Source organism: Trichosurus vulpecula, chromosome 6 (genome assembly GCF_011100635.1).
Source record: "Trichosurus vulpecula isolate mTriVul1 chromosome 6, mTriVul1.pri, whole genome shotgun sequence".
Lineage (NCBI taxonomy): Eukaryota > Metazoa > Chordata > Mammalia > Diprotodontia > Phalangeridae > Trichosurus > Trichosurus vulpecula.
This window is the reverse complement of record NC_050578.1, coordinates 69,233,468-69,305,556: the sequence shown is the minus strand read 5'-3', so window position 1 is coordinate 69,305,556 and position 72,089 is coordinate 69,233,468. Positions and strand designations below refer to the sequence as shown.

General features: G+C 39.0%; 1 protein-coding gene across 2 annotated transcripts; it reads left to right on the top strand.

Moving 5' to 3' along the window:
• The first annotated feature begins 19,717 nt into the window (after positions 1-19,717).
• Positions 19,718-49,033, top strand: NUDT9 (nudix hydrolase 9). Of its 2 annotated transcripts, none has more exons than XM_036763007.1 (8): positions 19,718-20,124; positions 29,024-29,260; positions 31,863-31,958; positions 33,229-33,315; positions 37,187-37,298; positions 44,680-44,826; positions 45,802-45,886; positions 48,138-49,033. In XM_036763007.1, exons 1-8 carry the CDS (start codon positions 19,991-19,993, stop codon positions 48,311-48,313), a joined length of 1,074 nt encoding a protein of 357 aa, XP_036618902.1. In that variant the 5' UTR covers positions 19,718-19,990; the 3' UTR covers positions 48,314-49,033. The 2 variants fall into 2 exon arrangements, with proteins under 2 accessions (XP_036618902.1, XP_036618901.1); XM_036763006.1 differs by having other exon boundaries at positions 29,021-29,260.
• Positions 49,034-72,089: the final 23,056 nt, after the last annotated feature.

Sequence of the window (72,089 nt, the reverse complement as noted above, 5' to 3'; positions counted from 1 at the left end):
CATATGTAGCATTAAGCAACTGTAGTATACTACCTCTTTTTAAAGAGAAGTGTGTTTCATCATCTCTTTGAAATCATGATTGGCCATTACATTAATAGCCTGAATTGAGATACCTTTTAATTTTTTTGCCTTCATACTGCTGCAGTTATTATGTATATTGTTCTCTTGGTCTTCATTTTCTATTCTGCATCAGGTCATATAAGTTTTCCCAAGCTTGTATGAATTCCTCATATTATTAATGTCTTCCAGCACTATAGTATTATATTACCTCTATAAACCACAGTTTATTCAGAGATTACTCTGTTGATGGAAACCCATTTTTCTACCTTTTTTGTTTGTTTTTTTGCTACCATAAAAAATAGATATTTCCTTTCTAGAATGTCTAGCTTCCCTCTTTTCTGGAAAAGCTCTTTTATCTGTTTTTGAGCTTGAAGTGCTCAATGGTCCTTCCTCTTCTCCTTCTGGTGTGACATGCTTCCACCTCCCAAACGCCTGACACAGGTTAAGATTTCCCTGTGCCTCTTCAGACATTTTTTCTTCTTTATTTTTATAATGAAATTCTTCTTCCATTTGTTTAGGGAACACTTCATTTTCCTTGATAACTTGTAGAGTACTTACATTCTAAGACCCTCACCTAGAAGACCAGCCTCTGCTTTGAACATAAATAGCAGCAATCATTTGGCAGAGGTGAAAATACAAACATTGGCAGAAATATAAGCATTGCTCAGTTTTTCAGATTAGTGTAAAATCCTTCTTGCTTTAAATAATTGCTGGAAATGAGATCCTCAGTATAATTTCTTTCTAGTAGCTATCCTGGAAAAGTGCAGTGGCAAATTGCTATGGGAGCCTTCAACTCTCCTCAGTTCTTCAGCACTGACAGCTTAGCTCAGCATCATTTCCTTTCTAAATTTTCTCTAATGCCAAGGTAGAAGAGTGAAATAAGTGTAGTGGCTAGATCACAGACTATTGATGTCAGAAATATTAGAAAACTGTGATCTTTAGTTCTAGTAATTGGTAAGAAATTTCTACCTACAAAGGAAGGATCTACATAAGCACTCTAGCGAAAGCAAGTCAGTAATTTGGTCATTTAGGGAGTACTAAGTAGTTAAATTGGAGATGGACTGGACTCTCTGTCATATGGCTAGTACTAGGAGATTATAATGTGGTAGTAGAATGTTGCACACAGAGTCAAGAAAACCTGTGCTCATATCAATGTTTGATACCTCCTGACTGTATAATTGGATAAGTTCTACTGTATTAAGTTCTATAGCCTTTCTGAGCTTCATGTTCTTCTGGAAAATGGAGATAATACCTCTAGAGCTATTGCGAAACAAAAGAAATAATGCATTGCAAAATTTAGAATGCCATATAAATGTCAATTATTAATAAACTTAGGTATTTGTTGTAATCAATAACCTTTTCCCTACATAGATAAATATAATTTAGATCTAGATGGACTTTGGATATTCTAGACTAGATTTTCAGATTGTTTGCATCTCCTATTACTAGTGAATACTTCATTTTATTATATTTTTCCCCACCCCATTCTTCTCCAGCAGATTGTCCCATTTACGATTCTCATTATCTCTCTAATTTTCTTTCTCTCCTTATCTATTGTATCACTCTTTACTGCCAATAAATATGTCCAGGTGTCCCCATTCTTACATAACTGGGGACTGGCTCAATGAGCCCAGCCTTTATGAGTATGTACAGAGTACTCTGCTGTTGTAATACCAATGTGGACTTTGACACACATGCAGATATTCTGTTACTGGCTTTTTTCTGCTAACGAAACAGTGGAAAGGATCCTCCTTGATTGACTATAGGACTGGAACTTAAGTACACTCAAAGGGCCCTAGGTAACTCTGGTCTGCCCCTTTTAGTCTAACTTCTTACTTTCTTTCAGTACTATAATGCTTGATGTCCTAGAGACTAACATAAATGCAGCTGTCAAAGAAATTTAACTTTGGGGTATGGACAGCAATGTTCTGGTAAATGTTTAATAACTAGCTTTCTGGGAAAATAAATGCACACGTGACACACTTTTACTTTTAATCTGCACATTTTCTCTGTCACTGTCTTGATAATCAGCAAAACAATGAATCAAGACCTGGTCTTAAAGTTGGCTCTTGAGAGTTTGTTTGAGCTGGCTCCAGCACACCATTGAACATGGGCCCACTTTTCTTTGTGTTTATTCTTCATATTTTTTCGTGAAGCAAATTAGAGATAGCTCCAACCTTGTGAGGTCAGGAAGTTGTTGTGTTTGTCCTTCCTTCTAGAAGAGGACCATGACATCAGGGAGATGATGACATGACTTGCAGTTGACTTTGATTTGAATGAGAAAGGGCTGTGCAAGGTCACCAGCCTCACTTTCTCCTATGGAGCCATCTGGGTTCAACGGCCAGATATTCATCAGACAACTAGAGATGACCCAGGATGCAGTGGGAAACCCTGGCCTACTTGGGTTAAGGTCTTTTCAGGTTCTCACTTTGAGCGAGGTAACACCCATTCGGTGAATAGGCCTCTTTAAGAAGTGAGTCAAGGGATGGTCCCTTTAATAAAAAAAATCAAGCTTGGAGGTTGCTCAGGGTTGCTGGACAAAAGAGAAAGTTACTATTTACATTCACTCTGAGTCAGGAGGGCCCCAAAATTACTATTAAATGGTGCTTGGGCAGGGACCTATTGTCCAGTCTAGGAGAGTGGGCCACTCAAGATCCAAGAGCATAGTCCATGCTGGGCTTAGCAACCAGTCAGTTCAGTATACAGGCCCTAAGGCGCAAGGAGCAACTATTGAGACCCAACCCAACAGTAGCTGAGATACAAGACCATAGCCATGGCTATATTAGAATTGGAAGTGAACTTGGAGGGACCAACGATATGTAGGTATTACATTAAGTCTGAGCTCATTGTCTTCAAGGATGAAGGTGCTCCCCAAGTGTTAGAAGGGAAATGCTTATACTTCTATTTTTGCTGTGTCACTGAAATGTGCTAAAAGAATTTTTTTAATTTATTTATTTATTTTTAGTTTACCACACACGGTTCTACATAATTTTGAGTTCCAGATTTTCTCCCCTCCCTCCCCCCTCCCTCCCCAAGACGGCCTGGAATCTCATATAACTACCATGTATAACTTCGCATTGAATTAATTTATACACTAGTCAAGTTGTGGAGAAGAATTATGACCAATGGAATGAATCATGAGAAAGAAGAGACAGAACCAAAAAAAAAACAACCCAAAAACAAAAACAAAAGAGAAGCAAAAAAGGCGAGCATGTAGTGCGCCTCAATCTGTGTTCAAACTTCACAGTTCTTTCTCTGGATGAAGATAGCATTCTCCATCGTGAGTCCCCTGGAGCTCTCCTTGCACCTTACGTTGCTGAGAAGAGCGAAGTATGTCATGGTTGGTCCTCACAGATGCCATAAATCTGTGGTTGTGTACAATGTTCTCCTGGCTCTGCTCCGCTCACTGAGCATTATGTCGTGTAGTTTTTTCCAGGTTGTTACGAAATTCGTATCATCCCCATTTCTTATGGCACAATAGTATTCCATTACCTTCATATACCACAGCTTGTTCAGCCATTCCCCAATTGATGGGCATCCCTTTGATTTCCAATTCTTGGCTACCACAAAAAGAGCCGCTATAAATATCCTTATACATATGGGTCCTTTTCCTGCTTGCGTGATTTCTTTGGGATACAACCCTAGAAGTGGTAATGCTGGGTCAAAGGGTATGAACCTTTTTATAGCCCTTTGGGCATAGTTCCAAATTGCTCTCCAAAATGGCTGGATCAGCTCACAACTCCACCAGCAATGTAACAATGTTCCAATTTCCCCACATCCTTTCCAGCATTTATCATTTTCCTGTTTTGTTATTTTAGCCAATCTGACAGGAGAGATGTGGTATCTAAGAGTTCTTTTGATTTGCATTTCTCTAATCAGTAGTGATCCAGAGCATTTTTTCATATGCCTATAGATAGCTTTAATTTCTTCCTCTGAAAACTGCCTGTTCATATCCTTTGACCATTTCTCAATTGGGGAATGGCTTGTGTTCCTATATATTTGGCTCAGTTCCCTGTATATTTTAGAAATGAGACCTTTATCAGAGATACTAGTTGCACAGATTTTCTCCCAATTTTCTGCTTCCCTCCTAATTTTGTTGCATTGGCTGATAAAAGAATTTCTAGCTCATGTTTTTTTGCCAGTGCTGTGCTAAGAAAAGCTTTACCCGGGCCTCTATTTTGAGCTTCCTAACACTGCTTGAAGCGAACAGGTCGTGCATCCCACTGAAGGCTGGAAAAGAAAGTTTGGGACATAAACTTCAACATCGGTTTTAACTAATTCCCTGAGCTTCCTAATGCAGACATCTTTATCTTTCTTTTCTGTTGTTTGTTTTTTGATTTTATGCATAAGCCCTTACCTTCCTCTTCCACTATATGTGCAGTTCCGTTGCACCCATTCTACTTACATAAGTTGTGGTGTCTGTTACACAAGATTGCTGAAACTGAAGTTCATTCAGGGCTTACTGACTTTGTGTCAGTGAAGCCGGTGCTCTGAGCATAATAAAACTGCAGTAACTCCCTCCGTGGCATTGATTAGGTGACTTACTGCAGTACCTAATCAATAGCCCATTGGGTAATTTAAAAACTAATTGATATTAACTGGTTAATGGAATTGTAGTGTTAATCACTGGCAGATAACATGGGTGGGGGGAAACACACTGAGGACCCTAGCCAATAATTAGAAAAGAGACACCTAAACCCCTTAGGGATACCCCTGGGACCATGAAGGGGAGATATAGCCAATCTTACTCTGGGAAAGTGAGGCCAGAGTAATTGAGATGCTAAAAACCCTCATTTGAACCTTCAATCTCTATTAACTTATCTTCAGCTTTCTCTCCTCTCAGTCTCTTATAAAGCCTCTGCAATGTGGCTTGCAGTTCCACAATTCAACTGAAACTCTTATCTCCGAAGTTACCAATTATTTCTTAATAGCCAGAATAAATGGCCTTTTCTCACACCTTATCTTTCCCAACCCCATAGTAGCCTTTAATACTGTTCATTCCCTCCTCAGACACAATGTTTTTTCTTGGTTCTTCATCTTAAATTGGATGTCTTGGGGATTCCAGTTTAGTTGAGTTTCTACCTTTCTTCACACTAAATCATACCTACATTTGCCTTTAGAAGTCACAGCAAAAGTCTCTGTGGAGAGAAAAGATTAATATTCTAGAAAAGGTCAGTATTATTTTTACCTCTATAGGAAGAATTTTAGCACTCTTGAATCTTGATAATTCTAAGTTGTTTTTATTTATGAAATTTATGTAAAGAAAATGAAAATTTTCACTGTTTTGTACTCATTTTTTGTAACTGATGTTTTTTATTAGAATGGTATATTTTAATTTTAAAAAGTTTAATATTTATTTTAATCAGTCAGAATGTCCTCCTCCCTCTTCCCCTTGAGAACACAAGAAAAACAAAACCTATTAGAAATATGGATAGTTGATTAAAACAAATGTCTGCATTGGCCATGTCCAAAAAGTATTTGTCTAATTTTACATTCTGAATCCTTCACAAGGTAGTATGTTTCATCATCAGTCCTCTGGAATCATGGCTGCTCATTATGATGATCAGAGATCAACGCAACAGCATTCCATCATGTTAATAAACCACAACTTGTTCATACATTCTCACCTATAATGGGCACGCCCTTAGATTCCCATTCTTTGCCACTTCAAAGAGCTATAAACATTTTTATGCATCCTTAGAGTTTGTTTTGCTTAGGCCTAATCTCTAATACCCTCCCTCAAATTCCCACTGCCCCCTTCTCCCTTTTATTTCACTGTTGAGTGAAAGGCATTTTTCTATCCAACTCTGTGTGTATATGTATTCTTCCTTCATTTAACCAGTTCATTTGAAAGTGAAGTTTAAGTGTTACTCCCCCTACTCTCTCCTTGTCTGTATAGATGTCTACTTGTGCACCTTGATTATGGGAGATAATTTTTCATAACATTCCTTTCCTCCTCTCACCCCCCCTCCTCTCTCTTTTCATTCTTACTTTAAGATCACCAACCTATGATAGAACTGTTCCCAGGTCTTGTTCAGCTGTATTCCTTCTATGATCCCTGATGATGATAGGGTTCCATAGGGACACGTATATCATCTCCCCATATTTGAATTAGGCAGTTTATCCTTGTTTAATTTTTATTATTGTTCATTCATGTTTATTTTATTATGTTTTTCTTCGATCATGTGCTTGAACTTCAAAGTTCCTACATAGCTCTGATCTTTTTATCAGGGATGCTTGGAAGTCCTCTACTTCACCAAAGGTTCATTTTTGCTGCTCAGTCCTCTCCACGAACATTATACTCAGTTTTGCTGGATAAATTATTCTTGACTATAATCCCATATCCTTTGCCTTCTGAAATACTGCATTCCAAGTTCTCTTCTCCTTTATAGTAGTGGCTGCTAAATCATGTACAATCCTGACTGTAGTTTTCAGTACCTGAATTCTATCTTTCTGGCTGGCTACAGTATTTTTTTCTTTGAACTAGAAACTCCAGATTTTGGCTATGATGTTTCTTGGTATTTTTGTTTGGGGGGTTCTTTAAGGATAGGATTGGTGAATTCTTTCTATTCCCACTTTGCCCTCTGGTTCTTTGACCTACTTATTCTTTATGATTAGATTGTCTCCAATTAATTTTTAACCTATCTTTCCATGGCCGTTCATTAAATGTAATTTTTATTGCATCATGATCTGAAAAGGATGCATTTACTATCTCTGCCTTTTTACATTTAATTGTGAGGCTTTTATGCCCTAATACATGGTCAATTTTTGTGTAAGTGCCACGTACCACTGAGAAAAGGTATATTCTCTTCTATCTTCATTCACTTTTCCCCAGAGGTCTATCATATCTAACTTTTCTACAATTCTATTCACCTCCTTAACTTCTTTCTTGTTTATTTTGTGGTTAGATTTATCTAGTTTTGAGAGGGGAAAATTGAGTATAGTTTTACTATCTACTTCCTCCTGTAACTCATTTAACTTTCTTAAAAATTTGGATGCTATATACCACCACCTCCCTCAATCTACTCTTTCTTCTATCAGTCCTCCCCCCACTTTTCTTGTCCCCCTCTTCTCCTACTTCTGTATAGGGTAAGATAGATTTCTATACCCAATTGATTATGTATTTTATTCCCTTTTTGAGCCAATTCCAATGAAAGTGAGGTTCAAGAAATTCTCACCTCTCCTCCCTTCTTTGCTGCATTGCAATAGGTCTTTTGCACTTCTTCATGTCAGATAATTTACCCCATTTTACCTCTCCCTTCCCTCTTCTACCAGTGCAATCCTTTTTCTCACCCCTTAATTTTTTTTATATCATCCCATCAAAGCCAACTTATACCCATACCTTCTGTCTATGTGTACTCCTTCTGGCTGTCCTAATAGTGATACAGTTCTTAAGAGCTACAAGTATCATCTTCCTGTATACGGACGTAAATAGTTTAACATTATTGAATAACTTACGTTTTCTCTTTCCTGTTTCTCTTTTACTTCTCTTGAGTCCTGTTTTTGAAAACAGAATTTTTTGTTTAGCTCTGGTCTTTTCATCAGGAATATTTGAAAGTCCTCCATTTCGTTGAATATTATTTTTTCCCTGAAGGATTATGCTCAGTTTTGCTGGGTAGGTGATTCTTGGTTGTAATCCAAATTCTTTTGCCTTCCAGAATATCATATGCTAAGCCCTCTGATCCTTTAATGTAGAAGCTGCTAAATTCTATGGAATCCTGACTGTGGTTCCTCGATATTTAGATTGTTTCTTTCTGGTTGCTTGCAGAGCAAGCAGAACCTGAGAATTCTGGAATTTGTCTATAATATTCCTGGGTTTTCATTTTGGAATCTCTTTCAGGAGGTGATTGGTGGATTTTTTCAATTGCTATTTTATCCGCTTATTCTAGGATATCAGGGAAGTTTTCGTTGATAATTTCTTGAAGACGCTATGATCATGGCTTTTAGGTAGTCAATAATTCTTAATTCTTAAATTATCTCTCCTGGATCTATTTTCCAGGTAAGTTGTTTTTCCAATGAGATATTTCACATTTTCTACTATTTTTTATTTTTTGATTCTTGATGTTGCATGGAGTCACGAGCTTTCACTTGCCCAATTCTAATTTTTTAAGGAATTATTTTCTTCAGTTAGCTTTTGTACTTCCTTTTCCATTTGGCCAATTCTACTTTTTAAGAGGTTGTTTTATTCAGTGGATATTTGTACATCTTTCCCCTTTTTTTGTGCTTCCCTTACTAAGCTATTGACTCTTTTTTCATGAATCTCTTGTATCATTCTCATTTCTTTTCCCAATTTTTCTTCTACCTCTCTTATTTGATTTTTAAAATCCTTTTTTGAGCTTTTCCAGCAGTTCTTTTTGGGCCTGAGATCAATTTACATTTCTCGTTGAAGGTTTACTTGTAGGTGTTCTGACAGTGTTGTCCTCTTCTGAATTTGTGTTTTGATTTTCTCTGTCACCACAGTAGCTTTCTATGGTCAGGATTTTTTGTTTATTTGTTTTTTGCTTATTTTCCACCCATTTCATGACTTTTAAAGTTGAGTTCTACTCCCCTGGGGGCACTGTCCCAAGCTTCTTGTGCAGAGGACCAGGGGCCTGACCCTTGCTTGCTGCAAGCCTTGGTTGTTGACCTGTTCTGGGGCTAGAGGCCTCCCGCTGGCTTGTCCAGACAATGCCTGTGCTGGGCTGTGCTCCCCTTTTAATCAAGTGAGATAGACCTTTCTCTCAGTTTTTCTAAATTGGCTTGGACTGGAAAATTGTTTCACCTCATCCTTTTGTGGATTCTGTGGCTGCAGAATTCATCTTGAGGTATTATTTAAAGTTGTTTGAAGGGGATTTTGGAAGATCTCAGGCAAGTCCCTGTCTTTACTCCGAAATCTTGGCTCTACCTCTTTTACCCCCTAGTTCTAAAAGATCTTGGCAGTTTTCTTGAAATATGTCTAGGTTCTTTTCTTTTCGGACATGGCAATCAGATAGTCCAATGATTCTTTTTTTGGGGAGGAGGGGAACTGGGGTGGTTGAATGCTTCCCAGTTTTTTTTTTCTTTCCTTTTTTTTTTTTTAGTTTACAACATTCGGTTCTACATAATTTTGAGTTCCAGATTTTTTTCCCTCCCTCCCCACCTCCCTCCCCAAGACGGCATGGAATCCCATATAACTTCCATGTATAACTTCGCATTGAATTAATTTACACACTAGTCAAGTTATGGAGAAGAACTGTGATCAATGAAATGAATCATGCGAAAGAAGAAACAGGACCAAAAAAAAAAAAACCAAACAAAACCCAACCTAAAAACAAAAACAAAAGAGAGAAAAAGAAAAAAAAGGGGAAAAAAAAGCTAGCATGAAGTATGCCTCAATCTGCATTCATACTTCATAGTTCTTTCTCTGGATATAGATAGCATTCTCCATTGTGAGTCCTTTGGAGTTGTCTTTGTACCTTGTGTTGCTGAGAAGAGTGAAGTCTGTCAGGGTTGGTCCTCACAGATGCCATATATCTGTGGTTGTGTACAATGTTCTCCTGGCTCTGCTCCGCTCACTCAGCATTATGTTGTGTAGGTTTTTCCAGGTTGTTATGAAGTCTGTATCATCCCCATTTCTTATAGCACAATAGTATTCCATTACCTTCATATACCACAGCTTGTTCAGCCATTCCCCAATTGATGGGCATCCCTTTGATTTCCAATTCTTAGCTACCACAGAAAGAGCAGCTATAAGTATTTTTGTACATATGGGTCCTTTTCCCACTTGTGTGATTTCTTTGGGATACAACCCTAAAAGTGGTATTGCTGGGTCAAAGGGTATGAACATTTTTATAGCCCTTTGGGCGTAGTTCCAAATTGCTCTCCAAAATGGCTGGATCAACTTACAACTCCACCAGCAATGTAACAATATTCCAATTTCCCCACACCCTCTCCAGCATTTATCATTTTCCTGTTTTATTTCAGCCAATCTGACAGGAGAGATGTGGTATCTAAGAGTTGTTTTGATTTGCATTTCTCTAATCAGTAGTGATTTAGAGCATTTTTTCATGTGCCTATATATATCTTTAATTTCTTCCTCTGAAAACTGCCTGTTCATATCCTTTGACCATTTCTCAATTGGGGAATGACTTGTATTCCTATATATTTGGCTCAGTTCCCTGTATATTTTAGAAATGAGGCCTTTATCGGAGACACTAGTTGTAACAATTTTCTCCCAATTTTCTGCTTCCCTCCTAATTTTTGTTGCATTGGCTTTTTTTGTATAAAAACAGTCCAGTGATTCTTAAAGTTTTTCTCCTTGAACTGTTTTCTAGACTATTTGTTTTTCTCTGAAATACCTTACTTTTCCTTCTGTTTCTTTTAGTCTTTTGACTTAGTTTTAATGTGTCTTGTTGTCTCATGGAATCACTGGATTCTATTTGGTCCATTTTAATTTTCAGGGAGTTTGTTGCCTGGGCAGGGTTTTGTACATGTTGTGTCAAGCTGTTAATTCCTTTTCTAATTTATAGTTCATTTATTTTTCAATATTTTTCTCAAATAATCTTATCTCATTTATTAAAAAAATATTTTAAATAAAAAAATTGTTTCATCTCTTCCAGGAATTCTAATTGAACTTGTGTCCAAACTGTGTTTTACTTTGAGGCTTTGCTTATAGATATTCTGAAGTAATTTTCTTTTGAGTTTGTGTATTGAGCTTCCCTACTACCATAACAGTTCTTTATAGTGAGATTCTTTCTTAGTTGGTCCCATTGTTGCTTTTTTGGGGTATTAAAAGCTGTGTTATTCCAGGATTTCAGGCTAGGGATGTGCACTCTTTCAGTGCTCTCAAAGTGGTGTAAGTTAGGGTAAAGTCTGGTTGCCACATTCCCCACCCCACCTCCACCCCCTGCTTTGCAAGTTCCTGACCTGGGTTTGGATCTGAACAAGAAGAGACTGCTGTCAAATTCAGCCCCTTTTAGCCAGCCAGAAAGCTCCGTTGATTCAGTTTCAGAGTCATAGGTTCCCCTTTGGTCTGGGATTCTTACCTTTATTAGTCCTCTGTAGGCTGGGCAAGATACTGGAAATGAGCTCCTGCTCTGCACCTGAGATCTCAGCCACAGACACTATTGTTGATGCTGACTTTGAACTTCATCCTTTCAATACACATCCTAGGAACCCCACCTCTCCTTGGATCTGTGATCTGGTTGGCAAAGCTGCCAGTTCCCACCCGTCCCCATCTCGGTGCCCAGTATTGGTCTAGTAAAGCCCTATTGTGGGTCTAGGACTTCATCTCTCCCTGGTGCCCAGCTTCTCCCTGGGCTTTGGAATGCTTTATCTGTCTGCCCCTGGCCCAACTCTGTCCCCACTGTCCAAAGACCTCCCTGGTTGTCTCCCTATGCTGAGATAAGCTGGACCAATGACTCACTATGACTTTTTCTGGATAGCCCCAACTGGATCTGCTTTGCAATCATTGTTGGGGAAAAGTGTCGTCTCAGCTTCTAATTCCCAATGTTCCTTCTTTCTATCACTATTTTTTTTTTTGGATCCTAATGATAACTAACTACTCCCAGTTGTTCCAGGGACCTATGCCTTGATCTCAGCCTCCTAATCTCAATGACCAGCATTAACTAAATAGAATTTTTAAAAGCAACTAAATTTCTAAAAAATTAAGTGAAAGAATAATTACATTAATAATCTAGTTATTTCCTTGGATATTAAATTCTGAGCTCTCTCTAGCAGTAGCTGATAACCTATAAAAAAGTTAATGAAAATATTTGATTTCTGTAACTGTCAAATAACTGGTGAAAACCTGTTTGACTAGTATGGCCTCAACCCCCCAGAATGGAAGTATGTCAAGGCTAATAAACTCAGGGACTAGGGTGTTAATGTTCTTCAGTCATACTTAGGAAGAGTACCTTTAGTGAAAAGTTCTCAATACCTCCACCCCTCATTCCTTACTTCTATTAGGCAATTAAAAAAAATACTCTCACTTTACTGCTCCAAAGATAACAGGGGAGTCTTCTGTTGGCATCATGTTGCCCCTTCATCCAAAATTCTATATGTCTGGGGCCTGAAGGACTCTGGACTTCAACTGGAAAATGGATACCTCCATCCCCACTCTTTCCTTTGTGTGCTGCCCTCTATGAACTGGTGAATGTTTAACAAGTGGCTCTTTGAAAAAAAAAATGTATGCAGGACATGTTTTAAAATTTAATCTACCTTATTAACATTTTCTTTCTTAACATTAACTTTATTAAGTCTAGACAATCAATAATACAATAAATCAAGTTTTGATTTGTAGCATTTGCCGACTTCTGAGGTATAAATGCCCACACTGAAAATTTAATAATGCGCTTTCGTGAACACTATGAACTGGCTCCATTGCACTCCTGTCATATACCAAGACTACCCTGGTGGTAGCTGTTTCCTCCTACTGTGAGAAGTGATAAAGTAGGTTAAAGCTATCTGTTTGGGCTGCAACTTTTCATCTGTATTCTGCTTTACAAACTGGCAGCAGCTGACATGAAAAGAATTTTTGTCAACTTGATGGCTATTTGGAGAAAGAAAGGAGGTTGGGGGAAGGGAAGTACAAGGGGATGGGAATCTTCCCAGTGGAGAGTGGAACTTGTCTCTCAGACGCCCTGGGGTTTTGAGTGATGGGTTTCTTGGGAACAGGAAATTAACCCCAACGGAGCCAAAGCTATTCCTCAAAGTGAGAGAAGCTCACACTCAGGAGGGGGAGGAAACAGCAGGGACAGACACAGGAACAACACAAACAGCCAGAATCTCCTTGGGTAACCACCACTACTCAATTACAAAATGGCAAGCTACATACAGAGGTGTGGATGTATAGAAAGAAGGAGCTTGGTAGGGTATAAGATAGGTGTCAACACAATAGGGAAGGAAGATTATCCAGTGGCTACAGGCAGGCAGTGGTCCATCTCACAAAAGCAATTTCTACCACAAGACAGGAAGCAATCGGTCTGTGTCTTTATGATAACCTCAAATGAGATGCCTCCCCGATGATATAATTATAACCCAACACATAACTGATGCATTTAATATAGGGAGGACCACCCAGGTGACCTCCCTAATGTTCCTTTTATATCCAGGAACCACGGTCCAGCAGGAAATCCTTAGTCTAGTAAGCTTTTTTCCCCCTAAATGACTAGGGGAGGGAGAGAGGCAGCAGTGTTTTGTTAACAAATAAGACTAGACAAGAGACCACTGGGATAAGGGGTAGGGTTCCTTTAAGAACTTAAAAGTGTCAACTCTAAAAGTGAAAATCTGTCTGACTAGTATGGCCTCAGCCCTCCTAGGATGAAAGTATGCTAAGGCTAATAAACCCAGAGACTAGGGCACTTATACTTTTTCACTTGTAAAACTTCTTGGATGTAAAAACAACACAAGAAACACCTGCATGGCCCTCTGCCTACATCAGTGATGTGTTGGGTTATAATCCTACCATCAGCGGAGGTGTACCCATTCGGGTTATCATAAAATACTCTAAAAGTTCCTTTAAGAATAATCTCTGGGAGTATGAAGCCAGGAAGCAGGGATTGGAGAGAGGAAATTCCCCCAGAAACTCCTTCCCAAAAGGTCACGTCATGGTGGTTGCTTAAGTGTTTAGAGAGGTCATACATCAGATCCCCTCCACTTTCCCATGGCAGAAATATAGAAATATTAGTGGGGTGTTTTGACCCAGGGAGACCATAAGGAAAGTAATCCAGATGATTAGGAAGGAAGAGTGTTTTAAATCGGATCAGGAGGAAGAGGATTCAGGGCTAGGAAGGCAGGTGACCTTTATAAAGGATCACAGGGGAACCCCAAGCACCTCAGAGGATGGAGACGAGAAGCTAGCTCCAAGGACTTGTGCTCTGGGAATCCAGAACCTGTTCCCACCTCCTTCTGATGTAAGGGCAGAAGATACACCCAAATATCTACCCTTCATTCACACCTCATCTTCAAATTGCAGCAAAAGTAGGGCACTGATCCCCAGGCTAGTAAGAGGATAACAAGCCATAAGCCTCAATTACTACTGAATGGCCAAATGGAGAAACTAGACATTTTCTTGGTATCCTAGATAGTACAGCCCGAGTGACTGTAGTGCCAAGACATCCACATGTAAGGGGCAATGGAATAGGTCCCCCTCAGTGGCTTAAACCCACATCCTACCTCATGGGAAAGTCAAGTTAATCCACAAGTGTAGTGTCACTATTCCAGTCTCTTAAGTGGATTGTAGTGGTAACCCCTACTGAAGAATTTATCACTGGCGTAGACCTCTTGAGTTGCCATATAGGAGCAAACCAACACGTTTGCTGGCTATGGTCCATCACCATTATCTGTCTTATTCCATTAAGGGTGGGATGAATAGAAGCTTATGACCTCCTCCCCCTCCCTATTGGCCTCTTTCACCAAGGTGGTCAATTCAAGCAACATGGAATTCTAGGCGGATAGAGAAGGATCACTGCCTTAATCCAAGAACTATTAGACACTGGAGTTATACTCTTTGCCAGAGGTATCAAACCAATGTAAGTGCAGGTCAGAACTGGATTAAAATGCAATTGGGAAATGTTTAACAAAATAAACAAAAATCTAATACAACATTGATAATGCTAATTTGTGGTTTTCTAAATCAACATGCAGCCTACAAGGATCTGTTTCTATTTGATTTTTAATCGCCTGCTCCTGACCATCTCTCTGATCAACAACCCAGTGCAGCCAAGTGAGAAAGGTCAATGGTATTTATTAGGCAATGAACTAGAGATTATTGAGGGCTAAACCAAGTTATGGATATGGTTGACTGCTTTACCAGATATTGACTGTGTCTCTGGTGACCACTTAGTGGTATACTCTGGTAGACTTGGCCAAAGCCTTCTTTTCTATCCCACTCAGGGAGAATCAAGCTTCATTTGCTTTCACTTGGCAAGGAATGCAGTATAGCTTTATTGTCCTGCCTCAAGGATACCTTAATAGCTCTGTCATCTGCTACCAATGGGTAGGATGGACAATTTGACTCTGACATTATAGTCTTGCAGTAAATTGATATTATTATAATAGGAATAACTATGAAAAAGTAGGCAGTGACCTGGCTGCCTAATTGTAACAAGGTGAATGGGCAATTAACCCAGACAAGATACAAGGTCCATCCCAACAGGTCAAGTTCCTGTGGGTAGAATGCACTGGGGGGTGGGGGCGTTGGGGGGTTGGAGTGACATCTGTAACATGGACAAGAATAAATTCTTGGACTGGAAGCCCCCAAGAACCAAGAAAAAAGCTCAGGCCCTGATCCAGCTGTTTGACTGATGCAATACAGCCTACATTTAGGAATCACTATGAGGATTCTCTATGCTGGTTCCACATGTTACATGGTTTGAGTGAACACTACAGCAATAAGCTGCTGTCCAATGGGTCCTTCGACTTCAACCCCTGTCACTCATGAATGAAAAGGAACTCTAGGTATTAACTACTCCAGTGGTGGCAGAAGGAGGCACCCAGAGTTCTCAAAGAATTCAGGTTCTGGACCCACACATTTATAAGAGCAATGGCCAATTATGTTCCTTTTGAGAAGTAATTTTTAGCCTACTATTGGGCCCTGATTGAGACAGAGAGACTGACTGAGTATATTTCTGTCACACTGAGACCTGAGATTCCCAAATACCAGTGGGTCCTGACTGAGAACAAGTACCACAAGGCTGGGGAGTACAGGAAGCATCAGTTGTAAAACAGCTATGGTATATTTAAAGTTGAATGAAGCCTGGGCCCAGAGGGATGAGTAAGCTGCAGGAGTTGGTGGCTGACCAACCCATTGGAGATGTCTGAAGCTAATCTGCTACCTATAACCATAGCAATTTGAGGCTTCTCCTCTGATATTCCAGAGGATGCAGAGGTGTGGTTTATTGGTGGAAGCTCTCACATTCAAAATGGTCAAGACCCATGGAGAGCATCAGGAAACAAGACAGCACTATGTGAGGTTCATATCACTCATGGCAGTCAACTGTCAGCCCAATCAGCAAAACTACGAGCAGCGTTCTTTGCCTTCAAACTGGGCACTCAAAGGGAGATGTTCATTTATACTGGCTGTGGCTAATGACCTAGCCATCTGGGCTGGTCAATGGCAGCAAACTAATTAGAAAGTCAGTATGAGGGGTGGGGTGGGGGTGAGGGAGGGATGGCATCCCTGAAGGCCTACATAGCAGCTGAACTGAAAAAACTGATGGGTCATTTCAAACATGTATATGCACATTGAAAGGGACACTTTTCTGAGGAATTCAGTTGGCATGACACATCAGATCAAATCTGCACCCTCACAAATCACCTCAGTAGCACTGAGTAGCCCATACTAGCCATGGAAAGAACAAACTGTGCAGGACTGGGTCCACCAGAGGGGTTTTCACTTCACCCAAGAAGACAAGGGAGTGAGGCTGATGACATTTCCTACCAACCACATTGCCATGTAGAAAGGGGAACTCTAAGAAAGATCTCCTGGGGGTATATCTAGCCAGCTCTTGGCAAGTGGCTCATGCAAAGCCCTCTTCCAAAAATACCAAAATATCTCCACAACAGGAAATCCCTTGTTTGGTTTTGGCGTGGCCACACTTGTTGCTTATCCTGTTGTGAAGATTATTATCTCAGCCTTCACCTGGGCTATCCTGATTATATTTCTAGTGACAACAGAACTCCATTTGCCATAGCCTGGACTCAACAATGAACCTGAACTCAGGATATAAGAGGTCTTCCATGAACAATATTACCCTCAACTATTGTGGGAAAATGGAAGGGATGCTTGTAACAAACCCTACACACCAGTGAAAATAGGAAATCCCTTTCTGGATGGATGGACCACAGGGCTCAAGCAGTCCACTCTGATATTCATTCAGTCAACATTCCTCGAAATGCTGAGTCTCCACTATCTTGGGTACGAGCTGAAATTTTCAGGGTGTAGAGGGTAGGGAACCTACCCATATACCACATTTGGTGGTGTATAACCCAATGGCTGCACCCAGACTTGCCCTATTTTTAAATTCTGCCCAGTCTAGCAGCAGAGTGGACACTTCAGCAGGGTCCACCAGTCATTGCAGTTGATACCAACTTGGATGTATTGATCTGTCTTGACCATGTCCAAGATGGAAGACCAAATGTCTTTTACATTCAGCCTGCTCAAGGCTCCATTTATCTTCCCTGAGACAGCCACCTAACAGGACCATAAAACTTGACCAGCCCAAATAGTGGACACAGAAGCAGTGATTTTCCTAAAGCATAGGTCTATGTTACCCTTCTACTCAATAACCTTCCGTGGCTCCCTATCTATCACCTCCCGGATCAAATACAAAAAGCTCTAGCATCCAAAGCCCTTCATAACCTACCTCCATCCCAACCTTTCCAGTCTTCTTACACCTTAACCCTTCCCTGCCTCCTCCCACGTACTCTTTGATTCAGTGATACTCGTCTCCTTATTGTTTCCAGAACAAAACACTCCATTTCTGTGCTCTGGGTATTTTCACTGGCTGTCCTCTATGCCTGGAATCTTCTCCCTCCTCATATTTACCTCCAGGCTTCTTACAAGTCCCAGTCAGAATCCCACCTTCTATAGGAAGTCTTTCCCAATCCCTTTTAATTCTAGTGTCTTTTCTCTTGTTGATTTCTTATTTATTCTGTATACAGCTTCTTGTAGGTAGTTGTTTGAATGTTTTCTCCTCTACCAGATGTGAACTCCTTGAGGGTACAGTCTGTCTTTTGCCTTTCTTTGTGTTTCCAATACTTCCCTGGGCCTGGCACATAAACAGGCTCTTAAAAAATGATTATTGACCAACTAGTGGGTCCTCCAAGGTGGGGTAGGGGGAACAAGATGGTGGAAACCAGGTGGTGATAAATGGGACAGAGAACTGGAGAGACACTGTAGGTCTTGCCTACTTGTCCAACTATATATTGGTGGGAAAAGAAGTGATTAGATCTAGACAGGAAGAAATGCCCTGGTGGAGAGGAGAACCTTAAGATTTTGGCTTGAGTTCTTCCTTATTTTATTTTCATACGTAACACTAGACACTGGATGGGAATTGATCGACAGGCTGTGACTCCATTCTCATTGCTCCAGTTGACTTGTTGGATTTTCCAGTTGATCTTCACCCCTGGCCATTACCTACAGAGTGGAGGCATCCAGAACCACGTGGTACCATGAAGATGCTTCTGCTTTTTGAGGGGACTCTCATTGTAGAGATTTTTCTCCAGGTACCCCGTAGTGAACCCACCAATACCGAACTCCTTGATTGTGAAGCCAGGAACACTAAACTCCTTCCTGTTTCTGACTGAAGCTATAACAATGGCAGTTAAGTTTGGCACCAGATGGATCTGTCACTTGGCTCCAGGGTGGATCTGAAGTACCTTCCAAGCCTGGGTTTTCTGCAAGCCAGGTAGAGCCATGAACCTTGACAATAATTTACTGTGTGCATCAAAGCTGGCTCACTAATTCCTTCACCATCTATCTTATACATGTCCCAGAAGGGACAGCTATTGATCTGATGGATGGGATAGAGAGAACGGGGGAAGAGAGCAAGTGAATTATCATCTGGTGAAAAATGGTGTGACTGTTATGGCCCCAGCTCTGATTGGAATGCAAGTATACTGAAGCGAATAAACCCCAAAGCTGAGCAATTATCCTTTACAGCATCTTGACTGAAGACACCGTTAGGTTTAAGTCCCTGACTTCTCTGCCCCTCACTCTCTATTCAGTAATTTAGAAAATACCCTTACTTCACTGGTCCTACAGAAAACCGAGCAGTCTCCTAGGGTATGGGGCTGCCCCTTTTGTCCAAAACTGCCCCAGTTTGAGCAAGGAGGGGCTCAAGGCTTTGATGAGAGCTTGCAACTATTTTTCTTCCCTTGTGGTAGCAGTCAAAATGGTTTCACAGGTCCCCCACTAGAGTTGGTGCAGGAACTGTGGGTCATTTGGCAAGTTTGCCATTTGTGCTTTCTTCCATTCCATTATCCAGGAACTTATTATTCAGTTTGTAGTTGGTCTTTTCTAACATCTTAACGTCTTTGCTTGGAAAGTACATCTTTATTATTTTTATTTTGGAGGGGGTAAACGCAGGGCAATTGGGGTTAAGTGACTTGCCCAAGGTCACACAACTACTGTGTCAAGTGTCTGAGGCTGGATTTGAACTCAGGTCCTCCTGACTCCGGGGCCGGTGCGGAAGGAACATCTTTAAACAGGCTTTGGAGAGTAAGAGATTGGAAACTGATCCTAGGGAGTAGATTCCAGGAGTTTTGTTTCTCTTTACCCTGCTTTTCCCCCTTCTTTTTTAGCTCCCGACTATGGCCAATTCACAAATGACGTCATGCACTTTTGCATATGCTGCGTTAACACACCCCTAGTTCTCCATCTTAGCAAAGGGTCTCAACTTGTACTTGCTCCGTTCTTTTCATTAGAATGCCACCTGCTGCCACTTTCCCCAAATTAGGAGGCAGAACCAGGAGAGCACAAAGGCTTCCCGCCTCTGGAACACATCCTCTACCGCCTAGACTCTAAGCTGGCCGCCCCTCCCCGGCCCTGCTCAAACACGCCTGCACAGTGAAGACTCCGGAACGGAGCGTGCACCCTCCCAGGCGCCTGCGCAGTGAAGACTCTGGAATGGCGTTTCCCAAGCTTCCTGCGCGCCTGCGCACGGCCATGACGTCACGACGCTCCGTGGCCCCGGTCGGGGGTCGGGCCGTGAGGTCGCCACGAGGGCGGGGGTCGCGGGCGCTTCCCCGGCCTCTAGGCTGGGCTGCCCGAGGAGCCCCCGGAGCCGCCTGGGGGCCTCCGCCGGCGCCGCCGCTGCCTAGCGGGTTTGACGGAGATAGATGAGGAGGCCGCCCCCGCGCGAGGGCTGCAGAGCGGCGGGTCCTAGCGCCGCCCGCCGCCCCCTGGCGGGCCGCCCCTGCAGCCCGCGGCCCGAGCGGCCTAGCCCTCCGAAGCGCGTCCGGGACGCCGATGGCAGCGCGCGGCCTGGCTCAGGTCCTAGCTACCGCGTGTCTCAGTGCGAGCCTGTCCTGCCTGAGCTGCTGGGCCCCCGGTGGCCGCGGCTCGGCTCCTCTGCAGCTTCTGGGGCGAGGGCCGCCCTACAGGTACCTCGCGAGGCGGGGGACGCCCCGGGGGCGAGGGAGGCGGTCGTTGGCTCCCCACTCCTGGCTGCTGAGCGCCACCGCTGTGCGCCCTCCCCCGTCTCCCCCTCCCCAGCTGTACCTCTGGCCAAAATTAGCCCTAGTTTGGTCCAGAAACCATTTCCTGAGCATCCTCCGGCGTGGGTGCGGGGTGGAGACAGGCACTGCACACTCGAGCCAGGAAGTGCTTTAAAAAAAATTATAATAATTGTTATTTTTCAATTATGTAAATCATAAATATACACTATGCAAATATATAATTATAAATCACTATTACAATTATTTAGTATTTTATTTTCCCCCAATTACACGTAAAAAGTTTTAAACAACCTTTTTAGAAAATTTTGAATTCTGAATTCTCTTCCTCCCCATACCCCTCGTGAAGACAAGCCATTTGATATAGGTTGTACGTGTGCAGTCATGCGAAACATTTACATCGTTTTTTGATTGGGCCAATCCAGAAGTGACACTTACCTTTGAATTTTGTGCCTAAAGTGCAAAAAAACAGAATTGCCCTATTAATTTCTGTAGATGCTATGTTTTAATGGGGGGCTTTGTTTCCATATTTACTGTCAATAGCGAGGTATGCAGTTTTTGTGTGTATGAGTATATGTGTAGATATGGTGGGTGTGTGTGTGTGTATATAATATACATAGAGGGGTGGAAGTTGGAAGTCCTATGCCACCTCAGAACTCAATGAAACAGATCCATAGGTATGTCCATTCCTTTGGTCAAAAGGAAAAACACTTTAGGAAAAGACCATACTTAACTATTTTAAGACTTCCAGTTTCCACCCAAGACACAGTTTTCACTTCATAAAAGCTTAAGGATGTGAAAAGAAACCTTGGCTTGAGCCAGCAAAAAAGTTAGTTCTGCATTTGAAAACACTACTATGAATGCCAGCTCCCAAGGTTATATACAGAAGCACACCTTTGAGGCTTGCTGGTGCAGTGGATAGAGCCTGGGTCCTGGACTAGGGAGGTCCTGCCCACGGTATGACCCTGGGAAAATTACTTAACCCTGTTTGCCCAAATCTGTAAAATGAGTTGGAGAAGGAAATGCCAAACCACTCCAGTATCTTTGCCAAGAAAACCCCAATGGGGTGGTGAATTGTTGGACACAGCTGAACAGCAAAAATGAGAAAGAAGACTTGGGCTCTGGTTCCACAGTTGATGCCTGCAAGGCTGTGAAAGATCCGGGTGAATCATTCACTTATCTTCCCAGTTATTAAGTGAACAAATATTAATTAAGCATTTATTATGTACCAAGCTTTGTGTCAAAAGCTAGGAGCAATGCAAAGACAAAAAACGGGCAGTTTGCAAACTGTACCTACTAGATGTCCAAGGGAAAGCATTAGCTGTGGGGGAGGGGGCAGCAAGGAAGGGGAAGAGTGTCTTTAGGGGAGCAGGAAAGGCCTCATGAAGAAGGTGGGAATCCAGGCGGCAGAAGTGAAAAGAGCATTTCAAGCTTGGGGAAAAGATGAAGTCGGGAGATGGAATATTGTATGCAATGATCAAGCAGAAGACCAGCGTTGTTGGATCATAGAGTAATAGAAGTAAGAAGACTGGAATGACAGGAAGGGGAATGGTTCGTGAAGGGCTATAACAGGCAAAAGGGATATTTCATGGGGGGACTGTGAGGGCTGCTGTGTGAGAGGGTAAGAGGGGACATATACTAGAGATGTGAATTATCCATACATTAGACACATAGGCAGAGTTCAAGGGGGAAGTTAAGAGAATTCCAAGGTTGTGAAGCCAGGAGGATCGTGGTGCTCTCAACAGTAATAGGAAGTTTCAGAAAGAGAAGTGTATTTTGGGGAAAGGTTCTCTTTTGGACATGTTGATGTCTGGTATCTGCTCTTTCTACAAGCACCCACTACCTTTTGATGCCACCATTCAGTAGGTGGTGATTCTAAACTGGATGTCAGATGAGAGTAGGACAAGATATCTAAATCTGAGAATCATCTGCATAGACAAGAGAATTGAACCTGTTGCGTGAATTTAGACACAAGTTTTATTAGATAATGCCAATAAGCTAGCATGAGTACAGGTTTTATTATACTCAGAGAATGTGTGATCCACCCTGCCAGTTGGTGATAAAATGTGTATCCTTCAGCATTAAGCTAGTAGTATATTGGGGGCAGCAAGATGGCTCAGTGGAGAGAGTGCTGGGCCTGGTGTCAGGAAGACTTGAGTTCAAATTCAGCCTCAGACATTTGCTAGCTGTGTGACCCTGGGCAAGTCGCGTAACCTCTTCCTCAATCCACTGGAGAAGGAAATGGCAAACAACTCCAGGATCTTTGCCGAGAAAACTTCACAGACAGTGTGGTCCATGGGACCATGAAGAGTTGGCCATGACTGAATGACAGGACGACAACTTGTACATTACATGAAACAAAGAGGGAAAGAAAGATGGTTACTCATAATACAAAGAAATAAATTATACTTGTTGAGGAGGATGTATATTATTAGCTACAGGAGATGAATAAGAAATATGTCCTTGTTATATGCTAGTTTTACTAAATCAAAGAGAACTAACCACCTGAAAGGCTAGTAGTTAATGGAAGGAGACTAAAATTTTCCCAAGTACTATTTTGTATATATATTTATTATCTATCCATTTAAAAATTATGATTTAAAAGTTTCTTGATAACTAATTAAAACAATTCTGTATGTGAAAGACTCAATCCAACTTGATGCTTTAGAACAATTCTAAAACATATCCAAAGACAGTTACTAAAACATATTACAAGACCACGTTCTTAGGCATTTGTGTGGAGAGGAGTCTATGAATATTCAGTTGGACCTGAAAGAAGGTCAATAGTTCTTTATTATCTCCAGAATAAAATATAAAATATATCTTTTAGGAACATCATCTTTACTTGGCCTTTTCCATTGTTTTTCACTGGCACAACAGTTGATATTTAAAGGCTATGAATAACATTACATTTATCCTACATCCTTAAAGTATGTTCTTTTACCCAGTGGAAAACTTCTGAAAGCCAGTCACCTACATCCTAGTTTTCAAGTGGAAACAGTCTAATCTTGTTGCTTTCACCAAAGTGAAGCTTACTAATTCATTAAAAAGGAAAACTTAAACATCTATTATCATTTCACATTTTTATCCCATGTCCCCTTTGAGGATACATGTTATACTCACATTCAGAAAAGATGTGATACTGTACAAACCTAAACTTGCATGTGAACATATAGGTATTAAACCAATGAGAAAGAGGTGGTAAGTTTAAGAACTGATTTTCTCTGGTTTCCTAAAGTAGGAAGTTGAGACAAATAATGGCCACAAAGTCACAACAATAAAAGCAAATCAATAGAGTCCTTTTTACTTGTATCCCACTAAAGCAGTTCAGAGATGCCTGATAATTCTAACAAAAAACCCACTATAAAAGATTTGTTGTTCTCCTGCAATGGTCAGAGAAATTTACTATGAAAAGAGGTAACATATTTGTTAGAAACAGGAAAATTCCCTTCGTTCTGTTTGATTTCAGTTGTCAGGATCCCCATGCCAAGACCCCTGTCTCTTTTTACTATCAGGAGGCACTCTGTTTTCCAGAGCTAAGGCCCAACCAGCAAGCTGTACCCTGAGCTTGGCATAATAACAGTACTTTGGTCTCACTCTGGAAGAACTCTGCTGCAGCAAAATGCCAGAATTGTTTCACACCAGCACCAGGTTATAGATACCTTTTGAAATAGCTAATCACGAAACAGAGGTCTGTATTAGTCATAGGATATATCATACCCATATTCAGAATCAACTAGGTGGGGAACATTTCTGGGCAGAAAGGAAATAAAACAGTGGAAAAACTTGAGTCAAGAGAATCTTGGAAGGCTATCTTCTCAGTTTTCCCAGTCATCTACGTACACAAGCAATATTTTCCACAAGGCACTCTTTCTGAGCAGCTCATAGCATTTCCCTTGAATAGTAGAGTGCTGGATAAACAACAGTTATATTAGAGTTCCATACTCAGAGCAAATCAAACTACTGTTCCGCTTGGTTATGGTTTAGAGCAGGATATAGGGTTTTTTTTTCCATATTGCAATAACATTTAAAATAATAAAAACATTTATCTTCAGTACTTAAGTAAATAAAAGGTGTTCCTAAAAAATTTCATCATATATATGTTATACATATATGAAAGGAAAGGTAAAATATTATAGATGGCAAGAATTATGTATATAATTACATATGTAACTATGTGTGTGTGTGTGTATATATATATATATATATATATATACACATACATATATTTAGATAATCCTGGTATAATAATCAGTCATCAGAGATTAAGAAAAGTCACATTTTGGGGTTTTATACAGAATATTTATACATGATAGTTCATTCATAACCCAGAAAAACAACAAAACAAAGCTGGCCACCATTAACTTGGTTATATTAAAGGGACTGTATTAGGTAACCTTAAGGTAAGGTTTTTTAATTGAGGCTTGTTGATAGTAAGTTGACTCAAAGATACGATTTTACTATTCCAGATGCAGTTTCGTAATTCTTAATATAATGGGCCTATTAAAGCATCTCACAGACAATGATACTTTCCAAGTAAGCAAACTAGGACGTACCATTTAAATATTATAATCTTTAACCTGAAGGGCACTCTGCAGCATTCAGATCAAAAGAGGAGATAGCCTCCAACAAATACGTTACACTTTAGGTAACACGTCTCAGATTAACAACATTTCTTACACAATAGTTTCCCAGAATAGCAATGCAAGAAATTAGATATGATATGAAACTGTTATTTAAAACATAAACTCAAAGCAACACTTCTCACCAGGTGAATGACGTTAATCCAGTTAAATGCATTTCTGAATAATCTTGTAGAAAAACATAATTTCATGCATCTGTTTATGCATTTTATACTAGTTACAAACAGAGACCAGTGTAGAATAATTAAAATCTAATTGCACATACAGTTGTGAAAGTAGCTCATATTCTTGTCGTCTATACATATTTTACCTTAATGCCAAATTTTAAATGTATTTTCCATCAAAGTCTGTTTTGCTTACGAAGGGTCAAATAAGACAGTTGTCCTAATAGGGAAAACACATCTTACTTTAAATGAGACTGCATAACAATTTTGTTTAGGGCAAATTCAATAAAACCTAGTCTGGATTTACAATGACAAATGGTACCATATAGAATCTCAGTTTTCCCAAGGACTATTCATTGTCAGCACTTCAAATTATAGACCTTTCACCTTCAGTAAGTCTACTGCCAAAGATCAGTGTAAGTACAGAATCGCATTTTCAACTCCTCTTTTGGGGCCCATGAGAGTCTTCTAAAGCATGGAAATTCCAAGCATAATCCCTGTTACATTGTAATGAAATTATGAATTATACTCATACTATGTGGATATTAATATATTATTTGAAGTCACATTCATATATAAACTGTACATTATACACATATATGGATATAAATATATAGATATATATTCCCCTCAATGAACATACTCCTCTATTGAGCTTTCAGGGACAGAATTTTAGCGTTTTGGTTGTTCAGCTGTGTCTGACTCTATGACCCCATTTGGGGTTTTCTTGGCAAAGGTACTGGAGTGGTTTGCCACTTCCTTCCCCAGCTCATTTTACAGATGAGGAACTGAGGCAGACAGGTTAAGTGTTTGCCCAGGGTCACATAGCTGTTAAGGGTTTGAGACCAGTTTTGAATTCAGGAAGATGAGGCCTGATTCTAAGCCTGGTATTCTATTCACTGAACCACCTTGCTCTCCCAATTTTAGTATACTAAAGTAATTCCATTCTGCAAATATATTTATCCACTTGGTAAATGTTGTAACTAGATAGACTACTGATAATTTTAAATCGTGCTACATGATTCCAACTATTTTTCCACATCAAAAAGAATATCAAAATAGATGAAATAAAGCTTGGAGATCATGAGAAATCACAAAATTAGCTTTTAGCTAAGGACTAAATAATTTCATATGTGTGAAATTCTTGTTTCTCGATCCAAATGAGATACAAGACTGAATTTAAACTTTTTTGTAATACTTTACCAAATTCTCAGCTGCCATTTATTTTTTGATCTATGCTGGACATTTTGGTGGCTGGCAAAGATGAGGACCTGCTGTATGCCCGTGTGGGTAAAGAAAATCACTAGCTTTATATACCTGCCCTTTGGGAAATCTAAACTCTTACTTCTCATTGCCTTCTAATTAAGCCTCATGTTCAAACAATCTCTAATTCTCTTTTAACTTTGTTTCTTTCTAGGGCTTTGATCAGAGCATTCCAAAACTGCACCTCCCTTTTCCATAATGTTTTTTAGCCTTTCACTTCCTTACTCCCTTTATCTGTTATGTCTTTAATTCCCAGTCATATCCCAGTCTGTCTACAAAACTGTCCTTGTTCAGTCGTTTTTCACTGACGTCTGACTATGATTCTATTTGGGATTTTCTTGGCAAAGATACTGGAGTGGCTTGCCATTTCCTTCTCCAGCTCATTTTACAGATGAGGAACTGAGGCAGACAGGCTTAAGTGACTTCTCCAGGATCACACAGCTAGTACGTGTGTTAGGCTTTGAACTCAGGATGATGAGTCTCCTTGACTGACTCCAGGCCTGGCACACTATCCACTCCTGTGCCACATCTACAAAACTAATTTTTTTTTATAACAGGAATCTTTTCAAATTGGCATAAATTTTATTATATAATATCAGTTAATTGCAAAACTTTACTTTTTCCTGATCAAAATGGAAATTTCTATGAGTTTGGAGAAAACATCTCTCCAGAAAAGTAATCTTAGGGGTCAAAGAAGTTACAATGCCAAATAGAGACTGTCCTCAGTCTGCATTTTCTTCAACAATAGGATAAGACCACTGATCCTATCTTGAAGGAAGCCTTCACTCTATTAAGTGCTTTCCTGCAGTATATTCCAACTCCTTTTAGGTGACTTTGCTTCTAATTCACTAGGCAGATAAGTTAGAGGCAGCTAGGAGGTGAAGTGGATAGATGGATAGATTTGGGGTCAGGAGGACCTGTGTTCAAAACTCACCTCAGATACTAGCTGAGTGCCCCCCCCCCTTGGCCATTTAGATGCTTCAGTCTCCTCCTCTCTAAAATGAGGATGGTAGTAGCACCTACTCTTAGGGTTGTTCTGAGGATTAAATGGAATAATAATTGTAGAGTTCTGGCATATCACAAGCACTGTATAAATTTCAGTCTGTTAAATTATTCACAGAAGAACACAGGGATGAGATAAAAAATACTTGTAAAATTAAATTTAACCTACTTCAAATAATTTGCATTGATTTAAACAAACCTCTTTTCAAGGTGGAGAGGAGAGTTAATCGTACTAGGTGGTTCTTCAGCACCACATAAATTTATTTGTTAAGAGCTTATTATGTTTCAGGCAAAAAATGATTTCTGTCCTCCAAGAGAGCACATTCTAATAGGAGAGACAACATGAAAATAACTATGTAAATAAAATATGTATGTGTGATATAGATATACACATGTGTGTATATATGTATGTGTATATAATATGTATGTATATATATGTATATATACAGTATGTGTATATAATATGTATGTATATATACATATATACACACACACATAAGTGTGAATAGAATGTAATCTCTGAGGAAAGTCACTATCAGTGTATGTGTGTGTAGAGGAGGGAAAGAGGGAGGAACCACCAGCCAAGGCTTTTTGAAGGCTTAAGGTGAGTTTTGAAGGAGGTCAAGGAAAGTAAGAGGCAGAAGTAGGGGGAATACACTCCAGGCAAGTGGGTGTGCCAGCAAAATGGCTGTTTGGAGTCTGGAGATGGAATATTGTATATGAGGAATAGCTGGAGTGTGATGTAAATGGGGGGAGTATACATAGGAAAGAGAGAAAGGTTACAGCTTGTGAAAGGCTTTGAATAGCAAACACAGGATATTTTATACCAAAGGCAATGGGGAGCCACAGTTCATTGAATTGGGGATGGGGAGCAGGACATTGACCTCTTTTGTTTCCTGATCTTTGTGCTTCAGGGAAATCATTTTGGCAGCTGAGTGGAGGGTGGATTGGAATTGAGGCAGTGAGGCTAAGTAGACAGCTTTTGTAATAGTCCTGATGACAAGTGTTGAGGGCCTGCATCAGTGTGTGGTCTCTTAGCAGAGAGGAGATATTAGAGATGTTGGGAATAAAGGGAGCAATGATAACTCTTGACAACAGATTAGCTATGTTGAGTGAGTGCAGATGATGAGTTAAAGATGAGGCCAAGGTTGTGAGCCTGGGTGATTTCGAGAATACCGGGAAGGAGAAGACTTGAAAAGAAGTGGAGTTTTGTTTTGGACATATTGAATTTGAGATGCCTGTGGGTCATCCAGTTTCAGTTACTCAGAAAGCAGTTAGTGATGTGTGGCTGATGCTCAGGAGAAGAACTAGTACTGAATATATAATTCTGGAAATTATCTGAATAGAGGAGCGAAAGTGCCCAGAAGAGAGTCTTGGGGAACACCTAAGGTTAGAGGATATGACCTGGATGAAGATTCAGCAGAGGAGGCTGAGGAAGAATGGTCAGATGGGTGGGAGGCGAGTGAGGAGAGAGCAGTGTCAGGAAAATCTAAAGAGGAGAGATTATTCTGGAGGAGAGTAGTGTGCTTAATACGTGTTTGTTGAATGTATGGGAAATATAAGATGATGTTGGTAATTTCAACTTTTAAAATATTTGAAAAAATGATGTTTTCAGATCTTCCAAGGCAGGTTTTTTTTTAAGTTTAGTTATAAACTAAAACTAAAAAAAAAATCTTAAAAAAAGAATAGGTTATGAAAAAAACTTTAATTTTAATGAGTATCTATGTAACACCGTTATCATTTTTCTTTTAGTAGTTCATTTTCATCACATTTGTTCCATCAAAGCCCAGTCATTATGTCAGCTTCAAATGGTGCTGATGAAAATTCCCACAACAAGGCTCGGACATCACCTTATCCAGGTTCAAAAGTTGAACGTAGTCAGGTACCCAATGAGAAAGTGGGCTGGCTTGTTGAGTGGCAGGAGTATAATCCCGTGGAATATACTGCAGTCTCTGTCTTGGCTGGACCCATGTGGGCAGATCCACAGATCAGGTAAGTAATTTAGCAATATGACCCTAGATTAAGGGGTAATGAAATTATTAGTAAATTGAGAGTTTAAGTACTGAATTCCAGTTGTTAATTTTTCATGTTTGTTTTTAACTCCCTTGAAATATTGACATGTAGTATTTGATTATTTTTGTCAATTTTTTTGATGATGATCCAGATATATAGGATTAGCCGTGTAGCAGTTTATCAGTATTTATCAGGTTTATTGGCCTGCCATTCCTCTAACTAAGCATATCTCATAGTGATTATTTTCTAACATATCCTAGTTTAATATTTAAAGAGTATATATAATCACAAATTGTTGTTTAAGAGCCCTCAGGATAAAAAAAGAGGGAATTTAAAAAGACTGAAAAATAGAAAAAGCTTAACAGACGGGAGAAAAACTTCAAGAGAAGAAAAGAGAAAATTTCATCTAAATTCATAGCAGTGTAGAACTTATTCACATACATAATACCATTTATAAAAAAATTTGCAAATTTATCTGCGTGGGGTTAATGCAAATATATTTTCAAGTCATCGTTACATCTGGCTCTTCTATTATTAAGTAAGATGTAAAATTAGATTCAATCTTAGATTAATTGCAATTACCAAAGAGCACTATTGATTTTATCGTTAGTAAGCTGTTTTCATTTCTGTGTCTCGATTTGAATTTCTTGTATCTCCTCTCCATTCATGAATACTTCTTCAGTGCAGTGCTTAAATCGGTGTTTCCAGGATCTAACTGATCCTGCCAACTCCAGTAATGCAGATCACAACCTGCCGACAATTTCTTAATTTGTCTAACTCTGGGTCTCTTGATGATTTCAGCTTGTAGACTATTCATCTGTTATCCTTTGCTGTCATGATTTCTTTTTAATTTATTAACGAATCATTGAGCATTTATTAAGTACCTGCTGTGTGACAGGTGTTGGGGATACAAATATGAAGAATGAAATAATCCCAGCTCTTAAGGAGCTGTTGATTTTGTTATGAGGCCAACCAACCTATTTTTATACCTGCAACAAATTGTCCAAGATGTATGTGACGATTGACCAGCTTGAACTTAATGTATTCACAATAGCTTATTATTTTCCCTCCTCCCCCCCAAACTCCCCTTCCAACCCTCTCCCCCATCTGCCCTTCCCAAGTTCCTCTCTTTCTTTTTCGAGTCCTACCATTCTTCCAGCTGCTAGAGCCACATTTTTTCCCAAATTGCTTTGTATCTCTTTTGCATATCCCTACATATGCACATGTTGGTTCCCCATGCTATTTTGTAAACTCCCTGAGGATGATGGCTGTTTCACTTTTGTCTGTTTTCTATGTCTGGCACAGTGCTTGTGAATCTCTTTTAGGAGGCCTTGAAGTATTATGGGGCTTATTATAATGAGCACAATGTCATTTGAAACAGGGTCAACTGAAAGGCTTCTCTTTGTGGTTTGTTTTTTTTTTTGGTAGTGGATGCCCACTATAACAGTGGCAAACACCTTTGGCAAGCATATATATATGTCTATTTATTCCTTGATAGTAATGAGAGCCAAATTATTTTTGTTGTTTATCTCAAGGAATCTTATGGTTTTAATATGGACATAAGAGGCACCTGTAAGGTGGTATTTTGCTTTGCAAAATATGTTGTATTTTCATCAAACAGTAAACATAATGGGATTTTAATTTTCTGTACCTTTTAAGTCATTTGTCTAGCTTATTTGGAGTGTGTTTAGGTAGATTCTTTGATCTCTTTCTGGAGCCATACTCACTTGGTAACTGGCCTTTTCATATTTGTTAAGATCAGTCAATTTCATTTTTTTGTGTTGTAATTAACTCTACTTCCCTTCTTGAAAAAAGTATTCATGATAAAGCATTCATGAGGCTTTTGTATAGGCTACAAGTTTTTGGAATCTTTTGTTTCCTGATTTTGAATATCATTTTGCAATATATTTTCCTCTGTCCTCTCCTATCACGTTGAAATTATCATATATTAAAACATATGTTAACTTAATTTGGAGGATCTTATCAATTTCTTCATAGAATTTCTCTATCTTTTATAATAGTATGTAAATATTAGCAGATTAGTAAAATAGAAAACTGGCTCCTAGTCAGGATAACCTAGGCTCAAGTTTTGTTTCTGATCTAGATTGGTTTTATGAATCTTGACAAGTCATTTAAATCTCTTAGTGCCTCAGGAGACTTCCGTAAGATGTAGTTGAAAAACAGTTGCTGCTCTGCAAAGTTGATGGAATTTCTTCATCAAGGAACTCCCTAAGCTAATGAAATCATATGCCTCGGCTGGGGTAGAAAAGATGTTAGGACATAGATTTAAGACATAATCTAATGAATATATCTTTAAATTTATGATAATGTATGAACTGTATTTATTTGTAAGCTACAGAAATGATCTGTGTAAAAACTGAAGCATAAATTAGTTTATTTTTTACTATTTGGAAGTGAGATATGGATGTGAATATGGAAAGTGGAAGTCAACTTTTAGAAGCAGACTGAAATTCTATTTCAGCATTAACTATCTTTGAGGAATAACACATTGAGTTTTTAAACACCTGGAAATATTAAATTATCACTACTTATTTGGCACTGGTTTTTATTTTCTTTATAGTGAAAGAAATTTTTCTCCAAAGTTTAATGAAAAGGATGGACATGTTGAACGAAAGAGCCAGAATGGCTTGTATGAGATTGAAAATGGACGACCTAGGTAGGTACTGTGGCTGAACTATCAATTGTTTCCAGAGACATAACTAGTTTATTGAGTAACTTTGTAGGGAATTGGTTTTAAAGTTGTAAATTTAGTGCAGTTGTCTGATAGGAATACATTTTGAAGTTACACAGTCAACTAAACATATAGAAATGAAAATAAGACTTTTTTTTTTACTTTGTACAGCAAAATCACACTTTAAAATAGATTCGAGAACAGGATTGATTGATTGATTGATTGATTGATTTTTAACAATTTTCTACTATGAACAAATGAGTTTTCCCCAAAACAATACAGTTAAACTTGTGGATTTACATCTCTGCTATGGAATAAATTCTGTGCATCTAAAAAACAAAACAAAACAGTGAATTAGCTGCCACAGAGAAATAAGCATTTGAAAGAGACACAGCCAGACAATGAAATACGAGGGGAAGGAGTATGTGTGTGTGTGGGGGGGGGGGGGGGGGTGGCGGGGAATCATGGGAACTGTAGCAAATTGGAAAGAGTGTTAATAAGGAAATTTTATTGCTATACTGTGGAACTTGGTTTTCAGAGATCATTTTACCTGGAAGAAATTTACTAAGTCATTGAATTAGTACTATTTATTGAGTCTCAGTCAACTTTTTAAGTTACATTCTATTTCTTAAATTTTGTAAAATCAGCATTGATTTTGCAGTGAAAATTTTGTATAGTATCACAGCTGTTATTATTAAATGTTACACTTTGTGCTGGTTAGCGTACATGGTGAGTAACAAAACACTCTTTCTAGCCGAAAAAACCCCTGACATTTTAAAAAGTGAGATAAAATTTGCGTACTTAATAATCACATTTATTTTTGGTTATAGATATGAATTTTTTTGGGGGGGGAAGAGAGTAAGCAAGAAAAGAGGATAGTCAGGGTTACTCGAAATTATTGGGATAGACAAGTCACAGCATCAAACAGATGAATGCTTATTATCTCCCCTGACCATTCGGTTATAACCAGCCTGAGAGGTGTGGGTTCAGAGTGAATAATCACAGGATCTTCTGTGATACGTAGCTTCTTTAGTTAGTGAAATCTCTCTTTTGGGTCAGATCCAGGGGATAAAATAGAATAGAGCAAGATAAGATTAAAAACCAAGTGATTAACAGATATTAATGAGCCATAAAATTGGAGACATGATTTTCCTCTAGTTGTTGTCATTCTTTCTTTTGGGTTATGCTGACTGGGCTTTATTTGGAAATAAAAAGAAAATGTAAAATTGAAATTACTTTCGTTTTTCTCTTCTAGAAATCCAGCAGGTCGGACAGGACTGATTGGCCGGGGACTTTTGGGACGTTGGGGCCCAAACCATGCTGCAGATCCCATCATTACTAGGTAAAAATTCAGAAACTTTAAAAGTAAAGAAATGAAAGGATTTGGAAAAAAATGAACATATCCTTAAACTCTTACTTAGAATATTTTATATCCTAAGGCCCAGCATAGTGTCTTTGTTGTCATTCAGTCACCTTTCAGTCATGTTCAATTCTTTGTGAGCCGATTTGGGTTTTCTTTGGCAAAGATCCTGGAGTTGTTTGCCATTTTCTTCTTCAGCTCATTTTGCAGCCTCTTACACAGTTGATGCTACATAAACATTTGTTTGAATTGAAAATGCATCCTAAATGTAGTGTAGCTTTATATTACATAATTGTATTTACCATGTCCTATTATGGTGCAGCATAGTGTAGTGCAGAGGGGTCAAACACAGGGTCCACAACACCCCCAAGCATGGCCAAAACCAGATTAGGATGTAATTGGGATATAGCTAACAAAATAAATAAAAATATAGTAAATCAGATGCTATTGAATTTTAAAACTACTTCAGTATGTGTCCCACAAGGATCCTAATGTACAGGTTAGTGGCCCCCAGTTCTATTTGAGTTTGAAACCACTTCTTTAATAGATAAGAGAGTTGGTTTTAGAGTCGGTACTTGGTTGGTGCAGTTTTTAGATTTCTGTGGAGGAGTTGTTTGGGAGGGTTCAGCTATACTTCTTTTCTGCTGTTCCACCATCTTGTCTCTACTGATCTCCCTCATTTTCCACCTCGAGCTTCCCTGTGTTTTTCATTCCTTTATTAGAATGTAAGTTTCTTAAGGGAAGGGGCTGCCTCACTTGTGCTTAGCACAGTTCCTGGCACATAGTAAGCACTTAATAAGTGCCTTTTTCATTCATCTTTTCATTTACTCATTCATTTATTCGTGGTTGTGCCCTCTACAATAAGAGGGAAGTTCAGAAGAGGGGAGGGTTTGGATGTAAAGACAGGGAGTTTGTTTTGGACATACTGAATTCGAAAGTCCTCTAGCACATCCATTTTGAAATGTCAGGTAGTAGGCATCTAGTTGGTGATGTGGGTGTGGAGATTCAAAGAGAGACTATGGTCGGATAAAGAGATCTGGGAATCATTTGCTTTGAGATGGTGATTGACCTTGGTGCTGATGAACTCACCACCAAATACAATAATAAAAAAAGGGCCCAAGTTTTCACCCATGGTCTCTACCATGCTTAGTTTTCTCAGTTCCCTGCTTTCTTGACCTATCTGCAGCCTTTGACAATCTTGGTCATCTTTTCCTGGATGCTCTTTCTCCTTGCCCCCCCCCCCTCCCTCTGTCTCCCCCCTTTTCTTCCCCCCTACCCCCCTCCTTCTCCCTCTTCCTCCCTTCCTTCCTCCCTCTCTCTCTCTGTCTCTCTTTTGTGTGTGTGACATTGTTATTTCCTGGATGTCCTCTTACCAGTCTGATTACTGAATTTCCTTCTCTGGTTTTGGGCCATGCCCCCTAACTTTGGGTGTCCCCAAGACTGTTCTGAGAGCTCTTTTTTCCCCTGTATGCTCTGACTTGGTGATCTCGTCAACTCCCACTGGTTCACTTACCATACCTGTGCCGATGAGTCTCAGATCTGTTTGTTTGGCTCTGATTCTGTTTGTTGAGCTCTAACTTTTCATTTCTAGTCTAGCATCATCAATTCCCTGTTGGACATCTAGAATTGGAGGTCCTGTAGTCATCTTTAATTCAGTATGTTCCAAACCAACTTAGTATTTTTGCTCTCCAAGCCCTCTCCTTCTCCACTTTCCTATTGCTGTTGAGGGCACTCCTAGCCTCCTAGTCACCTGTGCTCTCTACCTCAGTGTTGGCTCCTCATTCTTCCTCATCCTCACATCTACTTTGTTGCCAAGTCTTGTTTCTGCCTTCACATCTATATCCTATGGCCCCTCTCTCCACTCACATAGTGGTACAGGTTCTTATCAATGCATGCCTGGACTAATGCAATTGTTGGCTGCTTGTTCATACCAGTTCAAGTATCTCCCCATCAAATCCATCTTAGTCTGAGCTGCTAAAGTGATCTTCCTAAAGTCCATGTTTGATTATATCACCCTCTTATTCATGGAGCTCTAGGAGCTCACTATTAAACGCAGTGTCAGATATAAAATTCTTTAGCATTTAAAGTATTTTGCAACTTGGCACCTTCCTATCTTTATAGTCTTTGTACATTTTGCTCTCCTCTGCGTACTCATGTTGTCAGATCTGTGCTTTAGGAGTAGTAATTTGATAGCTCTGTCAAATTACTCTTCAATCTAGTGATGTCCTTGCTTTTCCACAAACAAGACACTCCATCTTTCAGCTCTGGGCATTTTCTCTGGTTGGCCTCCATCCACATACCTGGAATGTTCCCCTCCTTATCTCTGCCTCCTACCTTCCCTGTTTTCCTTCAGGTCCTAGCAGAAATGGCATTTTCTGCAGGGAGGTTTCCCTAACTCTTCTTAATTCTAGTGCCTTCCCTTTTAGCCCATATATAGCTTGTTTGTACATATTTGTTTGCTTGTTGCCTTCCCCACTAGATTGTTAGCTTCTTGAGGGCAGGGACCGTTTTGCCTCTTTTCTTTTTTTTAAAATCCCTAGCACTTGGTACAGTGGCTAGCATGTAAGAAATACTTTATAAATGATTATTGATTGACTGACTTGGAAGAGGATGGTTTGGAGAGGGGAGAGATTTGAGGCAAAAATTAGGAGGCTATCGTTCAGGTAGAATTGACAAGACTTAGCAGAGGTGACTGACCATGAGGACTGAGAGAAGGGAAGAAAGGAGGATCACTCCAAGATTGTGAAACTGGAGCAGTCAAGCCCTCAACAAAAATGGGGATTGATTGGATGAAGGTGAACTTCGCTTTTGGGGAGGATATTGTATTTGAAATCTGGGATTTTTAGAGACAGAAAAACTGTTGTATTGATTTAGCTTTCAGTCTAATAATATGGGGTAAAAATTTCTGGCTGTTTGAAAAAGATCTAGTGAACTATAAGCTCAATATGAGTAACTGATATGACAAGGCAGCCAGAAATACTAATGTTATCTTAGGCTATGCAAGAGAGGTAGAGAATCCAGAAGGAGAGAGATAATAGTCCTACTCTTGTCCTCTGTCCACACCTGGAGTATTGGGCCCTGGTCTGGGCACTACATTTTAGGAAGGATGTGCACCATGAATACTTTGCAGAAAATGAGCATCAAGACCTTGTCATTTCAGAATCAACTGAAAAAAATAGGGGATATTTGACTGGGAGAAGAGACTTGGGGCAAAGACAGGCTGGGGAACATGGTAATAGAGCTATGAGCAGTGGTTACAGGTTTTAGAAAGGCACATTTTGGGTTGATGTATGGAAAAATGTCCAAACAATTAGAACTTTCCAGAAGTGCACTGAGCTGGCCTTAGGGTAGGTGTTTCAATTTCCCCCTCCTTGGAAATCTTTAAGAGAAATCTGGAAAACCCTTTGTTATGTTGTCCAAAAAATTTTCTTTTACAGGTACAGATGGCTTCTGAGGCCTGCAATTCTCTGAAAATGAAATTCTCATGCTCTTCCCAAATCTGTTTGTGTTATACTGTAGATTCCCTAAACACTTTTTATAGTGCCCTGGATGTTAAAGAACTACATATACTCTCAATAATAAGATGATAAGTAATAAGAGGACTGTTGTATTCAATATGATAGATTTTTGTCCTAGTTTTGCGCGGGTGTTAAATTCAAATGACTTTAATACAGACAGTGACCATTGCTCATAATGCTGCTTCACAAATGGGAGCTACATGGCTTAAATGGAATTGGATTCATACTTTGCTTGTGATAACTTTGGTTGCTATGATTGTTATTATTTATTCTTAAGTTTATATAGATTCTAGTTTACTTTATTCGACGTTAAAAGACTTTGTTATTATTTTCAGGTGGAAAAGGGACAGCAGTGGAAATAAAGTCATTCACCCTCATTCTGGGAAAAATATCTTACAGTTTGTAGCAATCAAAAGGAAAGACTGTGGAGAATGGGCAATCCCAGGGGTAAGAATTAAAAATGAGTTGAAATGATATTTTTCAAGATTATCAGAATTTTGTTACAGAATTAATAACAGTTAATAAAGATAAATAATTGAATAGACTAACATAATAAGAAATAAAAATTCAGAATGTGCAAAACAGAACTGATTATCTGTATCGCTAAGCCTGTGCTTTTTCTAAACTTCCCTGTCATTATCTAGGATACCACATCCTCCTAGTCATCCAGGTTTGTAGTCTGGGTGTCATGCTCACCTTCTCCCTCTCATATGTTCAGTCAGTTGCAAAATGTTGTCATTGTTCTTCTCTCAGCATCTCATGAAAATTCGTCCTCACCACTTGCATAGCCACTCCCCTTGGTTAAGCTTTCATCATTCTTAGCTGGACTGTTTAGAGAGCCTTCTGTTGAGCCTGCCTCCAGTCTCTTCTAGTCCATTCTGTCTTCTGTGTACCAAAGGTGTTTTTCTAAAGCATAGGTCTGACTGTCACCCCCTGCCTTAGTGAGCCTACATGGCATCCTGTTAAATAACTTCAAGATCAAAGGTAATACTCTTTGGCATTTAAAGCTTTTCTCAGCCTGGCCCTGTCCTGCCTTCTTAGACTTGACTCACCTCCACACATCTTTATTATCTATCCATCCGTATGCTTTTCTTTGCAGGCCATTCCATCTCCCTTTCTTTGCAGTGGCCATCTCCCCTGCCTGGAACTCTCTCCTCCAGTCTCTCCCTCCTCTCTGCCTCGGGCTTCTAGGGTTTTCCCCCCTGAGATGACCTTCCCTCTAGTCTGTTCATCTCACGGCCCTCTTTACAGACTTGCTGTCTCCACTGTTAGAATTTAGGGTAAGGACTGTTCACTTTCGTTGTCATGTCCCCGGTGCTCAGCACAGTGACTCTCGCGTTAAGATGTGTTTGCTGAGAGTTGTTGGATCGGCTTTCCTAAGGTCATAAAATAATGCACTTGGAATTATTAGTAACACCTGAAGTCATCAGATCATAGACTCTTATAGTTACAATAGTTGTCATGTAGTGTAATAGTTACAGTAATTACATTTTTTTGTTGTTCAGTCATATCTGACTTTTTGTGACCCCATTTGGGGTTTTCTTGGCAGAGATACTGAAGTGGTCTGCCATTTCATTTTCCAGCTCATTTTTACAGAAGAGGAAACCGAGGCAAACAGGGTGAAGTGACTTGCCCAGGGTCACACAGCTAATAAGTGTCTGAGGCTGGATTTGAACTCAGGAAGATGAGTCTTCCTGATGCCAGGCCTGGCACTGTATTCACTATACCACTTAGCTATCCCAAATAATTACATTTATATAGGCTTTAAGGTTTACAAAGTGCTTTACAGCTGCCATTCTTTCATTCAGAACTGGGGAGACCATAAGAGGTCTTCTATTCCAATCCTTTCACTTTGTAGATGAAGAAAAGTCTCAGTCCAGTCTTGCCCAAGTTACACAGAAACGGCCAGGATTTGAACCCAGGTGCTCTTTAAATTTTTATATTTCATGATAGAAACTCCTTTGATCTGTCCCCAGTTTACTTTTTAAATTTCTAGGAACTGTTCACATTGACCTAGCTAATTTATTCATACATTTCAATTATTTCACTACTATACTTTGTTCATGTCATCACCCAACCTTGAATACCCTTCTAGCACCCTTCATTTATCTGAGTCCACTTTATTTCTTGTGGCCCAGTTCAAATTTTATGAAACCTACCCTGAGTACTGCAGCCTATGTAATTTATTATTCTTTTGGGACTTAAGCAAACATATACGTAGTTCTGTATTATCAGTTTCCAGATTGTAAGGAACTATCTTTTTTAAAAATTTTTTTTTATTATTTAATATTTTTTGGTTTTCAGCATTGATTTCCACAAGATTTTGAGTTACAAATTTTCTCCCCATTTCTACCCTTCCCCCCATTTAGTAGTCAAAAGCTCTGAGTTCAAATCCTTGATCCTCTACTTTGCCATGGGCAAATGGGGAGGCCCCTCTGTGAGATGAGATGCTTGCCCATGATTGCCCCATTCCCCAGTCAGCCCTCCCTTCTGCCACCCTCCTCTCCCCTTCCCCCCCTCCCCCCCATCCATTTCCCCTTTATTTTCTTGTAGGGCAAGATAGATTTATATGCCCCATTGCCTGTATATCTTATTTCCCAGTTGCATGCAAAAAACAACTTTTTTTTTGAGCATCTGCTTTTAGAACTTTGAGTTCCAAATTCTCTCTCCTCTTCCCTCTTTACCCACCCTCCCTAAGAAGGCAAGCAGTTCAACATAGGCCACACATGTATCATTATGCAAAACACTCCCATAAATAGTCATGTTGTGAAAGACTAACTTTATTTCCCTCCATCCTATCCTGTCCCCCCTTTATTCAGTTTTCTCCCTTGACCCTGTCCCTTTTCAAAAGTGTTTGCTTTTGATTACTTCTTCCCCCATCTGCCCTCCCTTCTATCGTCCTCCCTTTCTTATTCCCTTCCCCTTACTTTCATGTGGGGTAAGATACCTAATTGAGTGTGTGTGTTATTCCCTCCTCAAGTCAGATCCCATGAGAGCAAGATTCACTCATTCCCCCTCACCTGCCCCCTCTTCCCTTCCTACAGAACTGCTTTTTCTTGCCACTTTTATGTGAGATAATCTACCCCATTTTATCTCTCCTTTTCTCCCTCTATCAATGTATTCCTCTCTCATCCCTTAATTTTATTTTAGTTTTTTAGATATCATCCCTTCATATTGAACTCACCCTGTGCCCTCTGTCTATATATATGTATGTTCCCTTCAGCTGCCCTAATACTGAGAAAGGTCTCCTGAATTACACACATCATCTTTCCAGTAGGAATGTAAGCAAAACAGTTCCACTTTAGTAAATTCCTTATGATTTCTCTTTCTTGTTTACCTTTTCATGCTTCTCTCGATTCTTGTGTTTGAAAGTCGAATTTTCTATTCAGCTCTGGTCTTTTCATTAAGAAACCTTGAAAGTCCTCTCTTTTATTGAAAATCTATGTTTCGTCTTGGAGCATGATACTCAGTTTTGCTGGGTAGGTGATTCTTGGCTTTAATCCTAGCTCCTTTGACCTCCAGAATATCATATTCCAAGCCCTTCGATCCCTTAATGTGGAAGCTGCTAGATCTTGTGTTATCCTGACTGTGTTTCCACAATACTCAAATTGTTTCTTTCTGGCTGCTTGCAGTATTTTCTCCTCGATCTGGGAGCTCTAGAATTTGGAGACAATATTCCTCAGAGTTTTCTTTTTGGGATCTTTTTGAGGAGGCAATCAGTGGATTCTTTCAATTTCTATTTTACCCTCTGGCTCTAGAATGTCAGGGCAATTTTTCTTGACAATTTCTTGAAAGATGATGTCTGGGCTCTTTTTTCGATCATGACTTTCAGGTAGTCCAATAATTTTTAAATTATCTCTCCTGGATCTATTTTCCAGGTCAGTGGTATTTCCAGTGAGGTATTTCACTTTGTCTTCCATTTTTTCATTCCTTTGTTTCTGTTTTATAATTTCTTGATTTCTCATAAAGTCACTAGCTTCCACTTGCTCCAATCTAATTTTTAAGGTAGTATTTTTCTTCAGTGGTCTTTTGGACTTCCTCTTCCATTTGGCTAATTCTGCCTTTCAAGGTATTCTTCTCCTCATTGGCTTTTTGGAGCTCTTTTGCCATTTGAGTTAGTCTATTTTTTAAGGTGTTATTTTCTTCGGTATTTTTTGGGTCTCCTTGAGCAAGTCATTGACTTGTTCGTGATTTTCTTGCATCATTCTCATTTCTCTTCCCAATTTTTCCTCTACTTCTCTTACTTTTCCAAATCCTTTTTGAGTTCTTCCATGGCCTGAAACCAATTCATATTTCTCTTGGAGGCTTTTGATGTGGGCTCTTTGACTTTGTTTACTTCTTCTGGCTGTATGTTTTGATCTTCTTTGTCACCAAAGAAAGATTCCAAAGTCTGAATCTGAATCTGAGTCTGTTTTCACTGCCTATTCAAGTTCCCAGCCAACTACTTGACTCTTGAGCTTTTTGTCAGCATGTGACTGCTTGTAGAGTGGAGAGTACTTTGTCCCATGCTTAAGGGGTTGTGCTGCTGTTTTCAGAGCTATTTCTACACAGGAAACTCTGCCACACCAGCATTCCTCCTCCCCCAAGAACTGCCAACCAGGACCACGACCCACATCCAAGCAGGCTCTGCACTCCTGCTCTGATCCACTGCTTAATTCCTCCCACAGAGTGGGCTTGGGGCCAGAAGAAACCACAGCTGTAGCTCTGGAAGCAGCCCCAGAGCTGCACTACTTCTGTGCCCCCCAGGGCTTAGGCCTACTGCACACTCCTTTCATTCTAGCAGTTTTTCCACTAACCTTCTCTGTTGTCTTTGGTGTTTGTGGGTTGAGAAGTCTGGTAGCTGCCACAGCTCAATGATTCAGGACCCTACTGCCTGTTCCGCCTGGCTCCCGGTCTGGTTGGTCCTGGCGCCCCACGCCCAGCGACCATCCAGGCTTTCTTGGGCTGGAGCCCTGCTTCCCTCTGCTATTTCTTGGGTTCTGCAGCCCTAGAATTTGTTCAGAGCCATTTTTTTATGGGTGTTTGGAGGGACCTGGAGGAGAGATTAAGCAAGTCCCTGCTTTCCAGCTGCCATCTTGGCTCCGCCCCCTATAAGGAACTGTCTTATTCTCATCTTTTTGTACTCTTCAGTCGTGATGATGTCTTACCTATTTGTATTTTCATGTATTATATGTTTTCTTTCTAATTAACTTTCTGCCATTAAAGATAGATTTCCTTCATATCCCTCATATAATGCTATGCATACTGGTTGAATAAATGAATCTAAAAGTTAAAAGGTTCTGAAAACTGGATATGCCTGTTTAAGGATTTAATATTTCCTTCCTATTAATTCTCTTTAATTCAAACTATTGTTTTATTTGAAAGATAAAAGAGTATGTAGTTAGATGAAACTACACCAATAATCAGAGCCAAAGTCTAGGAATTTTTCCCTGGGGCATAGGCTTACTTATGTAAGCAAGGTAATAGATCATTTCAGTAACAGATCTCATCCATTTGGATTAAGATAGGAAATGCTGTGAAAACCAAGAGAATAAAATGAATGTCATGTATGTTTGAGCATGACTTCATTAACTGATAGGATGAATGTGGATTAAAATAATGCTTGTTTCACTTCCTCTTCCTGAGTATATTTTTTTATCTGTAAAATGAGGAAGTAATAATAGTTCTCCTACCTCATGGGATTGTTGTGGAGAAAATGCTTTGAAAATTTTAAAACACCACCAAAACTAAGGTTCAGCAAACATTAATTGCCTGCTGTGCCCGGGTCCTGTGCTTACAGAGTGTGAGTTGTTGTCGATGCCTGTTAGCTCTCACTCTACGGTCTGCCGTCTTCTGAGGTTGCCTGCAGTCCTGGGCCCCAGTCACACAAGGGTTACAGCCTGAGGCGGGGTGTCCCAATCAGGAGATTAACAGTCATCTAGTCAGTACTCTCATCTCACAGAGGGGCCTCCCCATTTTCCCATGGCAAAGTAGAGGATCAAGGATTTGAACTCAGAGCTCTTGACTACTAAAGTGAGTAGCTATGTTTCTTATTTTAATTTAATTTAAACATCTGTTGGTACATTTAAATTTGATTCCACAAAAAGACATCTCCACTCACTGCCTCTACGCCCTTGTCTCTCACTCGCTTCTTAGCTCTCCTCTAGCTCTCTTTCTACTGGTACTGTTCAGCTGAAACTGCTCTCCCCACAATTACCGATGGTTTCTTAATTGTTAAATAGGTCTTTTCTCTGGCTTAATCCTGCCTCGTCTCTCTCCAGATGTTCTTACTGTCTACCACTCCTTTCTCCTGGCCAGTCTTTGCTTCTTTGACACTGCTCTTCATTCTCCTCTCATTTGCCTGACTCTCTCTCTCCTTCACACTCTGGATAGGTTTCTTGCAGAGCTCTTTTTTGGACTCTTCTTTTCTTCATTCTCTATGTCCTCTTAGTGATTAGCTCCCATGGAGTCAGCTCTCATTTCTGTCAAAGTCTATAGCTCTTTTTCTAACATCTTTCCTGAACTTTAGTCTTGTACTACCTGTTACATATTTCTCTCTGGATCTGTCCTTGGAGTCTCAAACTGGCCATCCTTCCTCCAGACTTCTTATTTCTAGTGCACGTGTCCTTCCAGCCATCTGTGTTCACAACTGATCTTTGATTCTCTCTTCTACATCACCCACCTTTGACAAGTCGTGCTCATCCTGCCTCCACCACAATTCTCATGTCTTTCCCCTTCTTTACTTAGATGGCCCCTATGCTCTGGTACATACCCTGATGTCTTCTTGTCCAGCTGATTGTTCTCTCCTGTCTCTCCCTTTCCTAGTCACTTTTCTCTACACACAGCTGCCAGATTATATTCCTAACACACAGGTCTGACCATGTAACTCCTCTACTCAGAAATCTTCAGCCAAACCAGGTGGGCTGTGATACTGCTTGAATATTTTGAAAAGATGCATGATATTTAATTACTGTAGGGGATTCCTTGTCTTTCTTCATCATAATACCTTCATGTCTTTAATGAGATTCTTTAGGCAACAGTACTCATTTCTTGGTATCCACCCTGGTGATCATGAGCTCAGATGATAGAGACAAAGCTCATTTCTGGGCCCATACTCAAAGTCTTACATAGCTCACATATCAGAGGCTTTGAGAAGATCACCTTCAAACCACAAGGAGGCACAATGAGTAGGAAACAAGGCTGGGAAGAATTTGTGATTTTTTTTGCTTGGAAAACTGTGTCTACTAAGACATTTATGACTAAGTTGATATATTCTAGAGATTTTCCTGCAGCTTGCTTAGGTTAGAGCTCACCTAGGGCCATACAGCTACTAAGTGCAGAGAGGCAGGATTTGGATTCAGGTCTTCCTGACTCCAAGCTCCTGAACCCAAACCTGCTATTGGCTCTGCTGCTGCTCTGTGGTGTGTCTTCTGAGAAAAGTAAAAGGGGGAATGGAGAGGAGGCTATTAGAGAAAGACTGCCTTTTACAGGTCTGGCACAAAGAATTGGTTCTGAGTTAATTAGGTCATCCTGGATGCTGCCATTGAGATAGTCACACCCCTATGGGGAAATGCAATGTCTCAGACAAAAACTTACCGCCCCGTAAACTCTTTACATTGATCAAGTAACCTCCCCCTAGTAAACTCATTGACTTCTTGATGGATTTTTATAGATGTTTGTGCTAAAACCAACCAGTCATCCAGAATCTAATGTGCTGAGGATAGAAAGATAATGGTCTCTGCTCTGAGGACATGTGATTGTGTCTGTACCCATAGATTTTGATATGTATAAACACACATTTTAGATAGATAGGAAGATACTCAGATATACTTTTTTATGTGTTTATTAGGGGATGGTGGATCCAGGAGAGAAAATCAGTGCTACCTTAAAACGAGAGTTTGGTGAAGAAGCTATGAACTCCTTACAGAAATCCAGTGCTGAGAAGCAAGAGATGGAGGAGCAGTTACACAAGCTCTTCAGCCAAGAACATTTAGTGGTAAGAAATTGCTTCCCAACGTGTAGTCAGATAAGAAACATTTAGTCAGCATCTACTATATGCCAGACACGGTGCTAAGCAAAAATAAGGTTTCTGCTCTGGATTACAGAAAGTATCTTATTGACTTGCAAAGTTTCTAGAGTTTTGGAGGGCTCTAGAGTTCTTACTGGTGATGAGTCTCCAAACTTAGTTGAATTTTATCGTTGCTTTAGGTTACTAAAATTTAGAGTAATTTCCATTCCCAAGGAAATTTTGCCCAAGTTCTTGAGGAAAATAAGGTTATGTTTAAACATGATCATGCACAATTCTCTGGTTCACAGCACAGCTGTCATGAACCTAGGCAAGGTCCTCTCTTATCCCCAGCTCAAACCCCAAACCCTTATATCACTCCAACTAGTTTTTTCTCTGGCATCTGGCTTAGTCCGTCCAATAAGGTGATACTTTTGCCCTGATTCCTGGCTCCTTCTTAGATCTGTTGCTTTTTCCATCCTTTACTGTTTCTTGATGTTTCTTCTATAGAATTCACCAGATGTCTAGGGCCACTGTTTTTCATCTCTCATATAGCTTTCTCCCAGTCAGAATGTGTAACCATTACAGTATGGGCTTTACATAGCCTTCCTCTAAGTTGTGTGCATAGAATACATATAAAATGGGGAACTTTTTAATCATATAGCCTCTATCTAAATTACACCAGTTGTAAAAATTAGTAGAGGCTATATTCTGAAGGTTTTCCTTTCCTGTATTGTTAAACTCTCAAGAGTTATTGAGAGGTAACTGTGTATATCCATTCATTCGTCTTAAGCCACTGAACTGAGAAGTTATTTTGGATTTAAAAAATATAAAACTTTAAACAGATTCCTAAATGACATTTTTTCTTGAATTCGAACTGGCCTGATTATTAATTTTTCTAGCCAGGCCTAATTTACTATTTCCATCTTTTTGGCACACTGTGTTACCTACCTCTTTTCTTGCCAGGTTTATAAGGGATATGTGGATGATCCTCGAAACACTGATAATGCATGGATGGAGACAGAAGCTGTGAACTATCATGATGAAACAGGTGGAGAATCTTATTAACATGTACTGAATACCTTTCTTGTTATAGGCATTACATTAATAACTTGCCATCTTTTGTATTATTGTCCTAATTAGACAACAAAACTTAAAGAGTTTTCTCAGTAGTAGGAATTTGTTTCGCATACTTAAATGTTTTCTCATGTGACCAAAGTGTTTTTTATTGTTTTTTTTCAGCTGACCTTGATTAGAGGTTCACCCAGTGGCCATGGAAACAGCAAGGGCCACGTGGGGAAGAGAGCTATCACCTGGACTCTATTAGTACTTAAAATGTTAGTTGTGCCATATTAGCTCAAATGGTTAGAATAGTCCAGGACAATCAAAATATATAGTTCCTTCTGATAGAATAAGCTTCAAGATGTTTGCATGAAGTATTGAATTTAATTATGCCAGAAATGCTGTAAGAGAGTTAAAACAGAAATTTAGGGGTTGATAAATACTGGCTTTTCTGTGGATCTCTGATTAAATCTGTTAATGAAAATGGTGTGAGGGAAATTTCCAACCACCAGTGAATAACTTCGATGTCTACATTTAATATTTTAATGATGAAATAAGGTAAAATTTATCTGGGTAAATTATTCTGGAAGGAATATAGGACTAGGCATCAGATATTCTGGTTTCAAGCTCTAATTTTTATGCTATATCATCACATAAAAAAGTAAATTGATCGTTCTGGGCCTTGTTATCTTCTGTTTAGAATACAGATAATATCTCTTCTATCTACTGAACTTTGTGAGCCGTGAGCTCACATGAGCTAATCCATATAAAAGTGCTTTGAAAAGTTTTCTCTGTACAAATGTAAGATATTACTCTTATTGCTTTTATTTTCCTAGTGAATAGCAAGCACCATTTTCATTAATACACAAACATTATTTAGGTACCTACTATGTGGCAAGCACTGTGCTAAGCATTAGATACAAAAACAAAAATGAAATAGTACCTCCCTGCTCTCAAGAAGCCTACTTTCTGTCAAAATGACTTCTTACCAAGCTTAACAATGGCTTGTGTTGCTGGAGCAAATATTTGACACAGAATTACACAAATAAATAGGGTAATTTTAAAAAATGATGTGTTGAAGGAAGGAGCAGATTTCATCATTCTCAGCCTGTGAGGATTCGTCATATTAAAATGTATATAGAGACTCCCATTTTCCACATCTCTTTTTACTTACCTTTTACAACTTTAATTAGAAAATTAGAGGGGAGAAAGGAAGCCCTTTCATTTAGCAAGCATTATTAGTATGTTCTATGTGTCAATCTTGTTCCAGGCCCTGGGAATACAACGACTATGATAAGAAGCTTACATTCTGTTGTGGGAAATAGTACTTAGAAAGATAAGTAAATACAAAATTATACAAAACAAATGTGAAGCAATATTGGGAGGTGCAAGGGATACACACATAGATGTATATGGAGATCTACATACACAAATAAATATGATAAAACAATGTGATAGGGAAAAGAAAAAATGGAACTAGATTCTCTTTAGAACAGGGGCTCTTTACCAAAACATTCATAGATAGATTTCAAGCAGTCTGTGAACTTGTTTTGGGAAGAAAAATCCATCATTATTTTCGCTAACTTCTAACTGAAATTTAACATTTCCTTCAATTAATAATATAGGCAACAAATCACAGTGGTATTAAGCCATACCAGATTCCCAAAGGAATCCATGGCACAAAAAGAGTTAAGCACTAGTGCTTTAGGAACATTTAGGAGGGGAGAGATCACTTTAAAGTGACGTTTTTGAGTTATTTGTATTTCAGTTTTCCTTGTTAGTGCTGACTCATAAGGATAACGAAGAGCTAGAATACAAAACCTAAATAGAAAAGGTTTTCTTTATGATAGTTTTTTTAAACAGGCTTATCTCTATTTAGGGACTTAGTTGAGAATGTAAGATCATAGATTTATTTGTATTGATTCACTTTATATTTATGCTGTATAATATGTCCTTGTCTCCCTCATTAGAGTTTAACAGGATTAGAACGCTGAGGCCAGGTGAAGTGGAATGACTGGCCCAGGTGTTGGGGCTGAGATCTGAACCCAAGTCTTTCTATTGTGCTGTGCTGCCTGTTAGGCAGTTGGGAGTTGACTAATCTAGAGAAAGTTAGGTGTCGGTCACTTGTTGTCCAGTATTGAAATTCAGTTCTGAGAATAATGCTTGAAGAAGGGTATGGTTATATTTTTAAAAAGAAATACTTAGCCTTTTTTAAATGATAGTTTTTGTTTTGTAATCAGGTGAGACAATGGATAATCTGGCTCTGGAAGCAGGAGATGATGCTGGGAAGGTGAAATGGGTGGACATCAGTGACAAGCTCAAGCTTTATGCTAGTCATTCCCAGTTCATCAAACTTGTGGCTGAGAAGCGAGGAGCTCACTGGAGTGAGGACTCAGACCCGGGCTGCCATGGATGATGGCTAAAGAATCTCCATGTATATTTCAGGTCTTCAAGTGAACAGTGGTGGAGGGCACGGAACGCAAATTAGAGAGGGCAGGTCACCTATTTGGATGGTTGTTCTATTCATTTCTGAAATTGTATTTGAGTGTTTTTGGGTCATGGGTATGATAGAAAATAGAATGGAATGCTTAAAGAGAAGAAAAGCTTTCTAGCTAGGAGAAGAGGAATATAAAAAGTAGTCTTCTGTACATGTTATATTTAGCCATGGCTTAAACCAAATTAAATTACTGCTGCTTTTTGAAGACTTGCAGACCTAAATAAAGACATGACTGACTGAATGAATATGTGCCTGATGACCGTCTTCTCCACTTTCTTCCCAGCTGGGTTGGTTGGTTCTTTCCTGCCATTCCTTCCCTCTTGCTGTTCTGCACTCGAAGCGTGGAGTGTTGCTGCTTCTTTTAGGACACTCTGCTCCAGAAGGAGCGACATCATTGGAGAGTCTCCTGTAAAGCCTAATTCCTTTTGTATCACCTACTTCAAATTTAGCTTTGGGTGGCCATGTGGAAGCTGCTTTTAAGAACTGAACATTTTTGGGCATTCTTGACTTTGAAAGGATCAATTTTATGAAAAAATTCTAGATATTCTTTTCATGAATGGTGAGAACCAGAGCTCACGTTGTTTCCATTTTAGAAAATTCATCTCAATAAAAACTTGTCTAGGAATTGAGTAATTTAAATTGATGTCATGTTTTATTTCACCCTATACAATTTTATATGATGAATCAACCTTAAAACTACTAAAATGGTGTAGTAATTATAATAGTTTACATTTTTAACACTTTAAAGTTTGCAAGATGCTTTTCCTACATTATCTTATTTAATCCTTGTGAGCCTATGAGGTAGATGTTATATCATCCTTATTACCATTTTATAAATGAGTTAACTTGGACTCGGTGAAGAAGTACTTGCCAGAGTCACATAGGTGTGTCTTTCTGATAATGGAATTCAAACACTGGCCTTTCTATCCCTCCAAGTCCAGGACTTTATCCAATATACCAGGTTGCCTCACTAGTAAGGAACTGAAGTCAATTAAGCACTAACGGCAGATCTTAGAGATGTGTTTGTCTGATATAACTTTATCCCTGGAACCAAGGCCAAAGTTGTGGTGCTGAATCCATGAGGGGTTGTTTTTCAAATAGAGATTTTAAATGCTGTGGGAAGGCAAGCAGGTTATACTATTGACAGTATAGATAACCCTCTACTTATAAATGAGATGTTTGCCAAAAATATAATTGTAATTTATTGTTTGGAATTTAGAACGTGACTTTCTATAAATACTATTTTAGATGGCCTTGTGCCAGCCCATAAAATGGTATTTAGCCCAGGATGGGGAACCTGCAGCCTTGAAGCCTTTTAGGATTTGTTCTGTGAAATTTGGATTCAGTCAAAAGGCCACACTCAAGGATCTAGAAGGCCACAGGTTCCCCACCCCGGGTTTAGCCCATTATCTAGCTGAATACCAATGAAATTACAGATCCAATCCCTACCCCTATATCTGTGTTATTAAAAACTGTTATTAACCACTTTTCAAAACATTGTTTGGGAACTGTAATTTTAGTTCTAAGTTAGGATAGTAACACATCATTGTTTACCTCTGTTCCATAGACAAATCTATTCATTCTCTCTTATACTAGTTCAGTTCATATGGGAAAATTTTGGGGAAGAGGAGACCAGGGTAGAACTTAGGACTTGAGTGAAAGGGAGTGATTTTTTTTTTAAGGAGGAGGAAGAATCTGCTACAGTGGGTCTAATTTGATACAAGCTTTGTGCATTGTGGTTACCACAGAAAAATCCTAAACATCTTGGAAGCAGTCATTGATGGAGCAAGGAGGCTGCCTGCAGTTATTTGAGGAAAAGACATTGCTTCTTCATAGTGCTGGATAGAGGTCTTTAAAATAGAAATGTCTTTAGTCTGAAGAGTACTTTGGAATTACTTATAGCCTGTATTTACTTGTTTAGGTAAATTCTGACAAGTGAGGAAAATAACAATGAGTTGATTAAGAAATAGGCACTTATTAAGGGACACACACACACACACAGCTGTTTTTGTAAGATTACAGTTTGATTTTATTAAATTATACTTTGCAAGATTATGGAATTTTTTACTTCAGCTCTATAAAGACTGCAAAATGGCTTTTTTTCCTGCTGTAAACCGCATTTAGATTACGAGTGTAAGTTTAAATTTCCATATCCATTTGCAAAACAGGAAAATTGCATAAAAATATTTTAAGGAGAAACTACTGTTAAAGCATCATTACCACTTTATCATTAATGCTTGTTCTTAAAATCAGTTGTAATAAATAGCTTTCATAAGTAGCTTTCGTAATCTACTGTGGTGTCCCACTGGAATTAAGTGTTATGCATTCCTTAGGATTTGTGATATAACATTTGTTGCTAATGTAATATACTAAGTTAAACCATAATGATGCAGTTACAGATAGTTTCTTCAAATGTAACTGCCCCATTTTCACCAACAAATGTTTTTCATGGATTGATAATGCCTTAATAACTGAAGGGGGGGATACAGCCAGATGTTTATATTTCTGGTGTATTCAAACACTTAAAAGTAATTCTTAATTTTTTCATATATACATAACTGCCTTAACAGCAAATGCTACTTTGCTCAAGTTAAAATTAAATACTAATCGTTTTCATAGGATAAATGTTTCTTTATGCTGAGGGGCTTTTTTCAGGATTTTAAGGACAAAAATGTGTAATTTTAGTAAATCAGTTGATTTCTTTGCAAAAATAAATTGTTTACATAGTTGCTAGAGACTCATTTACGAGCTATAGGCTCACTTTTATTCCACCCTTCACCAAGTATTCATTGTCCAATGTAGACACAATCTGATGCTGAGTTACTTGAAAATGGTCAATATCAAAGATAAAACTTTTTTTCAATTTTTCTGCAAAACTGCAAAAACTCAGCCTTTTACCAGATAGACTATAACTTTTACCTACCCGGTGTAAAGAGTACTTACTATATATTTTATATGTCATAAGCTCTTGTGTTATAGGTTGAATTTATTACAGTTCTTTATTTAAGTGACTTCACATTTTTTGGCCTTCCCACTTCTTCCTAAAATTTTTTTACTGCTAACATTGGTAGGAATTATATGAACAAATTGTTTCTGGATGCTATCATGCTCAGAACAGGACTCCAGCTTATTACAACAAATGCACAATTTTTCTTCTGGAAAGTGTAGTTTCTGAAAGCGTGGTGGCTTGATAAGATCAGTTTGGGAGGTATGAATCATGTTTAAGTATTTTTTTAAGGTAAATAGTTTTCACTTACTGATTTTCAGCTGTTATCAAGGCATTATAAGAGGTCAGACTAGTGCAAATGAAAAAAAAATTACTTTTAAAAATTAGAAAAGATGTGGAGAGCTACTGAGCACATGTAAATGTATTCATTTGTATTTCTCAACTGTACTTATTTATTATAATGCTTTCCCCCTAAATGATCATGAGAGGGGAAAGGGGTGAAAATGGGAATCAGCAATAATTAAGCCAAAAAGAGAAAGTGGGTTATTGAAACATTTTAAAAATATGAACAGAAGAGAAGGAAATTCAGAAAGAGGTATAGAGAAGCAAGGTAACTAATGAACTTAATGCGTTGAATTTATTTATGTTTATTTTTTAAAACAAGCCATACCTAATTGAACTTCATGGATTCACATGCAATCTTCTTTGTTATTCATATTTTTTTATATGTTCTTTGTTGTTTGTCAAGTTTAGAATGAAAAAATAAAAGAATTACTAAACCAAAATAAAACATTTTGAGATTCATTGATATAAAATGAATTTACCTAGGTCCTAAAAAAAGCTCCACTTAACAAAAGACATATGAATTTCATTCCCAGCTTTGTGCGGGCTTCTAATAGAAAGAAAACAATGTGAGAAGATCCAGATGGCCAAGGCAAGGCACCTCTCTTTCCCCAAGCAGGATAGAAAGGATATTCAACTTAAACTTAAATTGACAAAATTTCCTTGGGAGCAGCTAGGTGGTGCAGTGAGTAGAGCACTGGCCCTGGAGTCAGTAGGACCTGAGTTCAAATCCAGCCTCAGACACTTGATACATGTACTAGCTATGTGACCTTGGGCAAGTCACTTAACTACAATTGCCCTGCCCCCCCCCCCAAAAAAAATTTCCTTGATTTACCAAAAGTCTTCATTAAGGCCTAAGTTTATTACAAAGACATACAGATAGTTGATTGTATATATTGAAAAGGCAAAACTTGCTTTTAATGTCTGATTCAAAGAGCCAAATTAGAATCATATACCTAAATCTAGAATCATATACCTAAACCTAGAATCGTGTACCTAAATCTACTCTGAAATTCATACTTGGTAAATGCGAGTTAGTGAATGTATTCAGTATTTCTCACACACCCTTCCTACCATAATTTCGAAAAAAAAATTTTTCTTGTTAGCACAAGAAAAACCTCATAGCGATTGAAACTATCTAAAGGTGGAATAACCTGCCTTGGGAATTTCTCCCTCATCAGAAGTCTTCAAGCCGAAGATGGATTTGGGAATGTTGCAGAGAGGCTTCTTAGTCGCTACTGGGCTAAGTAAATAGCTGCTGCTGAGGCTCCTTTCAGCTTCGAGACACCATAGTTTTTTTTATTCTCATCTGCATACCAGTTCACTTCTTGCAGGAGATGTTTGCAATTTCAACCAAATCCATACCAAGTGTGGATGTATTCCCAGGTGAACACTGACCTACACAGGCAAGTGTCTTAGCTTTGTCCATCTGTGTCTCATTTGGTGCTTCTAAAGCTTTCTCAGGTCTTCTGGGAGGACAAAGAGGCTCCCAGAAAGGGTAGGGTTTTGACAAGGTGGATAGGATGACAACAGGCCAAAGAAGGAAGCAGATGTGCCCCATTCTGGGTTATTTTCTCTGCCGAAGAGAATTACCTTTACACTGGAAATGATGGCACAAAAATAACTTACTGGGAATTGATACCCAGCGTAAGTGAGGGGATAATGAGAGAGCATTGAAAGATCAAGGAGATGAAAGAGCGAGGAAATGAAAGTAGTGTCAAGGCTTTTTAACACAGCAAAGTAGGTGAATGGGGTTGCCACTGATGGAAAAAAGGAAATTGGAAGGAGGAATAATTTATAGATAACTCATGGAGGTATGACCAAGTTTTACAGTCAATTGGAATAGACTTCCCTCCCAACATAATTCCACTTTATCCAATGTTTTTCAAAGACTTTTCACATCTAGTGTATAGTCTTTTGACTGAAATGTGTTCTTACCTAGTTAAGGTATATAGAGCTAAAATGGGGTCAGGTGGTTTCAAACCTACTTTGATATAGATTCTTTACTAACAGAAAAAAAGCAGCTATGAGTTTTGGTGAAATATTGAGAAGTGGTAACACAGAGCAATAGGTGCTTATGAGAATCATCATCTCCTTCTAACTGTTGTTTCATTGTCGTCGTTCAGTAGTGACTGACTCTTCATGATGCTATTTGGGGTTTTCTTGACAAAAATACTGGGATGGTTTGCCATTCCTTCTCCTGAGAAAACTGAGGCAAACAGGTTTAAGTGACTTGCCCAGGGTCACACAGCTAGTAAGATTTTGAGGCCAAATTTTAACTCAGGAAAATGAGACTCTAGGCCTAGCACTGCACAAACTAGTTGCCCATTTTTTCTTGTACCTTTTTTTTTTTAAGGCAAAATATGGTTTCTCTGATTATCTCTCTTAATTAGGTCTATTTTTTGCTTTTGTTTTCTGTGAGATCATATTACTTTACCTTTTAAAAAAAATTTCAGCCAAATTTGGAGCTGCTTCAGCTCCTTATTTTAACTCTCTATGTATCTTTCAGTTTAAAGTGTGTTTCTTGTAAACAACATATTGTTGCATTCTGGTTTCTAATCCATTTGGCTATCCTCTTCTGTTTTATGGGTGAATTCATCCCATTCACTTTCATAGTTATGATTGCTAACTGTAGATTTCCCCTATCCTATATTCTCTTGTATTTACCCTTCTCTTTTTTTTAATACTTTTTTTTGGCAGAGGGGAAGGCAGGGCAATTGGGGTTAAATGACTTGCCCAAGGTCACATAGCTAGTGTGTCAAGTGTCTGAGGCTGGATTTGAACCCAGGTCCTCCTGACTCCAGGGCTGGTGCTCTACTCACTGTGCCACCTAGCTCCCTTCTCTTTCTTACCCTGTCCCCTTCTCAAGAATATTTTTTGCTTCTGACTACTGCCTCTTTTTACTTTTGATCTCATTAATCTCTCCTTCGATTTTTCAGGATTTCTATTTTGGTATTCAAATAGGAGTTTTTAATTTGTCATTTTTCTGGTTTTTTTTAGTTGCTTGCCCAATTTATTGATCTGCTCTTTCTCTCTTTTATTGATGAAATGTTTAGAGATATAAAATTTCCCCTAAGTACTGCTTAGCTGCATCTCACAAATTTTGGTATGTTGTCTCAGTGTTATCATTATCTTTAATGAAATTACTCATTGTTTCTGTGATTTGTTCTTTGACACACTCATTCTTTAGAATTGTTATTTATTTTCCAGTTTATGTTTAATCCATGGTTCTAAGGCCCTTTATTGATTGTAATTTTCATTGAATTATGGTAAGAAAAAGATGTATTTAATATTTGTGTGTTTTCTGCATTTGTGAGATTTTTATGCCCTGTTACATGTTCATTTTTTGTGAAGCGGTCATCAGAGGATTTGTCAATTTAAAACCTCTTCCATATTCTGTAAAGTAAGGGGATTGGAGAAAATGGGGGGCCAGCTTAGGACCAGTTATTACTGCCTCTTTCTGGGAGCTATGGTCAGGACCTATCCTTCTATCAAAGCCTATAATAAATACTCTCCTGGCAGTGTTTTCTGGGCCTGTTCTAGTATCTCATAGTGAATCATGAATTTTTGCATGGCGTCTGATCAGAAAATCAATTATTCTTATAACTATCCTCACAGATTCTTCACTAAGCCCTTCTCCCCACTATGGGCATATTAGCTCATCTACACTTGGGGTGGAAGAAGAGAGGGTCAGAGGGCAAATTGAAAACATTCTTCCCATGTGCCTGCAGGAAAGGGGAGCATGTAAGTATCAGAGCTGCAGGATGGGGAAAGGAACTAGATCTGTGATTTCATTGGTATAGGACATTCCTCAGTGAAGAAGCTCCATCTACCAGAGAAGGTTGGTGCCTTCTGTGTACCTTCTAGTCTGAGAGAGTGGCCTAGATCAGTGGTGTCAAACTCAACTAGAAAAGGATCCTTCTGGTGGTTTATTAACTTAGAAAACTGCAAATTAACATTATCTCTGTTGTATTGTATTTTTGTTATTTTATTAAATGTGTCCCACATTTCTCAGTTACTACTCTTAGAATCCCAAGGCTAATATATGTCTGATGGAAGACTTGAACTCAGGTCTTCCTGGCTTGGAGGCCACTGTTATCCTCTCTGCCCTACTGTCGTTATTTTAGGGTCTACAGATCTGGCATAATCAACTGAATTCCCCTGATGCAGCCTATTCTGTGAGAAATCCTAATCAGTTTATGAAATTATGTCATTGTTTATTTGCTTAAAATATATTTTTAAAAATTGGTCTTTGAATATTTAAGAAAAAGGTTATTTCCTCCACAGCAAGTTTAAAGAATGGACCATTTCTTCTCCCACTGGCTTGAGGAGATTCCCCATTTTGCATCTCTGGATATGATGAGTACATGTGCTCCCTAAATGGCCACAAGAGGGGGATATGAACCGTTTAAACATGTAACTTAGAAAGTTGACAAGATTCTTTTCTGTCAACTTTTCCTTTTCTGTTTATATGAACAAATGATCCTTAACAATATTTAGTCCATTTTTTTTGTGTTTACAAGCAGGTTTCATCTGTAATAAAATAAAACAAAACTAGATTTGACATCTTCCCATAAAAGCTAGTGATTGACAGCAAATGTCCACCTTACTCAAATGCAATCCCAAGCACATTCCTTTGTGAGCTACATCATTCTTAGGTTCTGATTTTATAAGCTATAGCATAATTAGAATGACTTTTTAAAAAGATAATAATAATAGCTAGCATTTATATCTCACTTTAAGGTTTACAAAGAGCTTTACAAAAATTATTTCATTTGACCCTTACAACCATCCTGGGAGCAGGCTGAGAGAAGTTAAAGTGACTTCCCCTGTGTCACATAGCTAGTACAAAGGAAGATTTGAACTCAGGTCCTCCTGCCTTCAGGGCCAGAGGCATATCCACTGCACTATATAGCTGCCTCTAAAAAGGCTGGAGGTAATAAAGGTAGCAAGTTTCAAAATCACATTTTAGGTCCAGATATTTTTATTCCAAATCTAGTGTTCTTTATAGGACATTGCACTGATCTCCTGTGTTACTATCTGGTAGGGTCAGCAATATGACAATTTATGGCTGAACTGTTTCAAGGGAGATTTTCACATAATATAACATAATGTAACATAATGTAACATAACACATAACAGTACAGTATGATATAATATGACATAACATGACATAATACAATATTAGCGTAGTATAATCCAATGCAACACAGTATAACACAATATCTTAACATTGCAGGGTTCCTATCCACACAATTAGTGAGTCTTAAGAGATATGCAACTAAAATCTGATAAATTTTGAAACATCAACTATCTACATATGGAATTCTGTAATGGATCGTGTTTGATTTTTGGAACCATCACCAACATACATCTGGAATGCAAAGTTTAGGTGGTATTCTAGTTTATCTCTAATGTTCTACTCCGTTTCTGAATTTAAGAAAACTGCCTTTTCCCATCTCATACTTCCATCTTTGTGACACAATGCAGTACTGTGCAGTGCAGTTCAGTGTTTATGAAGTCAAAGCCTTCCCATCTTTACAGCCCTACGGTGTACTCAGATCCTTGGTACACAAATGGATCTGCGATCTCATCAATTCATCTCTTCTCTCCAATCCTGCAATTCATGACCCCCCCCCCCCGTGACCACCCCCATTTTGTGCAGTTCTTATTTCTATACTGCCCTAAGTCCATCTAGTGTGATAGGGACCTTTATTACCTTTTCCTGATACCATGAGGTCACCTGGGAGCCCATGGTTTGTCTTTTCCTAACTCTCCTTTCTTGTTGGTTTCATTTTTTTTCCCACTCATACATTTCCTTTATAACATCATTTACAACACTTTTCTGGTATAATTCCTTGCATGTAATGCGTTCCAGATTGCTCACACTTACCATGAACCTCCCCACTGCCTCTGGGTGACACTCAACTTCAATTCTTTAGAAAGTAGTGCTCCGTGACATGCAGCCATACAACACCCCTAGTGGAACAGTGGCATCCAGAAGATGGGACCTTGTTTTAAGGAGCAACTGGAGTCATTAAAAGAACTTTACAATAGCCCAAACTCCATTCTTTTTCCTGCTTGATTCTAGGCCTGTACGTCTTTATATATATATGCACACACATATGTATTTATGTAAATATAAAATCACATACACTTATGTTTGTGTATATATGTGCATATGTATGTATTCACACACAATGATGGATGGGTTCTCCAGGTTGTCTATCCCATTGTATATATCCCACTGTCTAAACAATACTCATTCCTTTTCTAATTGGTTTTTCCTGTGTACAAAGGCCAGACACTTTTGAGTAATTATGATTATGGATTTCATTTGATAGCCCTTACAATGTTGCATATCTCTATGACACCACCACAGTACTGTCTACAAACAGGAACATTTGGAAGGCTTCACCATCGGTAGGGAATCATTCATCAACTTGGACTCCCCATTAAATCTCTTCCTTGACAATATTAAATACCTTTGGTGAGGATGCGTCTTTCTGTTTTATGGAGAGGTTTGATATTAATGATGAAAGGGTTATCAAAGAAGGCCATTTTTGTTGTTTTTTCATCATTATAATAATAATCATAGCTGCTGCTAGGCCCAGAGGGCTGGGAAACTCAACTTCCTTTCTCTACTAAGGTACCTGAATTGTTAATTAGTTTATGGAATTATGAAATGGAAGCAGGAACTCCTGGTTTTTTTGGTACTTACCAGAAAAGACCATGATGGCAGTGGGGAGTAAGGCTTCAATAATAAGTCACAGAAGATGCAGGCATGAACAGGCATAGAAAGTATAGAGACAAGTGGCAGAAGGTGGGCGGGGGTGAGGGGAGTGCAGAGGCACGGGGGCAAGGATGATGTGACAAGGGTAAGGAGGGCCGGCAACATGGGGAAGAGCAGCACAGAGAGTTATTCATATAACCACTGATTAGAGTTGGGAGTATTCCACAGCACAGACCCACATGGTGGGAGCAGGAGTTTGGGGTCTCATTTTATGGGGTTTTGGTGGGGGCCAGACTAACTCTTATCTGTGCCACCTTGGGGTGATTGGTTCATTAGCAGCCACATCCTCTCAAAGTTGTCAGCACCATTTGGTGTTCTGCTGGTCTTAACTGTGGGTGTCTGAAGCTTGTCTGAGCCTTATATATCATAAGACCAAAAGGCCCTGACAGCAAGGCCCAGCTGGCCTCCCCTGATTTAGCACATAGTCTCAGGATATGATTTTTTAGATAATTTATTATATATATCATTATATATCAATATATTATATATTATTATATGTCATATATTTAGATATATATATATATATTTTTAGGTAATATATGAAAAAGAAATTGAGCATGCCATCAATGAACTCCCTAGGAAAAAATCTCCAGGGCCAGATGGTTTTACATGGGAATTGTATCAAACATTTACAGAACAACTAATTCCAATACTTTGTAGAGTATTTGGGAAAATAGGTGAAGAAGGAGTCCTACCAAATTCTTTTTATGACACAAATATGGTACTAATACCCAAAGCAGGTAGAGTCAAAACAGAGAAAGCAAATTATAGACCAATTTCCCTAATGAATATTGATGCAAAAATTTTAAATAAAATATTAGCAAAAAGACTGCAGCAACTCATCACGAGAATAATACAGTGTGTGACCAGGTAGGATTAATTCCAGGAATGCAAGGCTGGTTCAATATTAGGAAAACTATTAGCATAATTGAGCATATCTGTTGTACCAGAAGCAAGCGAGACACACCACAGTGTCTAAGTTTTAAGTGGAGAATTTATTAGCCGGCGGCCATTGGGGTGGTGCACCAACAAACAATGGCCATGTGTTGGGGTGATGGCTTGACTTCTATAGGACATGTGGGGGTACAGTGATCAATTATCTCCTGGAACCTACAGGGCAGATCACTGGGTGGGGGGAACAGGAACAAAGGTCCTGGCTGATCAAAAGATTCAGTCAGGTTATGGTACTAGTGGGATAATCTCATTTACATTCCTTGGTGGAGTCATGGAGCCCCAGGGATATCTGCTAGAAAGGGTCTGCCAGGTTATCCTTCAGTGGGATGGTCCTTTCTGTTGACATTCCTTGGTGGAGTCATGGAGTCCCAGGGGCTTTGCTAAATGCCAAAGATACCTGAGTCCATTCTTTCTGGGGGTGCTTGTCAGTAGCTAGGGGTTTCTCAGGGGTTCCTAATTTTCCTTGTATGACATTCCTCACTTTCTTCCATGGGGATTTCAAACCCTTGAAAAAAGGACTGACCTGATGGGGCATAGCAATAAAATTAGGAGGCCAACCAAAAGGCTAAGCAGGGGTGAGCCTGGGGAAGGCATGCATTTTGATAGTGACAATAAAGGGTAAGGCTCAGGCAGAGATTCTGGCCCAATGACAACGCTAGGTTGTAGGCCCCAGGGGAAGGCCAGACCCAGTTGGAAGACTCAAGGAGAGTCCAAGGAGGCTTCCTGGGTCCTGCACTCCAGAAATTTAAAAAAATGGTATAAAACATTCCACATTTCCCCCTTTTTGGTCAAAGGCAAACTGAAAGTTTCGCCTAAAGACCAATTAAAGGTATGGAAAAAACAAAAACTCTATCTTCCACAGGGGTGAAGTTCTAAAATCCCTATCTAGGTGGAGTCAGGTTTTCCCTTTTCCGTATTTGGACATCCCCAGGGATGGGCAGGAATTGTAAACTAATTGTAAGTAAGCAGAGGGAACATAATAAAAATTCAGGAAAACAGTCCTGTACCATTGATAATAAGATAGTTTGCAAATTATGCCCTTTTGATTTTGGGGACAGTCTATATATAACTCCCTTTACAATCTTACCCCTACTATTCTTATTTTCTAAACTTATAAATTACTTATAAACTTACCATACTACCTAAGAAAAGGGTGGGGGAGGTTGGTGGTCAGGGGGATCAGAACAAGATACACTTTTTTTGTTTTCCTTTTTTTTTTTTGGAGGGCAATTGGGGTTAAGTGACTTGCCCAGGGTCACACAGCTAGTAAATGTGTCAAGTGTCTGAGGCCACATTTGAACTCAGGTCCTCCTGACTCCAGGGCCGGTGCTCTACTCACTGCGCCACCTAGCTGCCCCACAAGATACATGTTTAACACAGTACCCCCTTGGTAGTTCTTGACTTGTGCATTCACAGATTTAGTTCAATCATAGATAAAGCCTTGCTTCTCAGGAGACGGATTAGGTTCTTTGGCTTATACCCTCTTGCTCTTTACACTGCCACTCCCCAAACCTCAAAGGGTTTTATTTAAAAAATACATATTCAAAAATTTTTTAATTTCAAATTCTCCCCCTCCCTGCCATCCCCACCCATTGAAAAGGCAAGAAATACAACACCCATTATTACACATGTGAAGTCATGTAAAACATCTTTCTGAATTAACTATGTTGTAAAGAAAAAGGTGAGAAAAATAAAGTAAAGGAAAATATGCTTCAATCTACAGTCAGAGTACATCAGTTCTATCTCTGGAGATGGATAGCATTTTTTGTCATGAGTCCTTTGAAATTTTCATAAATCATTGTACTGATCAGAGTAATTAAGTTTTTCACAAGTGATCACTGTTAAAATATTACTGTTACTATGCACAATATTCTCCTGTTGCTGTTCACTTCACTTTGAGTCACTTCTTATAAATCTTCCCAGGTTTTACTGAAACCATCTTTTGTAATTTCTCATAGCACAATAGTATCCACAATCCTATACTGCAATTTATTCAGCCATTGATGGACATCCCCTTAGTTTCCAAATTTTTGCCACTACAAACAGAGCTACTAAAAATAACTTCATGTATATGGTTCCTTTTCCTTTTTCTTTGATCTCTTTGAGATTTAGATGTAGTAGCAGTATTGCTTGGCCAAAGGGTGTACACAGTATTATAGCCCATTGGGCATAGTTCAGATTGTTCTCCAAAATTGTTTCTGTTCTGTTTAATTTTTCTTTCTTAGTTTTAGATGTCTCCAGTGATCTCCCCCTGGACCTGAGAGTTCAAGTCATGATGATCTTGGAGCCAGTATTGGAGTCAGGGTGGCATAGCCTGTTAGCATGGCCTGGATGCCTTGAGAAGCCAGGGCATCTGGGACTCCATCACAAGGGGAATTTTGGACCTGGAACATGGGACTATGAGCTCTGTAGCAGTAGTGTCAAACTCAAATAGAAAACAGAGCTTCTGAATCATATACAAAGATACCTGTTGGCATGAACTAACTTAGTTTTAAAATATATTTTTACCTCTTCAGTTGATTTTTATTTATTTTGTTAAGTATTTCTCAGTTACATTTTAATCTGGTTCCTGCTGCACTGAGGAGTGTTGTTGGCCTCATGAGGCCCTCAGGCTAAAGGTTTGACCCCTCTGCTCCATAGGAACTTAGCTAAACTGTGAACCTAGAGACTGAAATATAAGTGGGGAGGGAAATATTTCCAGCAACTTTATGGTGGCAAAAGACTGGAAACTAAGAGGATCCCCATCAACTGAGGAATGGCTGAATGGATCATAGTATACAAATATAAAACGATACTATTGGGTTGTAAAAAATGAGGAAATAGATGATTTCAAAGACACATGGAAAGACTTTTATAAACTGATGCAGAGTAAAGTGAGCAGAACCAAAAGAACAATTTATAATATCAATATCATAAAAATGAATAATTTTGAAGACATTTTAAACTGATGCAGATGGAAGTGAGTAATGCCAGGAGAGCAATTTATATAGTACTAACACTATAAAAATGAACAATTTTGAAAGCCGATCAACTCAATGATCATTCATTGGTATGACGATACCATATGTGTGACAGATATTTATTAAGTGTCTACTATGTGCGAGACATTATCCTAAGTGCTAGGAATGCAAATAAGAAAAAGACAGTCCTTGCCTTCAGGGGATTTAAAATTTAATGGAGGAAGACAATACATAAAAGGAAGCTGGGTACATGATGAATATGATGATGGAGTTGAAACTGAGCAGAGACACTGGTGGCAAATGAATTGATGGCTGGCCTTTTGAGCACTCTGTAAAGGGATACTGTGGGAGGAATTTTTTGCTCGGCCTTCCAACCAGAGAGATGGAAATAACTGAGGGTCATGATGAAGTATGAGTAGCGAAGCTGAAGCAGTCTCCAGGATAATGAGTTTCCTGGTGATGAGTCCATCTGGTGAATGATGATGCATGCCATACATTTGACAGAAAGGTGATGGACTGGGTGTAGAATGAGACATAGATTTGTTTGGACATGGTCAATGAAGGAATGTGGTTTCCTTGACTTTACATATTTGTTACAAGGAATTTGTTTTTCTTTCTTCTTTTTTTCCCAATGGGTTATGGGATGGATGAGGGGAGAGAAAATAGATTTCTATTAATTAAAAAGTAAAATTTGACGAGAAAAAAGAAACAGAAAAGAGTGGCTCAAGGCCCAGGCTCAGTTCACCTAGCCAAGCCCCTGCCTTAGTTACAGTATGTTAAAAAAGGTCACATCCAGGATGGGGAGAATAGCGCTGCCCTTCTTTCAGAAAGGAAAGACTACTTGCCATGTGGATGAGTTGAAGGAAGATAATGAGCAGGAAGCTGTCTCCGTTTTAATTGACGGTGCAGTGAGATGCTACCTTTTTTGGAAAGTAACTCTGGGCTTCATTTCTCCATCTGTAAAAGGAGGGATTAGATGGCCCCCAAGTCCTTTTTGGGGCAGCGAGGTGGTGTAGTGAATAGAACATTGGGCCTAGAGTCAGGAAGACCTGAGTTCGGATCTGGCCTCAGACACTTACTAGCTGTGTAACCCTGGTTAAGTCACTTGATTCCTGCGTGCCTCTGTTCCTCATCTGTAAAATGGGACCACACTGGAGAAGGAAATGGCAAACTGCTTTAGTATCTTTGCCAGGAAGATGTCTATGGAGTCTCATGGAATGGTACACAACTGAACAGCAAAGACAACAAAGTCCTTTTCAGTTCTAAGTCTATGATCCTGAAATCCTATGATCTAACTTTGTCTGTTCTATACTTTTCAGTCAATTGCGTAATAGCAAAGATTCTATTAGAGAATATCACTTGGAAAAGCTCTCCTGTTACTTTTAATACTCTCATCAAGGATGCCTTCAGTGTGTGTGTAGATTATTTTTATAAAATTTTTATATAGATTGGAAACGAGACATATTGAGGTTGGAGATTGTTTTCACATCTTTGATTTCTTTTCTTTAGGTTATTTCAGAATCAATCACTTAATGTCTGCACCATTGTGTCACTATAGCGTAAAGCTTCTTCACATACGCTTGGTAAATTTCAGTTGTGTTTCCCATCTTTGTTCATTTCAGCCCCATTTCTATCTCCTCTGTAAGCAAGTCTGTAGCTGTGATATAGGTCAGGTGTTGTGGCTGCACTGTCTATGATGGTATCATCTGCATATCTGAGATTGTTGCCACTTCTCCAGGAAACTTTCTCTGGAGGTGGATAGCATTTGTCATTATGAGTTTTTTTTTTTGAATTGTCTTGGATTATCGTATTGGCGATGCCCATCAATTGGGGAACGGCTAAACAAGCTGTGGTATATGATTGTAATGGAATATTATTGTACTATAAGACATGACGAGCAGGATGATTTCAGAAAAGCCTGGAAAGACTTACATGAACTGATGCATAGTGAAGCGAACAGAATCGGGAGAATGTTGAACACAGCAACAGCAATATTGTATGGTGGAGAACTGTGAGTGACTTGGCTATTCTCAGCAATACAATGATCCAAGACAATCCCGAAGGACTAAGGGTGAAGCATACCATCTCCCTCCAGAGAAAGAATTGATATTGATTGAATACAGACTGAAGCATGCTATTTTTCACTTTCTTTCTTTCATTTTTTCTTTTATTCAAGTCTTCTTGTACAAAATGGATAATATGGAAATATTTTACATAATTGCACATTTATAACCTATATCTGTTTGCTTACTGTCTCAGGGAGAGGGGAGGGCAGGGAGAGAGGGAAGAATAGAATTTGAAACTCAAAACTTTATTTAAAAAAAGTTTAAAAAATAAAACAGGATAATTGTATTGATCACAGTAGCTAAGTCTTTCATAATTGATTATTGTTACAACATTTGCTGGATTATAAAGAAAGCAAGGGAGTTCCAGAAAAAAAAATTTACTTCTGCTTCATCGACTACACCAAAGTTTTTTACTGTGTGGATCACAACAAAATATGCTAAGTCCTCAAGGAGATGGGAGTACCAAATCATCTTACTTGTCCCCTGAGGAACCTGCATGGGAACAAGAAGCAACAATTAGAACCAAACATGGAACAACTGATTGGTTTAAGATTGGAAAAGGAGTATATAACAAGGCTGTATATTGTCACCTTATTTCTTTAACTTACATACAGAGGATATCATGTAAAATGTCAGCCTAGATCAAAAGCCAGAATTAAAGTTTCCAGGAGAAATAGCAGCAATCTCAGATATGCAGATGATATCAGTCTGAAGGCAGAAAGTGAAGAAGAATTAAGAAGCCTCTTGATGAGGGTGGAAGAGGAGAGTGCAAAAGATGGCTTGAAGCTTAACATCAAAAAAAAAAAAACAAGATCTTGCCAACTGGTCTTAGCACTTCCTGACAAATAAAGAGAGAAAAAAAAATGGAAGAAATACAAGCTGTGTCAGATTTTATATTCTTGGGCTCAAAGATCACTGCAGATGGTGACTGTAGCCATGAAATTAAAAGACACTTGTTACTTGGAAGGAAAGCTATGGCAAATCTGGGCAGCATACTAAAAAGCAGATTCATCATCTTGTTGACAAAGATCTGCGTAGTCAATATGTAGTAAAAGTTTTTCCAGTGTATGGCTTTGAGAGTTGGACATTAAGGAAAGCAGAATGCTGCAGAATCAACCCTTTTAAATTGTGGTGTTGGAGAAGACTTTTGAAAGTTCTTTGGATGGCAAGGACACCAAATCGGTCAAGACTTAAAGAAATTAATTCAGACTATTCATTGGAAATACTGAAGCTGAAACTAAAATTCTCTGGCCACATAATAAGAAGACAGGACTTATTAGAAAAGACTGATATTGGGAAAGATTGAAGACATAAGGAGAAGGGGACAGCAGAGGATGAGATGGATAGATGGTGTTGTGGAAACAATGAATATGATCTTGGATAGACTTTTAGAGATAGTGTAGAAGGGCCTGACTTGCTGTGATCCATCAGGTCACAAAGAGTTGGACGGGACTGAACAACTGCACAACAACAACAAATAACAATATTGCTATTACTATCCACAATGTTCTCCTGGTTCAGCTCATTTTCATTTTGCTGCAGTTCATATATGTCTTCCCAGATTTTTCGAGAATGATCCCCTCCACCAATTTTTTTTACAGCACAACAGTATTTCATCACAACCATATACCACAACTTGTTCAGCCATTCCCCGACTGATGGGCAGCCCCTCAATTTCCAGTTATTTATCACTGCAAAAAGAGCTGCTTTAAATACTTTTGTACATATAAGTCCTTTTCCTTTGATCATTTTGGAATACAGAACAGTAGTGGTATTGCTGGGTCAAAGACTAGACACAGTTTTATAACCCTTCTGGCATAGTTTCAAATCGTTCTCCAGAAAGGCTGGAGCAATTCACAACTCTACGTATTAGCATCCCTATTTTTCTTCATCACCTCCATCATTTGTCATTTCCCTTTTCTGTCATCTTAGCCAATTTGATTGGTGTGAGGTAGAGCCTCAAAGTTGTTTTAATTTGCATTTCTTCAATCAATAGTGATTTAGATATTAAACTATTCCTGAAGTAGATTCCTGGGAATTAGAAGGACAATGACAATGACCTGTTCAGGTTCAGTGGGATCTCTGGAGGGCCATTCTGCAGATCCTAATGTGGTCCACGGGCAGTTATAACATGCTATGTTTATTATCTTATCAAATCATTATTTGAAGTGATTCAATGTGTTTCTCTAGTATTCAGAAGGAAATTTAATACATGTCATCTTTATTATCTAAAATCACTAGCTCTGACTCCTGCAAAACTGAAAAAGGTGAGCCTTTTTGAAGCTAATATCTGATTTTCTCGGAAGATAAACTAGTTATTCATTTTGCAAACTGATTTTCCACGGGCTTCTTTAAAGCAAATTTCCTTATTAGATATTAAATATGAGATAGTTTATAGAAATCAATTTATGCCCAAATTTTCAAAAATCCATCTAAAGTGTAAGAGAGGGACATTAGAATATGAACCTGGTAAGAAGTTACAATGGATTTTTTAAATTGCTGCCACAAACTTAAAATATCTAGCCACTGAAGGAAATCGAGTCCTTTTTGGCTTGTATGTATACCACCTATGCAAAAAATTTTTTTTTTCTCAAGTAGTCACCTTCCTCTATGGTAGCACCTACACAATACCAAAATAAACACCAGAGGGAGAATTTAAAAGAACACAAACATCTAGCACAAGCCTGAAACCTCTTGGCTGTTGTCGAGGCGATGCTATTTTAGTGTTCAGACACAGCTTATTTTGGAACTCCAGCCAGACGAGACTTAACTACCGTTCAAATGAGCATGTGTGTTTTCAAACCAGTCTTTTGTTTCAGTTAAGGAGAGAGTGAGTGAGTGTGTGTGTGTGTGTGTGTGTGTGTGTGTGTGTGTGTGAAATAGAGATAGAGATAGATAGATAGATAGATAGATAGAGAGAGAGAGAGAGAGAGAGAGAGAGAGAGAGAAGAGATAGAGACAGAGACAGAAAGAAGAGAGAGAGGGAGGAGAAGCTGGAGGAGAGAGACACAGAGAGAAGAGACAGAAACTAAGAGAGAATTTCTGTCCCAGCTGAGGCTTAGTTTTCTCATGTCAATTGTACTTCTTAATTATACCAATAAAGAGATCGTAGAATTGACAGCTGGAAGGGACCAAGTAGACCACAGTATGTTCCAGTTTAAAATGCTGTATAATTAGTTATGGGTCTTATTACTTATTAAAGAAATCAGGGATATGTATGTGTGTATGTTATATATGTGTGTATGCATACATACATATACATATATAGACACATACTTATAATGTGTGTATGAGCATGCATGTATATGTGTATATGCACACATATGTATATACATATATAATATGTGTATATGTGCATGCGTGTGTGATGTGTGTTTGTATGAACATTTGCTGAAACCAAAGGGAAGACTGGAAGACTTTGATGCCTTTAGTGATTCACCCTATGAAAAGTGATCAGGTTGTGTGATGCCCCCTAAGTCATTCGCCCTCTTCATACCTTGTCACTCTCCCTTCCGCCACAGCGATAATAATACCTGCCCACATGTTTTGGCTCCTTTCAGGGGTGGGCCGAGAAGAGTGAGATCATGTCTGTAAGGGACAACTAATACCAGGGAGCTGAAAAGGCAGGTGGGGGCACCAAAGGCAAACTTCCCTCACTCCAGAACTTTGCCTAGGCCTGTCTCAGCTGCCAGCATCAGTAGTGGAAATCACTATAAATGGGTTATTGGAGTGGTCATTTGCTTTGGATTGCTGGAAACCTGGGAGAAGGGGGTGGTAAGAAAGGTGGGCAGGGAACCTGGCTAGAACGAATCTTAGCACAGGTGACCTGTGGCGCCTCAGCCTACTCAACCATGGCCTTTTATGCCTCAAATGTACAGGATGCCATCTGTTCTTATTTTTAAGCTTCCACAAAAATGACAAACAAGATGCTTGAAGAGGGGGACTTTAAATAACTCTAGGACTTCAACGAGACAAAACAACCTCAGTTTTAACAGACACAAAACAAAGATGACTCATCGTACAAAATAAATGCAGCTTTACAAAGATACCTGTTTAACATGCTGAAGCTGTTTTAGCTTCAGAATATTATATTTCTGTGGAAGAAAAATCAGGAACTCTGGGGACATGAGAGATTAGGAAATTTATGTTGAAGTATATACATTTGTCAGAGCAATGATGATGATGACCCAGCCAACATAATACAACATACAATAAAAATAAAACATCTAATGTTTGAACAGCAATAAGTAGGCTGGGGAGAACCAGAAGAAGTAAAAAAATATGGACCTGTCCTCAAGAAGACCATCTTCTTACCATATGTCATACAGAACATTCTATCCTGGTTTCTGTGCTTTTACATGGCTGGATTACAACCTCTCCACCTCTGCCTCTTGGAATCCTTAGAATCTGGCTTCTCAGTTGTTAATTATCCCCTCAGTGACTACCATCTAACTATCTTTCTATCTACCTACCTATCTCCATATATGGATAGATCCCCATGTATAAATATACACATGAGTATTATATATTATATACATGCATGTACATATATGTGTATGCATATATGTAAACTATGTATATTTGTGTGTACATACAATACATGTATGTATGCATGTGTATGCACATATACACATGCATATATGTATGTATATATGTATGTGTATATATGTATGTATATGTGTGTGTATATATGTGTGTGTATATATATGTGTATATGTGTGTATGTATATGTATGTGTGTATGTATATCTATATCTATATCTATCTATCTATCTATATCTATCTATATCTATCTATCTATCTATCTATCTATCTATCTATCTATCTATCTATCTATAAACCAGGAAGAATTGTTGAATAGGACAGGCTGTACCTTTCTTACCTCTTTTGCTTAGGAGGTGACAAACCTCAGAACTAAGGCTAAGAAGGAGTAAAGAAGAGACTCTTTTGCCATTCCTAGACTAAGGGTCTCTGCCTTTTTGGAAAGAGCACAAGAGAAGTCCAGCTGGAAAGATTAGCTTAATACTCCAGGGGGAAATATGCAGTAATATGCAACAAGGCTGGTGGTGGTGAAGACTGCAGTTGCACATCCATTAGTGAGCTGGAGTCCAGTGGATTGACCCTTCTGGTGAGACATCATGTCCTCTGAAGAGCCAACTCAATTTCACAGCAACCTGACTACTCCAGGCAGGCAGTATTCCAGGGGCAAAGTGACCTACTCAATTTTGTGGTGGTGTCTGGTGAGGAGCCAGCCCATTGGCTTGAATGATCTGCTTGGCCCAGAATTGCAACATCCATGCCATGCCAGGTGATGCCAACCTAGTAGGCAAGTGACCTATCTGCCCAGGCTAGGAACAGATCACCTGAGTAGCCAAGATCAGCCCAACCCAGAAGTGGATCAGCCCATTCAAGAGAGATGCTATGCCCTCTGAGAAGCAAGCACAGGTGAACTGTGCCCTGTGAGAAGTAGTTTAGCTGAGCAGTGGAGCAGAGCTTAAGGACCTTGTGGAAAGAAAGGACACTGAGGCCCCAGTTTCCAAGTTGAGAGTTGTCTTGACTACGTGTGTTTCCTACATGTGTGTCTTATTACCATTAGCATATTATATATTGCCATATTATGTAACATCATAATATATATTATGATGTTATATATAATTATGTATAACATATAATACCATATATCATATAATTATATATTATTATACATAACTCCATGCCCACTGTCAAAACAAGAAAATAAATGACCGAAGAACAGCAGAAGTTATGCAGACTGTTAACTCTGAACATACCAAAGAGCTCACGGAGATTATATACCAATTGCTAAACTCTGAAAAAGAAAATAAAACAAAACCAAAGAGTTAACAGTGGTTACAAGCAAAAAGCCTTCTTTATTCTGTTGGAGGAGGGAAATTAGACAAACATGCCAGGGTCTGCTCTAGGACCAAACAGACTGTCTCACAGCAGTGAGACTAAGCCTTGATATATATATATATATATATATGTAGTACGGGCTAGACAAAGAACCAAGCAGTGAGGTATAGCCAAGGCAATGAGGGGTAAGACAAGTTTGATCCAGAGCAGGGCTTTGTGACCATGGTTCCTGCAGGTGCTTGTCTGAGCTCGGGGACCATCTGGTGCTGGTATGAAACAATTCTGTGATTTAGCTGCAGTAGAATTCATCTAGAAAGTGAGTGCAAAGGATTGTTATGCCAAGCTCAGGGCACAGCCTGTTTGCTGGGCCTTAGTTCTGGAAAACAGGGTGACTCCTAACAATAAAAAGATAGAAGTGGTCTTGGTATGGAGTTGTCTTATTATTGTCACTTTCTCTGATGAAATTATGATTTCCTCCCCACTCTGACATATATTATATTGGACTAAATTATTAAGTCTCCATTTAAGTTTGAATCCTTTCTTCAAAGGTCCTTAATTGATTATAAAATTTATTGTCTTGTGCTTAATAAATGATATAATTAACATTTCTGCTTTTCTAAGTTTGTTCATGAAATTTTCTTTATGCCCTAGGACATGGTTATTTATAGAATATTTAACTTGTATGCAGAGTACATCATCTGAAATGCCAGGCTGGATGAGTCAAGAGCCAGAATTAAGGTGGCCGGGAAAAATATCAACAATCTCAGAGATGCAGAAGATACCACTCTGAAGGCAAGCAGGAAAGAAAAATTAAGAAGCCTTTTGATGAGGGTGAAAGAAGAGAGTGTAAAAGCTGGCTTGAAGCCTAACATTAAAAATACTTAAGATCATGGCAACTGATCCCATCACTTCCTGGCAAATAGAGGGAGAAGAAATGGAAGCTGTGTCAAATTTTATATTTTTGCGCTCAAAGATCACTGCAGGTGGTGACTGCAGCCGTCAAATTAAAAGACACTTGCTCCTTGGAAGGAAAGCTTTGGCAAATCTAGACAGCATACTAAAGAACAGAGATATTATTTACCAACAAAGGTCCATACAGTCAAAGCTATGTTTTATTCCAGTAGTAATGTATGGGTATGAGAGTTGGAATTTAGGGAAAGCTGAGTGCTGCAGAATCAAACCTTTTGAAATGTGGAGCTAGAGGAGACTTTTGAGAGTCCCTTGGAACAGCAGGGAGCTCAAACCAGTCAATACTTAAAGAAATTAATTCAGACTATCCAATGGAAGGACAAACACTGAAGCTAAAGCTGAATTTCACTGGCCATGTGATGAGAAGACAGGATTTATTGGAAAAGACCCTGATCTTGGGAAAGATTGAAGGTAAAAAGGAGAAGGGGATATCAGAGGATGAGATGTCAGAGATGAGAGTGTCATGGAAGCAATAAACATGAGCTTGGATAGACTTCAGGAGATAGTGGAGGATAGAAGGGCGTGGTGTGCTATATAATGCATGGGGTCATGAAGAGTTGAATATGACTGACTGAACAACAGCAAGTTGATATGGTTAATTCTGGTAACGTGACATACACTGCTGAAAAAATGTAAACTGTTTCATTTCATTATTCACTAGAGAGCTCTCATATCTAACTTTTGCTAAATTCTTTTCAGATTCTTAACCTCTTTTATCTTTTTCTTAGATTTTTCTGGGTCTGAAAGGGTTATATTGGGATCTCTATGACATTTTTACTGTTTATTTCTCCATG

Excerpts from the sequence above, each read along its gene's own strand:
- NUDT9 (XM_036763006.1), top strand. The coding sequence starts at position 19,991 with ATGGCAGCGCGCGGCCTGGCTCAGGTCCTAGCTACCGCGTGTCTCAGT. Across the intron at positions 20,125-29,020 it reads GGGCGAGGGCCGCCCTACAG|TAGTTCATTTTCATCACATT; the intron begins GTACCTCGCGAG and ends TTTTTCTTTTAG. Across the intron at positions 31,959-33,228 it reads ATTGAAAATGGACGACCTAG|AAATCCAGCAGGTCGGACAG; the intron begins GTAGGTACTGTG and ends TTTCTCTTCTAG.